The sequence below is a fragment of the Balaenoptera physalus genome (genome assembly GCF_965194825.1).
Source record: "Balaenoptera physalus genome assembly, chromosome: 1".
Classification (NCBI taxonomy): Eukaryota; Metazoa; Chordata; class Mammalia; order Artiodactyla; family Balaenopteridae; genus Balaenoptera; species Balaenoptera physalus.
In genome coordinates, this window is record NC_138882.1 from 176,842,970 (window position 1) to 176,913,311 (window position 70,342).

At 53.2% G+C, this 70,342-nt stretch overlaps 1 protein-coding gene across 1 annotated transcript; it reads left to right on the forward strand.

Annotated features, from left to right (window-relative positions):
- Positions 1-18,934: 18,934 nt before the first annotated feature.
- RUNX3 (RUNX family transcription factor 3) lies at positions 18,935-55,043 on the forward strand. The gene is made up of 5 exons (XM_082423206.1): positions 18,935-19,558; positions 21,445-21,601; positions 29,537-29,641; positions 42,014-42,172; positions 46,963-55,043. The coding sequence occupies exons 1-5, from the start codon at positions 19,268-19,270 to the stop codon at positions 47,505-47,507; spliced, it is 1,257 nt and encodes a 418-aa protein (XP_082279332.1). The 5' UTR covers positions 18,935-19,267; the 3' UTR covers positions 47,508-55,043.
- The last annotated feature ends 15,299 nt before the right edge of the window (positions 55,044-70,342 follow it).

Consider the following 70,342-nt stretch of genomic DNA (forward strand, 5'->3'; position numbering starts at 1 on the left):
CTTGTATCACAGGGGCAGGGGTGTGTCATGTGAGACCCTCAATTAATGTTATTTATTAACAGTATTGTTTTAAACAGACAATAAAAAGGAGGCAAGTCAGAGTCAGCTCCCCTCAGGCCTTCACTGGGGTCCCAGCTCCTGGAGGCCCTGACAGCACTGGGGCCCTGGGACCAGCGTGCCCCCCTCCCCCACGTGGGCCCCTCCCCCACAGATGCCCCATCCCACATGATCCCCTCCCCCACACGCAAACCTCCCCCACATATACCTCCTTGTCGCATGTGCCCCTCCCCCCGTACACCTGCCCTGCATACACCCCTCCCCCACGTGCATTCCACCTTCAGGTTAGACCAGCCCCAGCCATGGGGTTCTGGGTGAGACCTGTGGTGTGGTAGGGCCTGTCACAAGCTGCCCCTGTTCAGCAACCAAAGTCTGGTCCCCCCAGGCCCATGTGCCCACTGGCCCCCATGCTCCTCCCACCCCCACCACATACGTGTGAACACACACACACACACACACAGAGGCAAACACACATCAGAGGCCGCACCCACTGTGATAGACACCTGACTTTTCAGGAACCCCTGTCTGTGGGGACCAGGGACACCTGGTGGTGTGGTCTGAGGGAGGCCGCAAGGGAAGCGGCTTTGCCCCTACCCAGGCTGGTCCCAGTTTCTCCGGCCAGGAATTTCCTCCTTTTCCTGGGGGGCGCCCAGACACCTGTCACTGGCCCCTGTCCACAGGGCTAATGCTTCTCGAGCCTCACGGGAAACCCAGGACTGATGGGACAGAGTGGAGGCCCCAGCTCAGAAGGAGGTTCTCCAGCTGGGAGATGCTTCAGAGATGCCCAGAGGGGACTCATGATCTGACAAGTGGGAAAACTGAGGCCGAGACAGGAGGGTCTTGCCCTGGGTCACCCCAGGAGGGTGGAGGCAGAGGGGGTGGAAGCACACAGCAGAGGGGGCGGTGAGGAAGGCAGGCCTAGTCCAACCTCTCTGGGCTTCGGTTTCCCTGCCTATCACACGGGGACCACTTGGGGACCTTCCAGCTCCAACAGTCTGATCTGCTGGGAGCTCTGGAAGGCTCCAGGGAGCTCCAGGTAAAGTCCACTCAGCTCCCTGGCTGGTGGGGGAAAGAGGATGCAAATAGGAGGGGTCCCCAGAGACCTGGGTTAACCCCCTGAACTCATTTCTGGCCTCTTCTTCCTGTGGGGTTGGTTAAAAAATAGCCTCCCATCTGCCGGGGCTGGGGGGGTGTGGTGGGTAGGCTCCATCTGGGGCTGTCAGGTCTAGGACTGAGACTTGCCCGCTCCAACCCCGCAAGAACCAGGCTTGGCTGCCTCTGATGACGTGGCCCGTCTGACAAGAGTTCTCTCTTCCTTTGACTCAGCGGTGAGTATCACCACGGCTGTGCTCAGAGAAGCCGCATGCCCAGGAGGCTGTCATCTGAGTCCCTGCTCTCCCATTTTACAGATGGAGAGGGTGAGGGCACACACAGCATCAGGACAGCAGACAGAATGTGGCCCACCCAGCTTGTAGGCCAAAGCTCTCTCCTTACTTCCCAGTGATGCTGGGACTCTGCCCCATCAAGTAGCAGGCAGCAGGGGTAGGGGGGCTAGGTCTTTGCACCCCCAGATTACAAGGCTCACAGCTCTTCAGGGTAGAATCAGTGGTCTACACAGGTGCAGCCCCTGGAGGGCAGAAGAGTCAGCTTTACACTGAGTCAGGCCAACCTAGGGTGAATCCCAGATGCCCTGTTTCCCTGCTCTGTGAGCTCGGCCAAGCCACTTCGTTCTCAGACCCTCAGTGTTCTCATCTGTAAGATGGGAGATAGTCATCCCTACTTCCAAGGGTGATTGTGGGGATGCACAGAGATGCACAGGGCCTGGTATGAGGTAAGTTCAGTCATTGAATTATTAACACACATGATGTCCATGCAGGCCTGAGGTCGTGAGCACCCTCAGAGATGTCTGAGGCTGTTTCAGTTGGAACCGAGTGTCTGAGATGGAAATCATGAGCCTTAGACCATAATGCGGACAAATGGCTAAATGAATGGGCATCTTCAGCCTGGATGGAACCAGTGAGGCCTTGGATGTAGAGGGGGTTTTTCTTCCGAGGAGGTCAAATAACTCCCACAATTTCCTGCCAAGCCCAGAAAGCCAAGGCGAATGGTAGGAGCGGGACTGGGGAGCAGCAGGCAGGTGGTGTGTCCACACGGGGCTCCCCATCCTGGAACACATCCCAAGGGAGGGACCAGGGACGAGGCTAAGACATCCACACTGGGGTGTTCTAGCAGTGTCTTCATAACTGAGATCCAGAAACACCCCAGAGGGCTGACCACGAGGGAATACCACGGTGGTCCAGCTGGGACTGGGGGGGGTCTCTCCACACACTTACCCCCCACCATGCCCCATCAGTGTAGTTTTGTCGCCTGCCGTCAGGGAGAGGATCAATATCAAGGGGAAATGCACACTGTATGTTGGTGAGTTTCAAAAGCAGATGCAAAACATGGACTACAGGTTCCCACTGTTAGAAAAGAAAAGAAGGAAAGACAGAGGGAGGGGGGAGGGAGAGAAGAAAAAAAATCTATACATATAGTAAGAATACCAGAAGGCTGAAAACCAAAATATTAACAATTGTTCTGGGTGGCAGGATATGGGTGGTTTTAATTTTCTTCTGCATAATTTTATTACTTTCCAATTTTTCTTTAATGAATGTGTATTATTCTTATTATCAGCAAAAAATGTGTTTTGTTTCAAGAGATGAGGGGGTAGGGATTAGAGATTGTTCTTCCCCTTTCTTAGACTCTAAAACTGAGGCCCAGAGTGGGAAAGATGTTCGTTCATTCCCTCGTTCATTCATTCACCGCTCATTCATTCATTCATTCATTCATTGGTCCTTAAATGCTTCTGGAAAGCCCCTTAGAGCCATGTTCAGTTCTAAGTTCCTCGGCCAAAGAGCTGAAAATGACTCAGTTCTGTCCTCAGGGAGGTCACAGTCTTGGGGAGTAAAGGACAAAACAACAAGTCCTTACAGTGTGTTCAGACAAGGGGCCAAGTCCTCCTGGGAGCATCAGAGACAGTCTCACAATGAAGGGGAATTAGGACATGGCTTTGGTGTACGAGCAGGAGTTCTGCAGTCAGAGGAAAGAGGGAAGCCACCCCTCACAGAGGCACCATGGTCTATTAGAGAGAAAGAATCCACTATGTGTAGGGAAGTGAATTAGGAGATAAAGCTAGAATGTTCTGTGAGCCAGGGTCTTCGAGGGCCCTGCACTGCCTGACTCTGCCACTCGATGGCTGTGTGACTGAGAAAGTTACTAAACCTCCTGGGCCTCAGTTTCCTCATCTATAAAGTGGGCTAATGACCCCATATGGTTACTGCAAGAACTGAGTAAGTTAGTAATTGTAATGCACTCAGAACGGTACCTGGTATATAGGAAGGGCCATGAAACTGTTTGCTTTCATTATTTGCTGTTATTTATCCTGTAGGAATTCTGGAAGCCAAAAGGATTTTTAAGCTAGAATTTAATGTTCATTCATTCATTTATTTATTTCACTCATTCAACGGATATTTATTGAGATCCTAGTATGATCCCAAGCACATTTTTAGGCACTGGGAGTAGAGTTGCCAGACAAAATACAGGACACCCAAATTAGTTGAATTTCAGATAAACAATGAATGACTGCAATCGTTGGGACAACTTTACACTAAAACAGTATTTGTTGTTTATCTGAAATTCAGTTTAACTTGGTGTTCTGTATTTTTATTTGCTAAATATGGCAACTCTAACTGGGACTGCAAAACCAAATGAAAAAAAAAAAAATACCCTGCCCTCCTGGAGTTGACATTCTGGTGCTGGGGGAGGGAAAAGACAATTCGTAAGTGAAAGTGTAATTTATCAGGCAATGGTAACTGTGCTAAATAAGTATAAATCAGGGAAGAAGGATGTATTAGTTTCCTATCGCTGCTGTAACAAATCACCACAAATGCAGTAGCTTAAAGCCCATACATTTATTATCTTACAGATCTGGGGGTTCAGAAGGCCTACGTGAGTCTCGCTAAGAGCAAGGTGCTGGCAGGGCTGTGTTTCTTTCTGGAGGCTACTGGAGAATCCATTTCCTTGTCTTGTCCAGCTTCTAAAGGCCATCTGCTTTCCTTGGTTAGGGGCCCCTTCCTCTGTCTTCACAACCAGCAACATTGGGCCAAGTCCTTCTCATGCTGACATCTCTCTGGTTCCCCAATCAGTTTTCCATCTCACGTCTCCCTCTGACTGTCCTCTTCTGCCTCCCTCTTCCACTTGTAAGGACCCTTGTGATGTATCAGGCCCACCCAGGTAATCCAGAGTAATCTCCCCATCTCAAAGTCCTTAACCTTCATCATATCTGCAAAGTCCCTTTTGCCGTGTGAGGTGACATATTCAGTTTCAGTGGTTGGGATGTGGGCATTTTTGGAGCCATTACTCTGCCTACTGCTGGGGCTCCAAGAGGGCCTCTCACTGGGGTGTCAGGGACCTGACTGAGGTGGGGAGTTGAGCCATGCAGACTGAATGTAAAGGCTTTCCAGGCAGAGGAAACAGCATGTGCAAAAGCACTGTGGTGGGAGTATAACTGTGTGTTTGAGGACCAGCGAGGAGGCCGCGTGGCTGGAGTGGGATGAGGGAAGGGAAGAGTGGACAGAGATGAGGACAGACAGATGGAAGAGTGGGGGCAGTCGTGCAGAACCCCATAGGGCTGATTGGAAGGGGAGAATCAGTGATGCCCCTTCCCACTCCTGGCCCTCAACTGCCCTCAACCCCTGCCCCCAGTACCATCCTGTTCTGCTAAGCTGACACCCACTCACATCAAAGGCCAAACTCCGCTCAGAAGTATCGCAAGATGAGAAGGAAAAGGGATTCAAGGGAGTTGGACTCAAGGATCTTCAAGGTCTTCCCAATATCAACCAGCTGTGATTTCCATGCTCTAAGACCCTCTGATTCTAGGGATATTATATTCTAGGACAAAAGCCTCATAACTGTGTGACCTTAGGTAGGTTACTTAACTCTGATGAGACTCGGTCTCCCCACCTGTAAGTGGGGGGATCATAGAACCCAGGATGCACGGAGTTAAACCGTATAAAGTGCTCAGCACTGCGCCTGGCACACAGTGAACACTCAATAAATGTGAGTTCCGATGACAAAGATTCCGCCATTCTCGCAGTGTCTCAGAGCCTGGAGCCTGTGACCCTGTCTCCGGGAGCCTGACATTGGCCGGCTGTGGCGTTCCAAGTCTCCGGAAGGCCCCTACACTGCCAGCGTGCCCCCGATGCCCTGGCCTTCCCCACGTGCTGGGTGGCATGCCTACCCCACAGCCACATGAAAGGCCATTCCCCCAGGGTGTTCCCACACCTGGGAAAACCGGCAGCCTGCCCGGTGCTGGCCCCGCCCGGTGGCTAGAACACCGGGCAAGATCAGTGAAGCCCGGCTGGGCTCCCAGGGCCGCCACCTTGTTCCAATCAGGGCCGGGCGCCCTCTGCTCCGGACCCCTGCACAGCCCCCAGCGCCGTCCCTTTCAGGCCCTGCCCAGCGGCCCACGTTTCTAGCCCCGTGACCCCTGAGGAGCGGTGCCCATGGCCTGACTCCACTCTGGCTGCCGCCTGCCTGGGCTTGGAGGTTGAAGAACATGCTGGACAGTGGGGCCGGCCTGAGGAGCCCCAGGCCGGGTATGGGGCCTGGTGGGGTCCTGGCATTGGGGCACAAAGGAATGCAGTACAAGCCCCTCTCATCTCCAGCCTCAGTTTCCTCAGCTCTAGGTCAGGCTACTTCAATTCACCCCAGCTGGTTCTCAGGGCTATTGTGGGAGAAGCAAAAAGGGAGAAAAGGGGAAACAAGTTTTAGAATCATGGACATGCCCGGTGCAGAGGAGGTGGGAGAAGGCAGGTGGGAGAAGCTGCTTCCTGCCGTGCTGTGGGCCCTCCCACCAGCTCCCCTCTCCCTTCCTCCACCTGAGTCTCCTCAACCTTCAGGTCTCGGCGCAGATGTCACCTCCTCCGAGAGACCTTCACTGACCCGCCTGTCTAAGGAATTAGTGACCACCCACTGTCTATCTTCGTGTTTATGTATTTGCCTCCTTGTTTATCTTGTGCCTTCCCTGTTGGAGTCAAAGCTATCGTGTCCCTTGCTGTATCCTCAGCACCTAAAATAACCCCTGGCACATAGTAGGTGCTCAAAAAATGTTTGTTGACTGAATGAATCTAGCTAGAGCCTCCTCCTTCCTTTGCTTATTTCTCCTTTTCCTTTCCATCCCAGCTCTTCCCCCATCAAGTGCAGGGCTCCCCGAGGATAGGACTGGGAACATTTCCCCCTGCGCTCCTAGGATGGGACCAGGTCTCTGTGAGCTAAGGACTTTCAGAGCATCAAGCCCACCCCTGATTTGACTGAGGTTCAGAGATGGGGCAGTAAGAGGGTGCAGCCCCCACCCAGGGTCTGAGCACATTTTATGATCCCATTCCAGAAGTCACTCAGGGGCATCCAGAGATGCACAGGTGATGAACGTCACATTCTTGCCAGGGACAAACTCATGCCCACAGCAAATGACAAAGAGTGCCCGGTGTCTGAGCCTGTGGCCCAGACACGCCAGGCAGGGATTTATGAGCTTGCTCTAGCCTCTGTTTGGCTCTGCCCACATCCTCAGCACCTCCCCAAGGGCCACAGGCCTGCTAGGCAAAGAGGGAGGGACACAGCTCATTGCATAGGGCTGGTGTCACTCTGGGAGCACATCTCCCTGCTGCATCCCCCAACCCCAGCCATCCATTCCTGCTGGCCTTTGGTTCCTGGGGGTCATCTGTGGACCCCAGGCCACAGCTTTGTCTTGTGTCCATGGCGTCTGTGCTCCCCATGGGCCTGGCAGGGCAGCACAGGCTGCCTAGGTTCAAAGCTCACCTCTGACATTCACCCGAGATGTGAACCGGGGCGACTTATTAACCTTTCTGTGCCTCAGTTTTCCTAGTGCTATAATGGAAGTAATAATAAGGGTACTTAACACATAAGGCGGCTGTGAGGATAAATGAAATAATACATGTGAAGTGTGGATATCATTAGTTATTTTATTGAAGGGCCTGGCCCCTGGGGTGAGGCTGCTGCATACAGCAGGGCACAATTTCAGCATCAGCAGATCTTGATTCAAATCCCAGCTCTGCCCCTTCCTAGCCGGGTCCGGGAGACTTACTCAATGAACTTCAGTCCCTCGTCTGTAAAGCAGGCCCGATGACATGTACCTAGAAAGCTGTTGGCAAGATTTAAGGAGCTCAGTAGGGAGCATGCTCAGCAGGGGCTGGGTACCCCAAAATGCTCCACATGGGGGGTCTGCCATGATGAGCATGGCTTCAAGGCCACCAGATGATTCAGCTGAGTGAGCTGGTGGACAGGACAATCTGGTTGAAACAGTGATTTGGCCAAGAATAAACACTCTCCAACTTTGATGCACCATGGGCAGTTTTGCAACTCTATGCAAATTTCAGCATTTTTGTCAATCATTTTTTCAGAGGTTTCGGGGAGGGATGGCTTTTTCGGGGAGGGAGGGCTTTTTCACCTTTTGCTTTTCTCTTAAAATATTTTCTTGTAAAATAATAACAGGGAGTGTATATAAATAGTGTTTAAATGATAATAATAGAACAGACATCCATAAACCCACCACCTAGCTTTTAAAAATCTCTACTAAGTGAGGTGGATGGACCTAGAGTCTGTCATACAGAGTGAAGTAAGTCAGATAGAGAAAAACAAAAATATCGTATGCTAACACATATATATGGAATCTAAAAAAAAAATGGTTCTGATGAACCTAGGGGCAGGACAGGAATAAAGACACAGACGCAGAGAATGAACCTGAGGACACAGGGAGGGGGAAGGGTAGGCTGGGATGAAGTGAGAGGACAACATTGACTTATATACACTGCCAAATGTAAAACAGATAGCTAGTGGGAAGCAGCTGCATGGCACAGGGAGATCAGCTCGGTGCTTTGCGACCACCTAGAGGGGTGGGATAAGGAGGGTGGGAGGGAGACGAAAGAGGGAGGGGATATGGGGATATATGTATGCATATGGCTGATTCGCTTTGTTGTACAGCAGAAACTAACACAACACTGTGAAGCAATTATACTCCAATAAAGATGTTAAAAAAAAAAACCCACTAAGTGGACCTTAGGGCTCCCACCAGTGTCCCCTTTCCCAATCACATCCCTCCTTCTCCCTCTCCCTGCCATGGCGGGGCAGGGGAACCACTCTCCTGGTCTTTGTGTTAACCATCATCTTGCTTGTCTGTATGCTTTCTGCTTTCAGTGTCATTTTCTATTTATAAGAGCAGTCATTTTGGAATGAACTGAAAGGCAGCAATAAAAGATGTGAGCTATTGAACTACTAAAGTTTACTTGGAGGGAAGAGCATGGAAGGTGGTCAATTCTCCCCATTTTACAGATGAGGAGACTGAGGCTTGAGGAGGCCCAAGGTCACACACTAGCAGGTAAAGATGCCAGGGTGAGAACTCAGAGCTGGTAGACCCTGCATCACAGACTGTCAGGTCACAAATGGAACTTTGGTTTCACTCTATCATTTGTTCAATAAATGTTTACTACGAGCCAAACCTAAGCTAGACACTGGTCCAGCCTCCAGCCCCATCCAACATTTAAATTCCCTCTACAATATCCTGGCCTCAACTTGAATACCTCCCATGACGGGGAGCTCTCTACCTCTAGAGGAATGTCTCATTCTGTCTCTGCTTCTTTTCCTCATATGGAGCCCAACAGCCACTGGTCATAGTTCCATCCCCAGCATTCGTGTGGTCCCCTGTCACGCACGGGCTCTTCAGAGATCTGAAAGCAGAGTTCTCAGCCCCAGGCCTGCTCTTCCCCAGGACAAAGTTCCCAGTTGCTTTAACAGTTCATCAAATGACATGGCTTCAATACTCTTCCCCATGCTGAGGTCCCTGGGGGTGTCACCTAGGCCTTAAAAGAGGGGGCTCAGGGTGACTCGCCCTCCAGGGGTGGTCAGGCTGTGGCAGCTGCTGTTTCTGAGCTCCCATGTGAGCCAGAAGCCCCCTCACGACCCCCTTTGAGCAGCAGTAATTGCCCCGTTTTACAGGTGAGGTGGCTGAAGCTCAGGAAGGTGATGTGTCATGTCCAGGACCTGTCAGCCTGAACCTGACCCCAGGGCTTTGGGGCCCCAGGCTCATGCTCTGCCCTCCAGCCCAGGCTGCCTCAGGGACCCTCCCTGCAGCCCTCATATAACAGCCACCTTTTTCTGGACCAAGAGGGCAGGCTCCCCTCACCTCCGTGGAACATTTGGGAGGGAAGGAGGTTAACAGTCAGATACGGGGGAAGTGTCTGAAAGCCCCGGGCTCACAAACCACCTAGAGAGTCAATGCCCCTGAACTAAGAAGAAGCAGAAACTTCCACAGCCAGGGTTCAACTCCTCCCAGAGCTGAGCTAGAGAACAAATTCAAGCTCTGAGCCCTTACTCCACACCTGCCTCAAAGTTTGCATGTAGCTCTGTCCACAGGATGGTCTGTGTCTACATACACTTGACGTGTGCCTATTGAGGCTTATCTGCGTCTACACTAATGTGTCTGTGAGTGTTGACACAGACAGATGTGTCTCCTTGTGAGCGTCTTTGCACACACATACACTTAACTGTTTACATGTGTGGCTGTGACCTAGCAGTGTTGGGCTCCATGAGGACTTGTCCACATAGATGTGTGAGTGTGAGCTGCCAGTGAGTGTGTGTGAGAGTGTGCCCATGAGCATGTGTGCTGCGTGAGTGTGCCCATGAGAAGAGGTGTGTGTGTGTGTGTGTGTGTGTGTGTGTGTGTGCGCGTGCACACACGTACCCTGTGTGCCTTGGGTCCAGTAAGATCTTTCTTCTCCTGGCTTTCCAGCGCTCTATCCCTCACCTGCCCCTTGGGTCCTACAGTTTGACCCTTCCTCCCCATTTTCTAGCCAAATTATAACACCTGGAATAGAGGTCTTTATTACGGAAACAATGACACAACCTAAATGTGAGTGGGAAAAAAAGGACATTACCATCACCAGGCACATTTTTTCCTAAAGAGGACCCTTAGCTGAGGCTTCCAGACCTGGGCACTTAAGGTCCCTGACAGGCCATGGTGGCCTGTGGAGCTGGGGAAGGAGGACAAGACCAGAGTTGGTCCCTCCACAGGTTTGCACAGAGAAAAGCTAGGTTATCAGGCAAGAGCCTCAGAGGTGGGTCCAGCTGCCAGTGAGCATCCTGTGTGACCTTGAGCAAGTCTATGACCTTGCCTGGGCCTCAGTTTCCCCAGTCATAGATTAACATGGAATTCTAGAACACTGAAGATGGACAGTCCTCCTGGGGATCAAGTGTGGGCTAATACACTTCTCTCCCTGATGGGGTGTCTGGGGCCCAGAGAGGGAAGGGGCTTGCCTGAGGTTACCCAGCAAGGAATAAGGGGACGGCTCCCCTGGGGCCAGCAGCCAGGTCATAAGTCATGACCACCTTTAGGCTCCATTCAACCCCAACTTTCTATGATTCATAGAGGATTGGAAGCCCTTGGAGTTTATCAAGGTATAAGGCACAACTGCTTCCCCAACCAATGAGGGTAGCAGAGGAAAACTGGAGCATGAAACAGTGGAGGAAGTCACAAAGAAGGACTTCTAGATGTTTAGGACAGAGAGCTGGGGAGGGGGGCCAGGACTCCCACTACATCCAAGGCCAGACTCAAGGCAATGACCCACACAGAAGAGCTAATAAATTTACAAGTGCAACAAACAACTATAAAACTGGGGCACCCCTCCCCCTCAGCCCTAGGGGTCCGGGCCCAGGTCCACTGTTGTCCAGTCCAGGACCGAGGGACCCATTCCCCACTGACTGGGTATGACCATGAGTACCTTCACTTGTCAGGCCTCAATTATCCCTTCTGTTATTTGGGAATAAAAAAGCCTGACCGTGTACCTCACCATCCCCACTGGGCATGGTGAACATGAAAGACTGCAGAATGGGGAGTGGTTCAGACACTTGCTTTGGAGTCAGAGGGACCTGAGTCCAAATCTAGGCTTCCTTGCCACATGGAAACCTCTTTGAGCCTCAGTTTCCACATCTGCCCAATTCAAGAGGTTGTTTTAAAGTTCACCTCAGACAATATAGGTGCTCAAAAAACACTCTCCCCAGGCCTGAGCACATGGAAGGGGCCAGGATACATGAGGCAATGGGCTGATGGGGTGACCTGTGGACAGGACCAGTCATATCATTTGAGGGGCCTAGTGTAAAATGAAATTGCAGGCCCCTTGTTCAAAAAGTATTAATGTCAAGGCAGTGACGGCAGAGCATGAATCCAAGTGCAAGGCCCTTTTGTGGGACTGCGTGGGTCATGGGCCCAGGAAGCTGGCCCTGCCTGTGGGACATCTGGGGCGGCTCAAACTCAGTTCAGGTTGAGGGGCTGAGGCCCTGCCACTGTGGCTTCTACCACCGCGCGGAGGGCTACCCCTCTCCCCGGGGTTGCAGCTGGGATCACGACCGCTGGGCCCTGCCACTCTCGGTGGCCATCGGAGGCTACATAAAAGACCAACTGTTTTCCACCTCATTCTGCCCCGTTTTTATCTCATGCCATGCATACAGCACATAGTTGATTTCTTTCCGCAAAGGGCTGCGCTTTTTTTCTTTTCCAAGGGCGACGCTTGAAAGCCATGTGGCTTTTATTGCTGGCAGGAATGTCTGAGGCGTTCCTCTACCACCACATGAAATGGAGCCGTAATCTTCATCTGCGTAAGGCCAAAGCCCCCAGTCTCCTCAGAGCCATCGGCCTCTGAGATTAATTAAGGCTTCACAAGGACTGATAGTCATTAGGACCTTTTTGGGGCGATGGAAAATCCCTAATGGGACTGGCTGGGCCCGGGAGGCCCTGGGTGGGCAGGCATGGGGGGAGGTGGCGTGGAGAGAAAGATACCCTGGGGCACAGTCAGTGGGAGGCGGTGAGAGGGGGTTCCAGACTCTGCCCCTGGCCAAAGCTGTGACCTTGAGTCGCAGCTGCCCCTCCCTAGGCCTTGGTTCCACCATCTGATAAATAGGAGATCTGGCTATGATACCTCAGAGCCCTGTGGAGTCTGACATTATAAAATTCTGAATCCTGCCCACAATTCTCATGCCAGGATTCTAATTCTATTCCATGACTGTAACTTCAAGCAACTGATTCTGGTCCATGAGAACAAGAGAGTGGTGGTCAGGAACGTGGGCTCTGGGGCCACGCTGCCTGGTGGGAATCCTAGCTCCACAGTTTCCCAGCTGTGTGTCCTTGGGCAAATTACTTAACCTCTCTATCTTCGGTTTTCTCACCTGTAAAATGGGGGTGATAACTGTACCTCCCCCATAAAAGTATTGTGAGGCTAGATGAACTTTAACTGTTGTCAGTAATGATTAATAAAGCTCAGCATTCTAACCCTGTTCCAATCCTATTGGAAAAATTGGTTTTGGGACTACCAATTTCTTGGACTCCTATTCTTGCCACCTGATTAAGGTTTGGAGGCATTTTGAACCTGAAAGCCCTCCTGTGTTTCCTCTACTATAGGGGATGCAAGAGGCAACAGCCACTCAGAAGAGCCCTTTCCTTAACTGCCAGAGCGGAAGCTCCATCCTGGGCCTGGGGAAAGGCCACGCCCTTCCCTGAAGCCCTCTTGGGCTCCAAGATACCCAGGCCCCTCTCACCATTCTCCTGCTCTTCCCTGCCCCCCAACAGAAGAGTCCTCTGATTTGATGGCTCTGCCAGCAAGGAGCTTGGCACCCACCCAGTGCTGTGGATGGAGGCACTGTGACCAGCCAGCAGAGCAGAGACAGAGCCCTGCTCTGTGTCAAGGAGTCATGTTAAAAGAAGGGCCCTCGAGGGACTTCCCTGTTGGTCCAGTGGTTAGGACTCAGCTGTGGCCCCAGGTTCAATCCCTGGTGGGGGAACTACGAACCTGCAAAAAAAAAAAAAAAAAAAAGAAGAGCCCTCGAGACTTTCTTGTTTGAACCTCTCAGGTTCTGAGGCCCAAAGGGAAGAAGCTCTTTACTCTCTGAGCCTCAATTTTCCCACCTGTAAAGTGGAGAAAACAAAATCTCTACCCTGCAGAAGCCTCATAAGGGTTAGTGATCATTGGGGTAGCACTCCCAGCACACAGCAGGAGTCCAATCAATTAGGGCAATTGTTAGTCATAGACCACAGCGCTCTGCCAGAATTATTTCCGTTTTATAGATGACCAAAGTGAGGAACAGGGAGGGTGGTAGGAAGACCAGACCCAGTGGCGGAAGCCAAAGCCAGATTCCACTTCCCTGGCTACTGATGGGGCCACCTCCTCTCCCCTGGCCAGGCTTGTGCTGAGACCACCCCTCTGCCCTCCGTCCTCCCTCTCGCATTCCCAAAGCTGGGCACCCTCTCCCAGGGGAGCTACAGCAGGGTGGGAGTGGGAGTGGGGGGCTCCGCGGCTGCAGGGGCAAGAGGGAGCCGGCACCGCCTGAGGCTCCAACCCGGGGTCACAGTGAAAATCATCTGGGGTACTGCGGAGAGCCGGCCCAAAGCCTAGAAGGCTGGTGAAAGTGAGGCCTGCAGGGAGACGGGGCACTTCCCCTGGAGCGATGGGCCGCACCTGGCCGGGAGGGGGTGCTGGAGGGACGCCCTGCAGCCCTGGCTCGGGGCTCCATCTTCGGGCTCCAGCAGGGTGGGTGGAGGTCAGGCAGCCCGTCTGTAGTGCTGCCCCCTGGCCTTGCAGGAGCTCCGTCCCAGTCTCCCTTCTTCCCTGGTGACTCAGGTCAAGTCTCTCCCCGTTCTGGACCTCAGTGTTCCTATCTGTAAACTGGGGACTACAGCTGAGTCAGCCTCCTCACAGAAGAGTTGGTTCCGAGGTGAAAAGAGAGCAGGCTGTGGGAGCGGACAAGCCCTGCACCCGCTTCCGGGACTCTGAAGGGTCTGCTGATTTCCAAGTCCACTGCTGTTTAACAAATTTTATTGCCTCTAGCTCCCCTACCATCATCACAGCTAACGGTACTGAGCTCTTTCAATATCTGTACACTGGGCTCTTCCCATTTCTTCATTTAACCACTGGTGGGGGGAGGGGGAAGGAACGTATATAACCGTTTGAGGTGCCTCCTCCCCGAATTTTGAGTCAGATTGAGTTTTTAATCTGGCTCTTGTCCTCCTTAGCCTGGAAAACCTTGAGCAATGTTTCTTTTCATTTAAATGGGCGTAACACCTACCTCGTACACATGAGGATTGAAAGACGCACTTAAAGCCCAAACACAGGGCCTGGACCTGATAACACCTCAGCCAACATGGCTGTTACTGCTCTTCCTACTTTATTGTCCAGGGGACCAAGGCTCAGAGAGGTGCAGACCCTGGGCAAAAGTTACAGCCAGTTAACCGCAGAGACTGTAGCTGTGTCCTACTCACCATGCTCTCCCCAGCTCCCTCTTCCTCCCCTCAGAGTCTGGCCCTTTCCAAAAGAGAAAAAAAAAAAAAAACCTCTGCAATTTGAGAAGTCACTTGTCCTCCTCCTCCAGCCCCATCAGCAGGAGCCTTCCTGAGAGGCTGCCCAGGAGGGACGCCTCAGAGATGGATTCTCTGGGGTGAAAGCTCCCAACTCCGAAGGCAGCAACCCCTCAACCATATTACTGTTTCTCATGACCCTTTCTCACTAATTCTATATGTATATTTTAATATATGATATATAGGTAGCATATATAATAAAACTTACCTATGTATAAATATATATCTGAAATAAGGATACAGACAAGTCCTAGTTTAATTAGCAGCATTCTCTTTCTTTTTCTTTCACATGGAACAATTGATGGTATTTTTGATACAGTGAAACACAATGCCCCTCCCCTCCAGATTGTGAAATGCAGCAATTAGAATGACCTCCATTCACAGAAGAGGAAACTGAGGCTCAGTGAGGGACAGGAATGTTCCACCTTGGGTTCCAGGGCACTAGGAAAGAAACAGGCTTCACCATGGGTCTCTCTGGAGTGGGTGTGGAGGCCGGGCTGGGAGAAACCATTAGCTTCTGGATGACTGTCCTCTGTCCATTCACTGGACTAGGGCTCCCATGAGACTCAGGATAAAGGGAACAGCCGCCTCCTGGGGAGGGCGTGGGGGCTGACAGTGCTGGCTGAGGCCAGTTTCTACTTGGGAAAGTGTCTGTGGGGAGGTAGGGGGTGAGGTGAGTGGGTTTCCAGAGTGAGGGTCTGAGAGCCCAGGGGAAGGTGAGTCCTCAAGACTCAGGCACCGGCAGCCCTATGATGGTTGCTGGAAAACCCTCCTGCAAGCTGTCTCTGCCTGGACATTCCTTAGCTCCCCCAGGCCACCCCCAGGAGAACCAAGGGGGCCAGGATTGCCAAGGACTAGGTTCCGAGTCTGGGGAAGCTTTGAATTTGGGAACTGGGTATTTCACAAATGGGAAATGTGAGGCCCAGAGAGGGGAAGGGACTTGCCAAAGGCCACGGACAAGGGGTGATCAGGACTTTTTTTTTTTTTTAGTATAAACAACAGTGCCAGCTTGAATGGATGGAGCACCACCTATGTGCCAGGCCTGTGCTAAGCACTTTACACACAATTCTATGAGGAGGCCACTGTTATTACCCCCGCTTTACAGACGAAACAGATGAGGCTCAGAGAGGTTTTAAGCAGTTTTCCCTCGATCACGGTAGGTGGTAGAAGAACTCAGGCAGTGGAACCGCAGACCAAAGCTCCTTCCACAGCCAGCGGACCTCTTCGAAGGTTTTCCAGAGCATAAACGTCCACTATCTGGCACAGCTGGGGGTCCTCACCCCTCCCCAAGCGCTGGGACTCCCTAGGAATCAGACCTGCCCTCAGAAGCGCTCTCTCTGGTGGGAGGGGAGACACGTGCAGGCACCTCACTACCGGGGGTGCACTAGGCGCGCACTCCTAGACATTCTCCTGCAGCAGGAGGAGGGTGCCTGACGCAGGGTCATTCTGACCCCATGGATCCCCTTCCAGGGGTGGAGGACACTGGCGGGAGGAGTGGCTCCCAGAACCCAGACTCTGCAGGCTCCAGGTTGTGTCCCTGTTTACCCAGCTCTGGGCCAAGGTAGGTCCAGACCTCCTGGCTTCCTCCCCCTGTTGCGGACAACTTGGCGTTCCCTTAGGTGGGCTGTTTGTCCATCGGTCCCAGAGAAGAAGGAGAGGAGATGACGGTCCACATAAGATGGGGAAGGGAGAGGGTAACTGGGTATCCCAGCTTGGGGACTGGGAGCTTTCCAACTGTAACTGTCCTTTGAAAAACGGGGAGAGAGGGGGTGGGAAGAGAAGGAGAGAGAGAGGTGTGACTCTAGGTCCGTCAGTCTGGGGTGGGGACAAAGTAGGTTTGCCTTAGGTTGAAATTGGGAAAGAGCTGGTCTGTTCCTCTGTGAGTGCTCCTCAACCCCGGGGCCCCGGAACAGGACAGGAAAGTACTGTGCATTTCTGCCAGAGGGAACATTCTGCAGCGGGTCGGAGGGCGCAGGAGCCCTCCGGTGTCCGAGATGCAAAGGCAGAGAGCGTCCTTGTCCATAGGGGGCGGAGAGGGCAGCCTCTGGTCTACCACAAAGCCATTGGTTTGTCCGATACGTAGCCGCACAGATGGTGAGGAATCGGGCGGGAGGTCTGTCCAGAAGGGACAGCTTGCAGGAGGCGGCCGGCGGCGCCTGAACGCGGGACCGCAGCTGGCGCACATCTGTGCACAGAGCCTGTCGGGGCATCTCCGCGGCTGGCAGAGTGCAGGCGTCAACTAGCGGTGGATCTCGGAACTGCTCCTCCCCCGGCGGCCCCGGCGACCTCCTGCGTCTACAACCCAGGTTCCCTAGTTCTGGAGCCCACTGGCAGCGAGCGCCTTCCTTAGGGCTGGAGCCATGACAGGTCCTGTGCCAGGTGCCAAGATCCACAGGAGTCCTATTCTCAGGAAACCCATTTGTAAACCCGCCGTAGGATGAGAGAGAGAAATCAGGCGGAGAGACAAGTAAGGGCATGGCTGCAAACCAAAACCACTCGACAAATCGAATTTACGAACTCCAGACGCAGCGGGTCCTGGCCCCAAAGCCACTCCAGGGCAGTGCGGCGTCGCCCGTCCTCCCTGGCCCCGGGCCCTACCTGGCGGGAAGCTCCCAGAGGTTGGATGCGCCAAGGTCCCGGTTCCTCACTTTCTTCTAGTTCTGCGGCTAGTGTCAGCGCTCACGTGAGCGAGCGGGCCTGAGCCCCGGCGATCTGCAACTGCGACGTGTAGGCTCTATAAAAAGGTCCAGTGAGGGACCTTCGTCGTCCCTGCTCTCTAAATGGCCCGAGGGACTGACGTGAGGCTCCGACAGGGGTGGGGATCAGCTCTCCAGGTGGTCGAGGTTGGGCCAGAGCCGGTCCTCCCTGGAGCGGACGCAGGGCTTGATTTCGTTTGGCAACGACGAAATGGCGCGCGATGGGCCGGGGTCAGATCCAGGGCGAGATCTTGCAACCACCGTCGCATCCTATGCTTCTTTGCTCCCGAGGCTTGGAATCGGTCGTTTTGCACCTGTCGAGTGCCGGAAACAACGAATATCCAACCCGATCTGCAAAACGGCGGGGAGGCTCTGCACGCGTTCGTTCCCCAGACTCCAGGGCGTGCATCTGGGGCGATAATCCAGTGTGAATGGCGGCTTGATCTTTCCAGTTCCCCTCCTCGATGTAGCCTGTCCCTACGCCCGCTCGCCCGGCCTAGGAGGCGGGAGAGGGATTGTTTGCCTTCTTGCCGCCGGGGAATGGTTGGGCCACGCGGCCGGGAGTGGGAGCGAGGACCCAGGGCCGGCGAGCAGTGCCTCGGCAGAGCTGTCTTTGGTCCCTGCCCGCGCGGCCCAAGCGCACCGTCCGGGAAGAGGTGGGCGTGGACCCGGGGGGGCCAGTTTGCATCCACATGGTGGATGAAAATTCCCTCCTTTGGAAGAAGGGGCCCTTAGCTTTGCAGCCATTCCTGCGTTCTCTGCACAGTTTTCCTCTCACCAGGGACTCGCGTCCTCTTCCACGATGCAGGACAGTGTTTACATGCGCGCGGGGTCGGCGGGGGGCGGGGGTAAACACTCGCGTTTTTCAGGCCCCACCGCGTTTTTCGAAGACCCTCAGGCTGCCACAACGAAGAACGACGCAGCGAGGCCTGCGCGATCCTGAAAGTTATTTTGAGGGGAGAGCGGAGAGGAATGGGGTTACTCGCCCCCAAGCCGATGAGGGCGTGTAAGGGACACCCTTCCCTCTGTCCCCAGGTTGGCACCGGAGCCACCGAGGCCGGGAGGAAAGTCGCGCAGAGCTGGGAGCTGCAGAGGCCTCTGGCTCGCGCGTAATCTCCTATGCGGTGGAGGCTCTTGGGTCAAAATAATTTGCGGGACAGGTAGGGGCAGTGAGAAGCCACTTTGGGGCAGCTCCCCGCTGGACGTCACCGGCCTTGAGGCCCCCGCGGCCCCCAGCTGAGGGTGCAAGCTTCACAGGCCGAAAGCAGCTGGAGCTGCGGAGGCCTGGCTGCGGGCGGCCGGGAAGAGAGACAGAAGAGGAGCTGCAGCCCCCGAGTCAGGAGGCGGCGGCAAATGAGCCTCTGTAGGGACTAGACGTTTTAAACAAATTCTTAGCCTCGGCTCCGGCTCCCCAGAACTCTCAAGGAGCCCAGGGCGGTCGCGCTGGGGGGCCCCAACCCCGGGCTTCCTCGGCGGGGCGGAGCCTTCCGCCCCTCCCCGTTGGGCGGCCTTCGGCGGTCCCCGTTCCTCCCCCGCGGGCGCTGCCGAGGTGCCCGCGATGGGGGCTCCGATTGGCTGCACAACCCGTCGCTCGGGCCGGCCCCGCCCCCGCGGGCCCCGGGGTACTAACTCCTCGCAGGCGGTTTCGGCACCGCCACTTGATTCTCGAGGATTTGCTCTGGGGCTGCGGCCGCGGAGTCGGTGGGGAGGCCGCTAGCGGGCTGCGGGGGCGGGAGGCGGCGGCGGTGGCTGCACAGCCCGCGCGGGCCCCGCCGCGGCCAAGGCAACCGGAATCGCCGCGAGGGGCGGCCGCACGCGGGCCGCTCGACCAGGATGCGGGACTAGCGGACCGGCTGCGCGGCCGTCGGGGCAGCGAGGCCTCGCGGCTGGCGGGCCCAGGCGAGGCGTCCCCGGGCGCCGCCCCCTGCGCCCTGAGGCCTCGGCCCGGCTGCTTCTGCTTTCCCGATTCTCGCGGCAGCGGCGGCCGAGGAGGCGCCCGCGCCAGCCGCCCCCGGGGGAGCCGCGCCGCCGCCGCCCGCCCGGTGCCCTGACGGCCGCTGTTATGCGTATTCCTGTAGACCCGAGCACCAGCCGCCGCTTCACACCTCCCTCCACGGCCTTCCCCTGCGGCGGCGGCGGCGGCGGCGGCGGCAAGATGGGCGAGAACAGCGGCGCGCTGGGCGCGCAGGCGGCCGTGGGGCCCGGCGGGCGCGCCCGACCCGAGGTGCGCTCGATGGTGGACGTGCTCGCGGACCACGCGGGCGAACTCGTGCGCACCGACAGCCCCAACTTCCTCTGCTCCGTGCTGCCCTCGCACTGGCGCTGTAACAAGACGCTGCCCGTCGCCTTCAAGGTGAGTGCGGGGCCCCGGGCGGGAGGACACCGGCCCTGCGCCTTCGGGCGTCTCAGCTGCTGGAGCCAGGGCCCCAGAAAGGGAGGGGAGGGGACGTGCCCGCGACCCCGCGGCGCGAGCCCAGCAGCCGAGCCACGAGCGCTTTCGGGTCTCTTTGCGCGCTCCGGCCGGGGACTTAGGCGTTCCTTCTCGGATGCACCCGACACGGACGACTTTTAGAGGATTTGGCCCCTCCACCCTTGGGGAGCCCTGCGGAGAGACGTTGATGCGGAAACGGGCGGATGGGGCTTCGCTCTTCCCCAGCCCGGATCCCTCGGACACCGCCCTGAGGGCAGCGGGGCAGAGGAGCCCCGGGACCAGGGCGAGGACACCGGAGGCGGGGTGCGGAGGGTGGAGAGGGCCTACCCGCCTCTCAGAGGAGCAGCACCCCTCCTTCTGCACTGCTTCAGAAACACTTCCTGCTCACACCGTCAACTCCCGGCTTCTGAAATTTTACACCGGGAGGCTCTAGGCCGGGATCGGGGGCCTAAACGAACCCTAAACGGTTGCGGCCGGGATCCCGAATGTCAGGCAGAGACTGGGGGCGCTCCCACCCCTGGCAACCCCCAGTCATTCAAAGGAGCTTTTTCTCTTTGCTGGGGAGTAGGCGACTGTTTCATTTTCATTTTTTTAAGGGGGCAGCGAGATGAAACGAAAACGCCTTGGTTTTCCCCTAAACCTCTCACAGCTGCCGTGAGAAAGGGCAAGGCAGGAAGGGCCAGCGGCTGGGGGTGGCGGGTGCCTGAGGTGGCTGGTAACAGCGGCTCCTGGCAGCTGAGGCCGTCCTTGGTCCCATTAAGACGACTCCAAATTGGAAAAAGGGATGAGTGGCTCTTTGAGGTCTCCCGGGTGACATCTTAAAATACCAGTGGGGAAAATCTCCCGGGGAGAAGGGGGAGGGGGAAGCCCGTGTGACTTTAATCCTCAGATCGGAGGTTTTACTGTCACTTGGAGCTTAAAAGGAATCTTTGAAATTAAAAGAAGACAGGATGTTGACAGGAAATCTGGCCTTTTTAATCAGACCCCAAACATTTTCTCCTTGAAATTTTTACCATCTGGATTCCTAGTCCCTGCACGCGGTGGCCACGTTTAAATGGCTGTGACTGCCTTTGCAGTCTGATTCCTTTTCAAAAGGCAGCTGCCTCCCCATGCTCCTTGGGGTGGGGGCGTGGGGGAGACTGTATTAGGGGGGGCATCTCCACCCCCATCCTGCAATTCCCAGCAGGTGCGTCCTCCTGCTGTCAAAAGCCCCTCTCTCACTTTAAAGGGGTTTTCTGGACAACCCCTCTGAAAACACCAGTTTGTTTTGCATTTTGCATTTTCCCTCCATAACGAATTCAGGCTCTGCAGAGGCAGATAAACTGGGCCTGGGCTGCATTTCAGGACCAAATTTTGTACCCCAAAGGGCTCTGGCATTAATTGAATGTGGGGAGCAGTCCCGTTATTATTGATGACATTATTTTCATTTAGAGACTTGGTTGCTAGGAGCGTGTTGATTCCTCTTTTGCTCAAGCCAAAGGGAAGAGAGGAACTGCACCCCACAGCATACTGCCTGCGCTCATTCACTGCTTTCACTTAGATTAAATTTCATTGAAAGGATAAATTGTTCAGGACGTGACTTAACCAGTTGATCTAGGATTTGGGTGTGGAAGGTAGAGATTTTGTCTTTTGATTTTTGTTGTATTGGGGGGGGCAGGTCGCTATTGTTTTTAAACCTCTTCTCCAACCCGCATTTGAAAAACCTGCAGTGCGCCTGGGACCTAGGGGAGCTGCCCGCCCAGCTCCTCCCCTTCTTTCCTTGGCCTCCCCTACCTTCCTAAGCTGTCCCCCTGCCCCCATGCCCTCAGGTGGTGGCTCTGGGGGACGTGCCAGACGGAACGGTGGTGACAGTGATGGCGGGCAACGATGAGAATTACTCCGCTGAGCTGCGCAACGCCTCAGCTGTCATGAAGAACCAGGTGGCCAGGTTCAACGACCTTCGCTTCGTGGGCCGCAGCGGGCGAGGTGAGCAGGAGGGAGACCGCGCCAGCCCGACTTTGGCAATGGCAAAGGCGGGGAGAAGGAAGCTGAGAGCGAGGCCTTGGGGTCCCTGTGGCAGCCCCAGAAACAGGTCTTCAGGGCCAGCCTGCCGAAAAGTGGGGAGTGTCCTTCCCAAGCATCAAAACAGCGTTTTGGAACCCCTTAGGGTGTTACAGACCCTTTTGAGGATGTGAAGAAAGTTAGGGTCTTTTGCCGGAAAAAGACACAATTTTCTTCCCATTTCTGGGGTTTACTAACTTGTGAAGTCTTCCACACCTCCCCTCTTTCCCGATTAAGCACCCTCGTCTCACAAAAGATGCTGGGAGAAGATAGTGGACTATCCCTGTCTTCAAAATGGGGCCTCATCAGTCTTTTTTGGCAGGATGCTTCGAGGCTGATTTAGACAAATCCTTGATCTTTAGGTCCCCAGCACCCCAGCCACTCTCCCCACTGGGGTGGAATCTCCCCACACTTTGAGGCTGCCTCTCCCCAGCTGCGGTCTCCTGAAGCCACAGTTTCACCAGTTCTTCGAGCCTTAAGGTGGTTTAGAAAAGAAACGAATGCAGCGCAGCATGCTGAATGTTGGAAAGCATAGCTTGAAGGCTGCCGTCTCCCACCCTAGAATCATGGCTGGTGTGCCACCCTGCCTGTCTGATCTTCCTCAGGCAAGATGAAGGAAGGCAGGACCAGACGCCACTGTGGCTGCTGCCAGGGGCTGTTGAGTGGGAGGCTGCTGGGACCTGAAACCCATCATCACTTCTGGGTGGAGAAGTTCTAGAACCCCTGCTGGGGCGAAATGGAGACTTGAGGGCTCGCTGGCCCTTTAAGACCAGCCTGCCGAAAAGTGGGGAGTGTCCTTCCCAAGCATCAGCCGGCCCCTCCCGCTTAAGAAAGTAAGCTAGGTTCCCTCTGCTTCCAGTCGCGACAGAGGCTGAGGCAGAATGGTACTTTTCATCACCAATAAACAAGACCTGCTTAAGGTTTTAGTTCCCTCTGAGCCGCCGGTCCTGCTCGGAAAAGGGCATCTGGGCACCATTTTTTCCTCTCCAGCCGCTCAGTGTATACATACAAATGTCAAACATATTTTGACTTTTCAGCATTAATTAAAACCAGGGCATTATTTGCATGTAATAACTGTTTACTTGTTACTTTTTATGAAACTGAAATAGTTTACATTCTTTCAAACATTTCCTGTTCCTGTTGGCTCCCTTCCCCACGCCCAGATTTCTTTCAGACGTTGCCCTTAACTGGTTGCAGGTTGATGGATGGAAAATGTTTGCTTTTATGAATTAAGCTTTCATTGCTGCTCCTAATTAGTCTCCAAGCCCCTTTTGTCATCCCCAATCTCTCGAGCCTTTTGCAACTTAATCCCAGCCCCAGCCCTGAGTGGAGAGTCGCTCGCCACTGGTTGGTGGTAGCTTGCTTGGATGCAGTTGGACCGTGGGGTGGTGGCCAGGTCCGCCGGCCCAGATGGTGGTGGCGAGGGAGGCCCCCTACAGCTGCAGCAGAAGGGGAGGTCAGTCTTGGGAGCCCAGTAAAGCACCTACACCCTCTTCTGGGAGGTGAACTCCAGAAAGAGAAGAGACGGTGATTCTCTGTGTTACTGAGATCTTGCCTGGCCCTTCTGCTGCTGAAAACGATTTCTTTTTGGTATTTATACCCACAGACCTGCACCCACCCTGCAAGGCCCGCCGGGAGGGAGATAGGTTTCCAAAGCATTGTGTAGCAGCGTGTTCTTGGAGCAGGCAAGGCTGAGGCTGGGGTCATGGCTCTGGGAGATGCAGGAGGCTGGGTTTATGAGACATCCTCACAGCCATTCTCTTGCCAGTCTCAGTGGTCCTGGGAGGCAGAAGAGGCCTGAGTGGGCACTCCGATGCCCGTGGAACCCGACGGCACTTTCAGACCTTGGAGGCTCATGGTCTTCAACAGCCTGGGCTCTACAACCAGCCGACCTGGATTTCAGTCCCAGCTTTGCCAGTGACTTGCTGGATGATATTGGGCAAATGGCTTAACCTCTCTGTGTCTCCGTTTCATCGTCTGTAACATGGGGATAATAATGTTACCTACCTCGTGGGATTTTTGTGAGCATCAAGGAAACGGGTACTAGCATATCAGTTGGCACATGCTGAGAGCTGGATACAGGTCAGAGATTTTGTTACTTCAAATGCCTGGGGCTGGAGGAGATCTTTGCAGTCCCTTTGAATGGTGACAGTCACTGATTTTCTGATTACGGTGTGGTTTGGGCGGGGGTGGGGGAAACCCAGAAAGTGTGAAGTGTCGAGTGGGAGAAGTGGAGGCGGCTGGCAGTGAGGAAGGAGGACACAGGGGTCCTGTGGCATGCAGCTCTGCATCTGCTGTGCCCCTCCTGCCCACTGGGAAATTCCCTCTGAGGAACAGATCCGTGGTTGACACAGACAGTTTGGGCCACTTTAGGAGTCAGGACAGGCTGGGGTTTGGGACTCAGAGCCTTTCCCTGGCTCTCTGACTTCTGCCAGAACTAAGAAACCAGAAGGAAACTTCTGCTTGTTTCCTTGCATTTTATTCCTTGAATCTGTCTTAATTCCAAGAAGGTAGCTTTCCGTACAAGGCATACACACAATACCACCACAGAGCTCTCACGATAAGCCTGAAGGTGTAAACCAAGAGAAGGAAGGGAAGGAAACCAAGTCATTCTCCTGCAGTGATTAGGGCCAAGGTCCCCGCCCTGCCGGACACAGTGCCCCTTCTTACAACAAATTTTTGCAGCGCGCCCTCTACCATCCTACAATTGAAACGCGCAAGATAACTTAATCTATCCACCTATGTGCGTTTTCAAAATCTATATAATTCCATAGCTATAATGGAGAGAAAAAGGAAAAGTAACTTATAATAATGTATCTATTTGAATATGTAAATGTTGGGGCGAGATGACAGACACTGTGAGGTGGATGGGTGTTTGCACCTCTAGCCGAAGCCCCGTGACCCCTGCGGCCGGCCCGACAGGCCAGGTGTACATGACTCAAAGTCTGAACGTGGCACTGCCGTCAATGACATGATTTGCTGAAGCTGTGAGCAATTCTTGGCAAGAATCTGAGCAAAATTTTAAAGAAAAGGAATTGTCTTCCCTCCCAGAAAATTCAGTAGATATTTAAAGAGTGTAAAAACTTTTTCCTTGTTTTATGTAAAACTGAGTTAGGCTCATGGCTCAGAGAATCTACATAAGCAAGTTTTTCCCACACGGGAAGAGTGAATAGTTGATTGCCCTGTGCAGTGCTAAACATTTGCATACCCCCCGCCTTCCACATCCCACCTCTTGAGGACCACACAGCACACATCCCCAAAATGCTGTCTAGGAGGGGGCCGCTGGCCTAGGTGAAGATGAAAACAACATGACTTCCTGAACTGTCATGAACTGGTGAAAAAGAAACCGTAGTGTGTGGAGACAGATTTGGGAGCCAATGTGTAGGTGCAGCCTTAGGGGGACCACTGGTGGGGGAGGAGTGGATGGCTTCCTGGTCGACACTGAACAAATCCAGAGGCCCCCAGAGATGTCCCCTCCCGCTGTCCATGAGGCCCCAGTGAGTGGGGCTTGTCCCACAGGAACCCAGGCAAAGAGGGACAGGGACTTGCCCGAGGGCGCACTGCCAGACACCGCTGTGCCTGCGGCTCCATCCAGGGACCCAGGTCCTGCGGGAACGCCTAGGGCCACTCTCAGCCCCAAGGAGCAGCTATTTCCAGACTAGGACTTCTCCCCCTCCTACCAGGGCCGGTGGGAGCACCTTGATTTGCAATTCCTGGGCTCCCGGCTGATTGCGAGTTTGCCAGGGGTTTCTGCACCGTTGTCCACCTCCTTTGTCCTCTCAGCTTCCTGCTCTAAGAGAGTGGAGAGGTGGACGGATGGGTTTGCCACCAGGCGGAGAGGTGACGGGCGCTCAGGGAGACAGCTTTCCCCACCTGTGGTTCGTGGGGCCCCTGCCTCTTGTGGCACCTGACACCTGCCCCTCCCTCCCACTCCTGCTCCCAAGTGCCAGCCCCTCCCTTCCTCCCTCCCTGGTCTCTGTGGGCACCTGGGAGGGGTGGTGTCAGGCCTGGAAACTGGGAGGAAGCTGTTAAGGTGGGCTGGTGACCTCAGGGCTAGCCTGTGGTTTGCTGCCTGGTGGGGTGGAGGCTCCTCACTCCCCAGGAGTAGGTGCTCAGGGTCGGTGCGGAGGGGCAGGCTCCAGTACATTCTAACCTTCCTGGGCTCTGCCTGGATGCTGTGTGACCTGGTCAACTCATTGCCCCTCTGTGAGTCTCAGTTTTCTCATCTGTAAAATGGGAGCAGTAACCTCTGCCCTTAATTCACTTAACAAACATTTATTGAGCACCTACTATATGCCAGATGCTGTCCTAGGGGACACAGCAGTGAACAAGACAAAAGTTCTGGCCCCCAGGGAGCTTATAATCTAGTAAAGGGAGACTAAATAGATAAATAGGTAGATTATTAGAAGTAATAGGCATCAGGAGGAAACTGAAGCAGATCGAGTGGGAGTGGGAAGGTCTGTGATGCTTCAGAGTGAGCTTCTTAACCTTTCATCACCCCATGGACCCCTTTGACAGTCTCAGAATAGTGCTTTTTTTTTTTTTTTTTAAATTATTAGCACCTTTAATTATTTATTTATTTATTTATTTATTTATGGTTGTGTTGGGTCTTCGTTTCTGTGCGAGGGCTTCCTCCAGTTGCGGCAAGTGGGGGCCACTCTTCATCGCAGTGCGCGGGCCTCTCACTATCGTGGCCTCTCTTTTTTGCGGAGCACAGGCTCCAGACACGCAGGCTCAGTAGGTGTGGCTCACGGGCTCAGCTGTTCCGTGGCATGTGGGATCTTCCCAGACCAGGGCTCGAACCCGTGTCCCCTGCATTAGCAGGCAGACTCTCAACCACTGTGCCACCAGGGAAGCCCCAGAATAGTGCTTTTTAAAGAATGAAATAAAATACAAAGGATGGCAATGAAAACCAATTATGTAAAAACATAGCAAAACGTTTTTAAAAATTGTGATAAATGCGCTGCCTTGTTAGCTTGTTAAATAACAAGATCTAGCAACGGGTTTGATGACGACCGTGACTTTGAAGTTGTGACGAGCATGAAAGATATTTAAAGAAATCTGCAACGTCTGTAATGTGATATGTAAATATCTGTGACGTCTGTTGGTGACAAGGTCACAGGGACTGCTGTAATGCCTCTGTGGTTTGTTGTCTACGTTCATACTTAAGAGAGATGCTAAATTTCAGCTAGAGGCTAGGGACAATACAGTTGTCATTTTTTTCTTTTCCTATCCCAGTTTTCGAGCCCACTCAATTCTAAGAGGGATGCCAAGTTAAAAATGCCTCCTTTAGATAAAGTGACCGGGGAGGGCCTCACTGGAAAGGTGACTTTTCAGTGATGACCTGAAGGAAGTAAGGTGAGAAATAGAGCACTTCAGGGAGCTGGCAAGTGCGGGGCACAGGGGCCCATCCGGCTCTGGGCTGTCAACCTAAACTACCCATCAGCTTGGCACCCTGCGGTACCAAGGAGGTGACGGAAGGGTCAGAGGCCCAGGGACCCCTGGAGAGGGCCTGACTGGTAGGGGGAAGGATTCAGGAGGGAAAAGACCTCAGAGTGAGGGGAAGCAGTAGGGGGGAAGGAGGGTCCCGGGAAGGGTGGAGCCTGGAGCGGGAGGCCTCTGCACTTCCTGTTTCCAGAAAGCATGGAAAGCACCCCTGTTGTCTGAGTGAGGGCCAGGTGGGTGTCTCTGGCCCAGAGCTCCAGGTCAGGAGTGGGTTGCATTTCCACCCCTGCCTCCAGCTGGCCGCTCTGGCAAATCCCTCCAGAGAGGCCCCACTCTTCCCTAGTTCGAGTCACACCTCAATTTAAACCCCTTCTGTCCCCCTACCCCCCTACACCCGCCCAGTCTCAGAAGCCCTTGGGTTCCTGGGTGTGGCCCCGGCAGCCTGGCTGGTTTTCTTTTGTGCTGGGTTGTCCTCTTTCTGAGGCTGGAGTTTTCCCTCCATCACCGGATCAACAAGTAGCAGCCATGCTAAGCTATCGTTTCTCACACCCCGCCCCCCCCCCCCCCCCCCCCGCCAAGCTTTCGTCTCCTACTTGTGAAGTGGGAATATGGAATCAGGCCTGCCTGCCCTGGAGAGGTGTTGGGAGGACGAGGACAGCCCTGGGGGGACACAGGTGCACAGGGCCATCAGCCCCTGCCCTCGGGGAGTCCCCTGTAACTGGGGACCAGAGATAGGGATGCTCAGAGGCAGAGCAGGAGGAGGCCAGTTTGACTTGAGGATCAGCGAAGCTCCCCCCACACCCCTCCCCAGCCTCACACGCATGGAGGCTTTGATGCTGGTAGAGAACAGGGCGGGAGAGGGGGGCTCTCACTTCAGTAAAGGTGCTGGGAAAATTGGGGTGCCCTTTGAAGAAAAACCCAACCAGTAAACCCCCAGAAGAATCAAAGAATTCAACGTGGAAGGTAGAGAGGATGGTGTTTATTGAAGGTAACCTTTCTAAACATAAAATGACAGGAGCAATCACGAGCAAGAGGTAGAACTGAAAATGCAAATCAGCTTGGTGTCAGAAAGCGAAATGTAAAGGCCAGTGAAGTGGGAAACCGACTGCCACAAATAGGACAAGGAAAGTGTTAACAAGCTTGATAGAGTGATTTTTCCTTAAGGCATCGAAACCTTAATAGAAAAGTATGAAAGACCATGAAGCAATGATTTGTGTTGGATTAGGACAGATGATAAACATTTAAAAATTCTCGGTCTCACTAGTAATAGAGCAAAGGAGACGAAGTCAAGAGTGTTTAAGAGATCTTCCACCTTGATGGATGAGGTCACGAAGACGCTGACAGCATCACGGTAGACTCGGGCCCACACCAATCACGATGATCCTCTCCAGAGAGTCATCTCACCGTAGAGATTAATGCCCCTGAATCCATCCCAACCCTCTGATGCGATGAAATCACTCACCGCTTCTTGGAATCTATTCTAAGGAAATAAGCAGAGATGTAGACAAAGATTTTTATAAACAGAAGGCCATTTTCGTTTTATTTTAAATGGTAAAACAAAAATGATGATTTTAAAAGTTTTCTCCCCTCTCAGGAATTTTGAATGGAGACTTTGGAGCCAAATGTCTATCTAAAAATAGAACAGAGTTCTGGAAATAACAGTTGTGTCCACAAATGAAATGTCTGCAGTTCCCAAATCAGTCCTTTTTCAGCCCCAGCTGCACACGCCAATAAGAAATTAGCAGCAAGGTAACACCCAAGAGTAAGGAGGTGGATAAGTAAAAGACGAGGCTTCCATGAGTTGAAATGTTTTGCAGCCATTAAAAATGAAGTTTATGAAGAATGTTTAATGACATAAGTGCTTATGATGTGTTAAGTGAACAAAAAAGAGGGTACGGAAATACTTATTTTAGTGTCATTGCAACTATGTAAAAACACACACTCGCCCAAAAAGGGTTGCAGGAAAGAACACCCAAATCAATGTTAATAGTGTTTATCTCTGGCTAGTGGAACTGTGGGTGATTTTTTTTTCTTCTTTTTTATATATTCTGTGTTCTCAAAGTCTTCTATAAAGATCACTAATTATTTTCATGGAAAAAAAAATGTACTCATCTGAGCTCCCCACCCCAAAATCGCAAGGGTCTCTAGACAGAAGGAACAGCACAAACAAAGGCCAAGAAGCAGGGGGGAAGCAAGCCAGGGTGGCCAGAGCGTGGGGCAGGGGAATGTGATAAAGTTGATGCCAGACCTCCCGGGGCCTTGAATGCCAACCCCAGCAGCTTGAATTTTACCCAGAACCCTATCTTCTGCCCAGGTTCAAAGTACAGAGACCTGCTCCTTCTGGAAGATGAAGGCTTCAGGGTGTTGTGAATAGTTCCAGGTGCCAACCTCTTCTTTATTCCCCACTCTCCCCAGGGAAGAGTTTCACACTGACCATCACCGTGTTCACCAACCCCACGCAAGTGGCCACCTACCACAGAGCCATCAAGGTGACCGTGGATGGACCCCGGGAGCCCAGACGTAAGTGCCAGAGCCACTGAGCCCCTGGGTCGGGGAGGAGGGCCCAGCGGGGGAAGGGCAGTCACCGAGGTCAGACAGATGGCACTGGATCCTGGGAGCTGTGGCGGACTGCAGTTCTCCGCTCCACACCCCGCCGACTGTGTGCCTGTGCTTAGCCCCGGGCTGTAGGAAGCCAAGCTGGGAAGAGGAGTTGACTGAATCAACTTGACCTACCCTTGGCTCCCTGTACCCTGAGGGATGACTGCCCACTGGGGGCTCGCTGGGGGAGTATGGATTTGCAACCTTTAAGGAAAGGAAAAGGATGGGTGTGTGTTTGTGTGTGTGTGTGTTTGTGTGTCTGTGTGTATCTGTGTGGTGTGTGGTGTGTGTGTATGTGTGGTGTGTGTGTGTGCTGTGTGTGTGTGTGCTGTGTGTGTGGTTGTGTGTGTGCGGTGTGTGGTGTGTGTGTGTGTGTGTGTGTGGTGTGTGGTGTGTGTGTGGTATGTGTGTGTGTGGTGTGTGTATGTATGTGAGTGTGTGGTGTGTGGTGTGTGTGTGTGTATGTGTGGTATGTGTATGTGTGGTGTGTGGTGTGTGTGGCGTGTGTGTGTGTGTGTGCGGTGTGTGTGTGTGGTGTGTATGTGTGGTATGTGTGTGTGCTGTGTGTGTGTGGTGCGTGTGGTTGTGTGTGTGCAGTGTGTGTGTGGTGTGTGTGTGTGTATGTGTGGTATGTGTGTGTGTGCAGTGTGTGTGTGTGTGGTGTGTGTGTGTGTGGTGTGTGTGTGTGCGGTGTGTGTGTGGTGTGTGTGTGGTGTGTGTGTGTGTGGTGTGCGGTGTGTGTGTGTATGTGTGGTGTGTGTGTGTGGTGTGTGTATGTATGTGTGTGTGTGGTGTGTGTGTGCACGGTGTGTGTGTGTGGTGTGTGTGTGTGGTGTGTGGTGTGTGTGTGTGTGTATGTGTGGTGTGTGTGTGTGGTGTGTGTGGTGTGTGTATGTATGTGTGTGTGTGGTGTGTGTGTGTGTGCGCAGTGTGTGTGTGGTGTGTGTGTGTGTGGTGTGTGGTGTGTGTGTGTGTATGTGTGTGTGTGGTGTGTGTGTGTGGTGTGTGTGTGGTGTGTGTGTGGTGTGTGTGTGTAGTGTGTGTGTGTGTGTGGTGTGTTGTGTGTATGTGTGGTATGTGTGTGTGGTGTGTGTGGTGTATGTATGTGTGTGTGCAGTGTGTGTGTGTGTGTGGTGTGTGTGTGTGTGGTGTGTGTGTGGTGTGTGTGTGTGGTGTGTGTGTGTGTGGTGTGTGTGTGGTGTGTGTGTGGTGTGTGTGTGTATGTGTGGTATGTGTGTGTGTGGTGTGTGTGTGTGTGTGTGGTGTGTGTGTGGTGTGTGTGTGTGTGGTGTGCGGTGTGTGTGTGTATGTGTGGTGTGTGTGGTGTGTGTGTGTGTGGTGTGTGTATGTATGTGTGTGTGTGGTGTGTGTGTGCACGGTGTGTGTGTGTGGTGTGTGGTGTGTGGTGTGTGTGTGTGTGTATGTGTGGTGTGTGTGTGTGGTGTGTGTGGTGTGTGTATGTATGTGTGTGTGTGGTGTGTGTGTGTGCGCAGTGTGTGTGTGGTGTGTGTGTGTGTGGTGTGTGTGTGTGGTGTGTGTGTGTAGTGTGTGTGTGTGTGTGTGTGTGGTGTGTTGTGTGTATGTGTGGTATGTGTGTGTGTGTCTGTGTGGTGTGTCTGTGTGGTGTGTGTGTTGTGTCTGTGTATGTGTGTGTGTGTGGTGTGTGTGGTGTGTGTGTGTATGTATGTGTGTGTGTGTGGTGTGTGTATGTATGTGTGTGTGTGGTGTGTGTGTGTGGTGTGTGTATGTATGTGTGTGTGTGGTATGTCTGTGTATGGTGTGTGTGTGTGTGTGTGTGGTGTGTGTGTGTGTGTGTGTGTGTGTGGTGTGTGTGTGTGTTTGGGGGTGGAGGTTGGGCCAGATTTGCTCTACTCCACCCCAGGTTCCTCTGTCAGTGGCGGAGGGAGGGAGCCATCAGAAGTAGGGGCTGCTCGGGCTGCAAGGCCAGATCCCCTCCTTGGAAACGTTCTTTGAGTCTTAGCATGTGACTTAAGTCACATAGAGCCCAGACACTCTGACCCCAGGACCCACATCTTAAGATCAGGAATGCAAATTTGATTCTGCAAATATTTATTGAGCACATATTCTGTGCAGGGAGCCCTGATCCGTGCACTTTAGCATCAAAGAAAATTTGTGTTTCATTGCTTCTGCCTGCTGAATGACCTGGAGTTTGCAGATTCAGACTGGGGAAACTGGAGGGGCAGCTGCCACAGTGGGCCTGAGGCCTGTGTTCCCTGAATGAATGAGTGAAACAAAGAAGCAGCTGGTCGTCGCTGGACTGGCTGCTTCCTGAGCTCTGAGCAGAGCTGTTGTGTGGACTGGCCCCCACTCACAGCATGCTCATGCCTGGTGTACTGAGAGCTGCCCCGTCCTTCTCTTTGTAACTGTGGCCCTTTACAGTTTAGAAAACCCTCTCACATTTATTGTCTCATGGGATCCTGAACCAAAGGGTCACTAGGTTCCAGGGAGGAGAGAATCCAGCCCTGGGGATGTTGAGAACCTGACCAGGGCCTCACACTGTCTCAGGTGCAGGGAGGCGCCAGTCTTCCCAGAGGCAGCCTTCAATTCCAGTTCCAGGGCTAAGTGGGCCTGAGGCAGGAGGCTGAGAACGGGGTGTGGCTATACCAGGGCAGCGCCAGTGAGGGCCCCCCAGGCCTGGCTCCCCATCAGTCCAGTTCCTGGGCCCACTCCAGTACCTGGCCACTTGGGAAAGGCTCAGAGCTGGGCCCAGTGGCCCTGGAAGAGTTTCCCTGTAGGCCTCTCAGGGCCACCTCCTCCAGCCTGCCTCGGGCTCCTGAACCTGGTGATCAGGCCCAAGTTATTCACCTCCCAGCTGGCACCTGCCCTGGCCAGATTCCTGCTGAGTCCTTCCTGCTGGGATTGGATGTGGATGGGTCCATGCCCCTGGCCTTGGGCTTTGTGGCTCTGGACAATCATGGCTCCCTTTTGGCTTCAGTTTTGTCATCTGTGAACTGGGTCAGTGACCCCAAGGGTCTCAAGGTGGTGATGGCTGGGAAGCCCTTGTGAGCCACAGGCCCTTGGTACAGAGAGCAGATTCTGAGCCAGCTTGCCTGGCTGGGAGACCTTGGGCAAGTCTCTGATCTCTCTGGGCCTCAGCTGCCTCCTCCAGGAAGTGGGATGATACCACCCGGCCTGCAGGCCTGGAGATCAGTGATGGCTTGTGGATAGCATCTGGCTGTAGCAGAGGGAGGGTCCTTGTGAGTCTCTGTATCTGTGGTATTCTCTTATCCCTGGTACCTGGCATGCCCTCTGTACTCCCACCACTAGCACCATTAGCCGATGGTGAACGTTTCTTGGTCAGCAGCAGGGTGGCTGCTGAGAAACCCAGGCCGTAGTAATGGGGGTATCAAGTCTCCGCTGAGGGAGGTGGTGTCGTAGTCTAAGTCTCCAGGGGCAGAATCGGGATGAACGGGAGCCACGGTTGGGCTCAACGTGATGATGAGCCGTTAGGAGCCACCGCACGGAACAGTGAGCACCTGCCGTGTAGCGGCGTGTGAGCGGAGGGCGCTGGGAGCTTGGTGGGAAGGCTCCCAGGGACCGGCCAATGCCTGGAATCCCTCGGAACCCTCCACGTTCAGCCCTGCCCCGCCCAGAGCAGCTGCCCCCCCTCCCCAGCCGAGGCCACTGGATGAGGGTGGAGGCTCAGCCCTGCCCTTGGAAGCCCCCAGTCAAGTCCTTGCCTGCTCGTCTCTCCCGAGGTCCCCCAGACATGAGACAGCCCCTTCTCGGGGTGAGCTGGCAGGGGAAGGGGTGGCATAGGTCGAGGCAGCAAGAGGAAGGGAAAGAAATCAGGAGCGGAGAGAAGCCGGAGTCAGAAGCAAGGCGGTACGGGCCAGATCAGTGGTGTTAGAATGACTTGAAACAAAATCTTAGCAGAGGGTCGTTTATAGAAAAGAGCAGATGTAGGAGGCGGCACATCTCCCGGTCTCCCATCTGAGCACCTGCTTGCTCTTCCCCCTGCCCGGCCTTCAGGGCAGGTCTCACCTGCACCCTGGGTTCCAGCCCCAACCTGCCCTTCACTCTGCAACCTTGGACAAATCCTCCTCCTTTCCCCGCTTCCGTTTCCCCACCTATAAGTGGTCAGAGGGCAACTCAGCTGCTGCTGTTCAACGAGCACTCCCTGTGTGCCAGGCCCTGTGCAGAGTCTCTTTTTTTTTTTTGGCCGTGCCGCACGGCATGTGGGATCTTAGTTTCCCAACCAGGGATAGAACCTGCATCCCCTGCCTTGGAAGCGCAGAGTCTTGACCACTGGACCACCAGGGAAGTCCCCCAGAGTCTCTTAATTGATCCTCGACAACCCCAGGAGGAGACAGGCCAGGAGGCCAAGCCACTTGCCCAAGGGTGAGCTTCGGTGCACCCCGGGGGCTCCACCCTGGGGCTCAGGGAAACAAGGGCCACTCAGAAGGGCCTTCCTAGCTCAGTGTGCTCATTTGTAAGATGGGGATGATACTAGCTTCTGCTCCGGCGAGTTGTGAGCTTTACATGAATTACAGCTGCCTGGCCTGCAGGAGGTACTCAACAACCCTGATGGATTATCACAGGGTTTCCCTTCTGGGCTTTTCTCCCGCTTTGTGACCCCCGACCCCGTGTGAGGGCTGAGCCTTCTGTGGGGAGGGGTGGGAGTAGAGACTGGTCCCGGGAGCCAGGGAGGGGCGCCTGCAGATCCCCGAGGCCTGGCTGTGGGTTCTGTGGCCAGGTCGTTCCCCTCCGCTGCCCTGCAGAGCGTGCCCAGTCTGCAGCCAGGTGGCCGGCTGGGTTTGAAGGCTGGCTTGGTGGCTTCCTGCCTGTGTGGCCTTGGTTTCTGAGGTTCTTGGTGCTGGTGTCCCTCAGAGTCACTGGGGGCTGGTAGAGAAGCAGTGGAGCAGGATCCGATATACGGGGCAGCAGGCGGCGTAGCGCCTGGCGAGCCTGGGGTAGACCGCAGTTTGGGAACCGCTCACCCTGGCTCCCAGGCTTGGCAGGTGCTGTAGCTGAGAGGGCAGGACGCAGGTTCTCCATGCTGCCTGAGGCCAGGGGGCGGGGGCGGTTCTGACATCTTGCCTGGGGGCCCTTTCTTCCCCAAAGTGTACATGGGATGATTTCAACAAATATTTTTCTGTGTCAGGCACTATTCTAGAAGCTAGGGACACTGCAGTGAACCCAACAGATGGGCTCTGGCCCTCTTGGGTCTCACACACTAGGGGTGGGGAGAAATGGTAAACCATGCTGTTGTCACCGTGGCCCACGAGGCCCAACCTGATCTGTGCCCATTACCCCTTGCCTTCCTCTCTGACTCCCTTCTCCTCACTTACCCGACTCTGGCCACCTTGGCCTCCTGACCAGTCTTCAAACTGGGCAGCTTCACACTTCTGCCTCAGGGCCTTTGCACTGCCGTTCCCTCTACCTGGGGCACGCCTCCCCCAGCAACCCCAGACGTGTGGCTCGTGTGTGCGTCCCACCTTGAAGTCTTTACTCACACTTCTCAGTGAGTCCTCCCCTGACCACGCTGTTTTAATCAAACACACAGGCATCCCCCTCTTGCCCTTACACTTCCCGGCTTTCATTTTACTTATCACCTCCTAAGATGCTATATAGTTCACTCATTTATTTCATGTATTTTTCATCTCCCCTGACTACTATATATGCTCCATGGGGTGGAAGTTCTTTGCTTTGCCAGACACTGATGTAGACCCTGGAACACAGAAGTGAGCACTTAGTAGGTGCTCAGTAAATATTTGTTGAATGAATAAACGAGGTAAACAGATGATTAGCTAGTTTAATTTCAGGTAGTGAGAAGTCCTGCAAAGAAAATCTAAGCTGGGGGTGGGGGGGAGCGGTGGAGAGTGCAGGGCTGGTACCCACAGCGGGAGGGGGACAGGGGAGGCCTCCTGAAGAGGTGACATTTGAGCAGAGGCCTGAAGGAAGTGAGCAGACAGCCACTGGGGCTGCTGGGGGCGGGAGACGACGTGGGCAGGAAAAGTGACCCTGAGCCTGCAACTTTAGGACTGTGGCTGTCGTAAAGTTGCCACAGGTCTGTCGTCAGCTCCAGGTGGGATTGGAGGGATGCCCGGCTTGAGGAGAGGCGACTGCTCCCGGCCCCTGGCTCCCAGGACCCCACGCCCCCAGGGGGAGTGCACCCAGCAGGAGGGAAGGGGTTAACCTCGGGCCTCCACGGTTCCCCTAATCAACCCCAGGCCACTGGAAGCCCCAGTTGTGCCCCTGGGAGAGCTGCTGGCCCCCCATCCGCCTGGTTCCTTGCCTAGCCACCGACCGGCTTTCATCTGCTCACAGGGGGCCGATTCACCACAGACCACCTGGGGCTCAGCCCCCGCCTGCGACTCTGCTCGGCTGTTAGGAGCTGGGTGTAAATCTCCTGACAGGCCGCAGAGCCGGCCTTGGGCCCGGGTGCCCCACCCCACGGCTGGACAGACAGTGGCCGCTGTGTATGGGATGTGGCCACACCAGGGCCAGGCCGGGCAGCCGAGGAGGTGGCCGAGTGGCTTCAGATGGGAGAAGGGCCCCATGGCTGGGACCCACATTGTTGCCTGCAGACCATGCTGCTCCTAGGGCCCCACCCAGCTCTGCTTCTCCCCGCTCCCTGCTCCCGTTGGCCTCCTGCCCCCCTCACGCCACCGCAGCAGGACACTGAGCTGGCCTCCTGCCAGTCGGGCCTCACTGCCAAGGAACCCAGCTCTGCTCTCTTGGAGGTCTTGGGAAGTCAAGACCTTAGCAGCTGAGCTCCATGCAACATGCTGACCAGTCCAGGTTTGACCTTGACCACGTGCCTCCACTTTCCCATCTGTAAAATGGTTGTGATGATAGCGGCCTCTCAGAGGATCGTGGCCCTTGTAGACGACACGCATGGCCTGCCTGACACAGTGCTTGGCATGTCGTAGATGTCTGCTCAAGCGGTTGCCACTCTCATCACGGGGGCTTGTGTCGGGCCAGTGTGAAGGCAAGGGCATGGCCCTGATGGCCCCTGGGTTTCCCCCTGAAGCACCAGGTACCTGGCAGGTGTGGGGACCCGGTGCTGGCCCGGTGCTGAGAGATGCCCCGGGAGTGGAAGGAAGGGAGCCCCACCTGGAATCCAGCCCTCATCCTCGGGCTCCTGCCGCTGGACCCCGGGTGAGTCACCCGCCTGGCTGGGCCCCAGTATTCCTCCCCCAACTTTGATCCTTCTCACACACCTGCGAGGCTGGGCCCTCCCACTGTCCAGATCCACTGAGGAGGGGTTGTGAACCCAGAGTGCCTTCCTTGAGTGCCAAGGCCAGGTGGGCTGTTTAATTCTCCCGGCCTGTCCACACCCTCAGGAGTTAGAGTGTGAGCTCCACTTCACAGGTGACACAACTGTGGCCCAGTGGGTAAGAGCTGCCTGGGCCAGGCCTGGGCCACTGGGCCCTGGAGGGTCATAAATGAGGATCGGAGCACTCATCAAGGTGACGTCGGAGGGGCTGTCAGTGAGTTGAGCCCAGGTGCTGCAGGCAGACGGGCAGCCCCAGCGAGGTCCAGAGGGCCAAAGTGGAGCCGTCCCCAGGCAGTCCCCCTCCTCTGCACAAAGTGCTCTACTTTGAAACACTTGGGGCCTGTCCTCCAGCTCATCCTCAACTCAGGGGTTAGACACTATGATAACCACTTGACAGGTGTGGAAACTGAGGCCCAGAGGAGCAGGGGGACTTGGTGGGTTAGAGCAGGGTGTGATTAGAGGGTTGGACTCTCAGCGCTGAGCCTCAGAGCAGGGCAGGGCCCCTGGTGGAGTCCACTGAGACCCTCTCATCTTCCTCTTTCCAGGCCTGTCCTCCTGCATCTGCTCCAGGCCCTGGGCCCGGGCTGGGCCCTAACACCCATTGTTTGGAGCCCCTGACTTTCCAAACCCGGGCTCCTTTCCTACAAGATGGGCTCCGGGAAGACAAGGTGGCCAGGTGCCTGTATGTGACCTCGAGCATGTTCCTGACCTTCACTGAGCCTCAGTTTTCTCACCTGTGAACTAGGGACAGTGGTAGACCCCCTCCTGGGGATAATGCAGGTGAAACAAGGCAGAGCGTGTCAACTGCTTAGACAGTGGAGTGGAGGAAGCACTGAGTAAATGTCAGCCGCTGTTTTTCTTTCCATTCCTGCTAGCTACTGCTCTTGGCCTGCAGAGGCGCTGGGAGAAGGGGGCTTCCTGGAAGAGGCAGGGAATAAATACTAGAGAAACCCTGGGAGCAGGAGAAGCAACAGGAGGTGGTGATGGGAGGGCCCGGGAGCAAGCAGCCCTGCCTCCCTTCCTTCCGGGGGCCTCATCCTGGCCAGTTGCTGAGTCTTGCAGTCTTACGTCAGGGACTTTCAAAGCTAGAGGGGCCTCAGTGAGCAGTGTGTGCAGATGGGAAACTGAGTCCCAGCGTGAAAGGGCTGGGCCCCTGGTGACCTAGTGAGCTCCCCAGGGCTCCCCACCCAGCTCTCACTGTGGGCAGCCGAATGAAAGAGGTCTATTCTGAAGGCACATCTTTTTTCCTCGGGCACAGGGAGTTCCGTTCTGCTCCCAGTGTGAAGGCCCAGGCCCCGTGGCTCTGAGACTCTCTGGCGCCCTGGCCACGTGGAGCCACCTCAGCTCCCCTTTGCCCCTCCTGGGCCGTGGCTCCGGCCTTCCACAGCAACAAGAAAGCAGTTCCCTAAGTGCTGTTAAAACTCCTCCTCCAGGAAGTCTGCCCTACATGAAGGCAGAACAGCATGTGATGGAGCGTGCGCTCTGGGACCACATTACCTGATTTATATCCCAGACCAACCGCTTAGTGTAGGGCTCATCTTGAAGCCTCAGTGGCCCCATCTGTACAATGGGACCAAAAGGGAAGTGTCAGGAGAAAGAGCACTGGACTTGGAGTTGGGGTCTGGGTGCCGACGCCAGCTCCGCTGTCCTGGCTTTGTGTCCCGGACAGGACTTACCATCCTGGCCTCCGTGTCCTGGTCGTCCGGGACTTACCATCCTGGCCTCCGTGTCCTGGTCTCCATGTGGGGATGATAATCCTGCGTCCCTTGGCACGGGCTGGGGTAGAAGTGACCGTGCAGATGGTGGGGCCCCAGGTGGGTGGAGAGCCTCCGGTCACCTTGTTTGGCCGGCACCACGACCTGCGAGGGCACCACGATGCAGACACCGTGGCTTGGGGTGGGTGGGGGAAAGGGGTGAGGCTACCAGGCGGCAGAGCCCATCCTCGGACCCAGGCTGGCTGCAAACCCCTCCCTCCTTCCACTGGCCCACAGGAGTATCTCTAGACGCTTAGTGCACAGTGTGACTCAGAAACGGGACTTTATTAGCCAGTGGCGATAACAACAAGGCCTGAGGTTTTGCACCAGCTTTCGTGTAACCCCACTGGCTCACTTCAAGCTTGTGGTTGACTGAGACACCCAGATCCTTTGCACCTGAGCTGCTGTCAGGTCAGTCTGCGGTCTCCAGATCTATCCAGCCGGCTTCCTGCCTGTTGAGACTGTTCTGACTTCATTCATGCCCCAGCTCATCCACATTGCCTTGCCATTTTCAGTGGCCTCAGCAGCAAGGGCAACAACATTTCCTCCAAGGCCGATCAGGACTGAGGCCAAGTCCTCCGGCACTTCCCTAGAGACCACGTCCTGAGGGGTATCCATTAGCCAGTCCTCGATGGCTAAGGTTAGACAACCAACCAGCAAATGAAATCCCAAACTTGGAGGATGCAAACTGGCAGCCCCTGAACAGGACATGTTCTACAAAGTGGTTGAGTTATTTTCTTGTTGTTTTCAGTATTTGAATTAATTGCCAACATATAAAATAGGGGAGGTTTCACATAAAAGCAGGTTTATGGCTTCTGGTAAACTGGAAGCTCTGGCGACACTGGGTCCACCCCCATCAGGGCACCGGTCAGCTGGACGGGATGGCAACTGCCCCTTCTACAAGGCCCACCCTCTCCAGTCTGCCCCAGGCCCTACCCATCCCATGTGCCTCATTTATGTGACTTGCCCAGCCCCCATAGTCATCTAACTTAGTGGCCCCAGCTCCAGCCAAACTAACCCCAGCCCACGTTTTTCCTGTTGCCAAGGGTCCTGGGAGGTAGCAGTGGGGGCCGGGGTGGGAGCCAGGTGGTTTCATTTTGGCTGCTGAGTGTCCCATGGGCTCGGGCCTGGGGCCTCCTCGGAGGAGAAAGTGGGTCCCTGGTTCTTGGTGACTTGCTGAGCCCATTGAGGCTCCCAGGACAACCTGTTCCATTTCTAAGGGCTCTCAGATGCCTATTTGAGCTTGTGACAGGGGTGTGTAGCGAGACGAGGGGCCTGTGGGTACCAGAATCCATTGCATCCCCCTTTTGAAAATCAGAAATCAGGCCCATTCTGAAGCCTCCACCTCTGTCCCCTCACTCCCAATGGCAGTGAAGAGTCATCTCACACTTTCCAGGCCCCTAGGATGCCATTTTCCAAGCCTCAGCAAGCATGGTGAGGAGTTTTGTTTTACCTCCCACTACCTCTCTCTCCTTCTTCTTTCGCTGTCAATCTAGAAAATTCCTCGTGTCACTGAAGACCCCAGGACTCAGGCAAGCCCTCCCCTCTCCCTCAGCCCCTCCCCACACTTCTTTTCCAAGGATCCCAAGTCTAAGACATCCTCCCTCTTTCCTCGCTGTGTGACCTCGGGCAAGCCTCTTCACCTCTCTGAACTGCAGTTCTCTTGTCTGTAAAAAGAGGACCAGGCCCACCTGTCTGCCTGGCCTCCTCCCTCAGGGTCGGGTGGAGCCAAACGGGCCAACCTCGGCTGACAGGCTGATCAGGAGAGCCCAGGAATGTCCGGCCCTCTCAGTGAGGAGTCGTCTGCCCTGGAGAAATCCCCCGACACAAGGAGGGGTGTGAACAGAGAGATTCCTGGGAGTCCTGCACGCAGGGGGATAACTTGGAAGCGAGCTAAGTGTCCATCTGAGAGGAACGGCTGAGGAGACTGCGGCCTCCAGGGGACGTGACGAGGAGGAACGAGGGACACCCACAGGCTTAGTGAGCCCGCCCCGCCCCCACTTGTTGCTCCTCAGTGTGCCCCAGGGTGGGCTCCCGAGGTTGTTTCTCTGGGGTTGGGTGACTCTCTCCATCTATCAGATGAGGAAACTGAGGTGGGCCCCCAGGTGTGCTACTGAAAGAGCAAGTTAGAGAATGATACAGCCAGGCTGAGAGCATTCAAGAAAGTTCTGTGAGAAACTTGCTCTGTGTTTTGCATGCACGTGAAACCAAAAAAAGGCTGGAAAGAAAGACCTCCAAATTGATCACGTGGGGATTTCTGGGCAGGGATTTAGGGTGGGTCAGAGGAGCCATTAGCCTTACCTGTAATGCTTTTATTTTTGTAGCTATTCATATGTTGCTTGTGAAATGTAAAATGAGTAATTGAAAAAGTGGTGTGTGTGTGTGTGTGTGTGTGTGAGAGAGAGAGAGAGAGAGAGAGAGAGAGAGAGGTGGTGGTCCCTGCAAGCCTGATGTCATTCAAGAAGCCTTGAGGGTGGCCTCGGCTGGCTGCTTAAAGGCAGGAGCATGTCCATCTTGACCCTGCCAGCTCCTCCAGGGTCTCGGAGACGAGGCTGGGGTCCTTCCTGTGTGGGCCGTGGCAGAGGGATACTGGGAAATGCTGGCAGTTTCTCCAAGTGTGATGCCCAAGCCAGGTGCACTGGTCCCCTGTCCCCAGCTTCGGGACAGAGATGGGAGTCCAGCCCCTCACACAGCGCCCCACTCCATTTCCCAGCATCATGGTGAATTTCCCCTCCTGTCTGAGACCCAGAGGGGAGAAGGCATGTGCTGGGGGTCCCAGGGTAGCTCTGGGCTGGAGGAGCCAGCATTCCCATTCCGGGGCCATCTCCCATGCCTCTTGCAGATGTGAATGGCGGGCAGGATGGATGCTGGGGGGCAGACAGCGGCAGCATCCCTGGGTTCTCGCCCTGCCTCCCATGGGAGCCTGCTTAAGCCCCTTTCCCGTGCCTGTTGCCTCAGATTCCCCTTCTGCCAAAAAGCATAACGTAGAGGTGTAGGTCGCAGGCTTTGATTTGAACCCTGAGTTCAGATCTTGACTCCACAACTTACTGGCTCTGTGGCCTGGAAACTCTTTGAGCCTCACCTATGGCATAAGAAGGTAGGAGTGAGATGATGGCAGCCCCAGGACAGCACGTACTGACCATTCTCTGTTCAGAAGAGACATCGGTAGTGGCCTATGGGTTCTCCCTGCAGAGGCCTAAGGTTAGACCTCAGGGAGAACTTCCCAGCAGAGCAAGGCATTTCTGCCCCCCTGAGACTCTCGGGGACCAGCTTCTCATGGGCTCCCATGCTCTGCAGGGCATCGACAGAAGCTGGAGGACCAGACCAAGGCGTTCCCCGACCGCTTCGGGGACCTGGAGCGCCTGCGCATGCGGGTGACGCCGAGCACGCCCAGCCCCCGAGGCTCGCTCAGCACCACCAGCCACTTCAGCAGCCAGGCCCAGACCCCCATCCAAGGTACGGCACAGGGAGGTGGGGGCTGTGGTGGGAGAAGGGGGCGGGGGCCTGCAAGTGGTCTCTCTGCTCCTGAACAAAAGCTCATGCCAGGGTCGTTGGCTGCACCACCCTGGTGTTTGTTATAAAGGAGCACCAGTGCTCCTACACGGTCCTGGGCTCAGCCCTTCCTTCATTCATTCAGCAAACATCTATTGCCACTCGCCCTGTGCCGTCGTGGTGCCTGGCCCCAGGGATGAGTAGACAGGCACAGTCCCTGCCCTCCAGGAGCTCCCCGTCCCCTGCGGGAAATGGGTATTAGTCCCCCAGTGCACCCGTTACAGTTGGGCAGGACTCGCGCAAGGAGCCTGAGACAGACACATGTCTGCCAAGGACACCACGGCCCCCCAGGCCTCAGCTTTCTCATCTGAAAGCGGGGTGGTGGTAGATGCCTCTGCCTGGGCCTCGGGTGACATTCAAATGACGTTACTGCACTCAAACTTCATAAACTGTGAAGTGAATTTGTCCCTGGAAAGAGACAGAGCATCTCCTGAGAAAGGTCCCCACCTGGCCCAGAGACTCTTCCCAAACAGGAAGGAGGAGGGAGGCCTCTGGGCGGAGGCCCAGGATGGAGTCTTTACCCCTTGGCCGGATGGACACGGCAGGCACGTGTGAGCCTAAGTCTCGGGCAGGCCGTCCAGGTGTACAGGGCCTGGCACATAGCAGGTGCTCAGTAGGTGGTCAAATGGTGAATATCTACTCTGCTCTCTAGGTTCTCTTGGCCAGTGGGTTGGGGTGCAGGAGGCTGAGTGCACAGCTGACCCTCAGGCCAGGCAAGGATGGACAGTGCTCATCACCAGTGCTGGACGCGGCCGGGAGGGCTGGCTGCTGCTGTCATGCACCGTGGGTGTCTGTTCTTTCTTGGTCCTCCAGGCCCTAGTTAGAACCCATTTGGCAGATGAGTGAATTGAGGCTTAAGAGGTTAAGGGCCACTCTTGGGTCACACAGCACATCAATGACCAGGTTCAAAGTGTCCACAGCACCTGCCCCCAGGAACTTCCTGTACTTCTGAGGGCAGAAGCAAGGGAGTCCCTACTGGGTCTCTCTATTAAGGGAGGCCCTGCCCCCAGCCCTGGCCATGTGTGCCAGGCACAATGCCATGGCAGGGGGACTTGATGCAGCCCCCTGGTGTGAAGAGACGGTACCCCCTTCTGGCCTGGGAAGCTGGGCCTTGGCCCTGCTGAGCCCCCAAGGTGGGGAGAGGCACCAGGTCCAGGCTTTTAGCCACGGGCTGTCGAGCTTGAGACACTCAGCAACTCTTGAGCCAGGGGGGCTGCAGGGTGGAGGGGTCTGAGCTCAAGAGACAGCAAGAGGTCCTCTGGGCTCATGCCCACCCCTGCCCAGAAGCTGTCCGTGCACCCGTTCCCGGCAGGCCAGCCTTTGTGCAGGTACAGTGGTCTAACACTCCAGGCCTTTCCCTGACATGGGTAGAGCTGGGGCCCAGCCAGGGGGCCCTGGAACCCAGCAGGTGGGGGCTAACAGTGGCGTCCTGTCCAGCAGCTCCCGTGGAAGGAGAACCCACCTCTCTTTCCACTTGTGTGGACATGGCTTGGGAATCAGCACCTGCCGGAGCCTGAGGCAGGCCTACCCACCCTCTGTCCAGCCCCACAGGGCCAGGCCTAGCCCAGCAGCAGGCAGAGCCCCTGCCTCCCCCGAGGCTGGGAGGAGAGGAGGTCGGGCCTGTGTGGGATAGTGGCTGACCCAGTCCGTCCCCTTCTGCTGTGTCCTGAGGCAGGGTGCTCGCTAGCCACCCCCAGCATTGGACTTCAGGCAGCCGCTGTGGCCCTTCACACCAGCCAGGCCTCCCCGTCCTCAGGCCTCTCCCCTTTGGAGTGAGAGGAAGGGCTTTTGACAACCAAGACCAAGGAAGGAACATGAACTTTGCAGTCAGGTGGACCTGGCTAGGAATTCGGGCTCTGCCAGGCACTGGCTGTGTGATCTTAGGCAAGTCGCTTCACCTCTCTGAGCCTCAGTTTTCTCATCTGTAAAGTGGGAAGAAGGAGGTATCTGTCACATGGGTGTTGGCAGGGCCAGGCTTGGGGAGTCCCTCTCACTGGCCCTCCCCTTCTGGTGGGACAAGCCTCTACTTTCAGACTCCATCCTGGGGGGTCCCCCTCAGGATACCCCACCACCACTTCTCTTGGTTCCTGTTAATAGCTTTGACCCCCCAGCTTTGGTGACTGGCAAGCAGTGCCGAGGCCCCAACCCCTCCGTACCCCAGCCCCCAGCCCCCCGGCTGTGGCCGCCCACAATGGGGGCTTCTCACAGCTCAAAGGCCTCATTCAGCCACCACACAGCAGCTGGGGCAATTTGGAGAAGAAAATAAACATTTCCTTCCAGTGTTGGGATTGGCTGCTCGACAGCGGCCTGGCCAGCTCGGGTTTCTTGGGGCTACTGGGCTGGAGGGGGCGGGGCTGGGGGCAGGAGCTGAGGGGGTGCTGAGGGCAGATGCTCCCCCCACCCTGGGAGGGAGGCAGGAGAGGACAGTGGCAGGGCTGGGCAGGCCTGCCCACAGCCCACATGACCCCCAAGGGCCACACGCACCCAGGCCCACCTGGCACGGCCTTGTTTCCCGGGCTGCAGCCCTGCCATCGCATCCTGGGCTCCCTGTTTGGGCTCCCTTTGTTTTGAAAAAGGGGTTCCTGTCAGGCGGCAGCGCTCGCTTCCCCGGGCTCAGAGCAAGGTGTTAGCCTCATGCGTGGCTGTGCTTGGGGTGCCAGGCACTGCCAACAAGGCTCCTCCCCTGGGGTTCAGAGATGAGGGCAGGAGCCAGGCTCCTCTGACCCCCTAGGCTTCAGGGCAACACTGACCAGCCAAGAGATCTGTTAGGGAGGGTCCAGATGTGCCAGAAGGCCCCCGTCTCCTGGACCCTAGCCCCCACATCTCCCCACCTGGAGCCTGGAGCCTCATCCCGTATCATCCCCATCCGGGACCAGAGCCTGCTGCTGAGCAGAACACCCCCCCAGCTGAGCTGGGAAGACCCCAAAGTCCAGAGAAGTTACAGGTCTTATCTGAGGTCGCACAGCACCTCAAGCAGATCTGGGGAAGTGAGGCCTGGGGGCACCTGCAGCTCTAGCCTCACCCACGCCTCAGGCACGGCAGGCAGTGCACACCTGGAGCTGGCCAGGGGCAGAGGCTGGGCTCCTCCTGAGCCGTCTCTGGCCCCTAGTCTTTGGTGGACAGAGGCCTTGGGGACAGACAGACTTTAGTCTGCTGCTGAGGGCTCATCCACCTCCCCACTGCTGCCCAGAGTCACCCCTTTGGCCAGGGTACAAGGAAGGCCCAGGGTCAGGGGCTCATCTTTGCAGGGCCCTGAATGAGCCAGTTGTCCTGAGTGCCCAGAACAGGAGGTGTCACAGCTGCAGTGGCAGCACAAACCCTCATCAGGCCCCTGCTGTGTGCTCAGTAGGCACTTTACATGTATTAACTAATTTAATCCCTAGGAACTGTTATTGTCTCCATTTTTCATGTGGGACAACTTGATGCACAGAGAGGTTTAGTGACTTGCCCAAGGACACACAGCTAGTAAGTGTTAGAACTAAGATAAGTATCCAACCTCAGAGACCACACAGTTAACCTTCAGTCTGTGCTGCCTCAAAGATGGGACAGTTACCCTTCAGGCACGTGTCAGAACTCAGGACTGAGAGCCCTAGGATTCTGTGTAGGTCCAATGTGCTGTGTGACACTTAGGCAAGTGCCTCACCCTCTCTGAGTCTCAGTCTTCCTACCAAGGGGTTTAGACTCAATCCTGAAGCCCCTTTGAGTGTTGAGGTTTGGGGGGTCTGTGATTACAAAAGTACGGGGCAGAGGCTGGGATACTTTTGTCTTGGAGCCAACTCCTGGGGGAGCCAGGGTGGGGCCTGGGCTGGACACTGGGTCTCTCTGTGACAAGGGCAGGGTCCAGGCCACCGAGCCCCTCTCGCTGCCGTCTGTCTCACTTTGCTGTGGAGGCGGGTGAGGGTGGCATCTGATCCCTGTCTGGCCACCAGTCAGCTCCAGCTTGCAGGGCAGCCCTGGAGACACAGGCCCAGGCTGAGGCCGGGGCGGGGGGACGGGAATGGACAGAGCTGCCGTGGACCCAGCTCCCACAGCAGAGGCGGAAGCTCCCGTAACCTAACTGAGCCCCACCTGGGCAGGAGAGGTGCAGGCGCACGCGCACGTACACCCCAGCGGGAGCAGAAAGCAGAGGCCTCGTGATGAGTTCCAGTCCTTTCTGTGCAGCATCAGGAGAATCCATCTTTCTCTCTCTGCCTGGTTCCTCGTCTGCGAGAGCAGGGCCTGACTCCCAATCTCACAGGACCGTTGGGGACCCTCTTTACCGAGAGCGAGAGAGGGAGGGCGAACCTGCCGGGCCAGGCTGTTGGGCGGCCTGTGCTGGCCCCGCCCTTGGCTCCCCACGCACCCACAGCCCAGCGGGGAGCCCACCTGCCCCCTCGACAGGCCTCTGCACGGCTAGGCTGGGAAGAGGATGCCGGGAGGAGAGAAAAGCCCTCCCCCTCCTCTGCCTGCTCCGGCAGCGCCCGGAGCCACCCACAGCCCAGACCCCTGCTCGCACCTGCTTCCCAGGTGGGGCCGGGTTGGGAATCAGCAGGCTCCAGCCCCCGAGCAGCTCAGGGCGGTTGGAGCAGAGCCACGTGTAGCACCAGGGATCCCCCCTAGATGGGCCTGTAAACCAGAGCCCGAGGTCATTCATGAAGAAAGGCCGCCGGGGTGGTGTCGGGCAGTGACTGACCATCCTCCTTGCTGTCCCCCAGGCGCCTCCGACCTGAACCCTTTCTCCGACCCCCGCCAGTTTGACCGCTCCTTCGCAGCGCTGCCGACCCTCCCGGAGAGCCGCTTCCCCGACCCCCGGATGCATTACCCAGGGGCCATGTCGGCTGCCTTCCCCTACAGCGCCACCCCCTCGGGCACGAGCATCAGCAGCCTCGGCGTGGCCAGCATGCCGGCCACCGGCCGCTTCCACCACACCTACCTCCCACCGCCCTACCCAGGGGCCCCGCAGAACCAGAGCGGGCCCTTCCAGGCCAACCCTTCCCCCTACCACCTCTACTACGGCGCTTCCTCCGGCTCTTACCAGTTCTCCATGGTGGCCGGCAGCAGCAGCGCTGGCGACCGCTCGCCCACCCGCATGCTGGCCTCCTGCCCCAGCAGCGCCGCCTCTGTCGCCACCGGCAACCTCATGAACCCCAGCCTGGGTGGCCAGAGCGACGGCGTGGAGGCCGATGGCAGCCACAGCAACTCACCTACCGCCCTGAGCACGCCCGGCCGCATGGACGAGGCCGTGTGGCGGCCCTACTGACCGCCCGGGTCCAAGTGGACTGCTCCCGCTGGTGGCGGGGAGCCCAGGAACCTTCCAGACAAGTGGCGGGCCCAGCTCCAAGGCTCAGGGCACTCATGGGACTTAACGCTTCACGGCAGCTGTGGGCCCAGGGGCCATGGTCCTGGGGCCCAGAGCTGGTGGCTGGCTCTGAGAGCATCTGGTCCAGCCACATCTTTGTACAGAGGGGTCGGGACCTCCCCCAGGACCCCGCCCCCAGCCCAGATCCTACTCATCTCATCCCACGTCCCTGTGGGAGAAGTAGCCTCCTCCTGCCACCTCCCCTGGAATGACCTGGCTGTCCCCAGCTATGCCCACTGCTGTCATGGGGCCCAGGCCTCCTGGGACAGAGACCATCTCTGTTCTAGAGCGAGGCGGCATTTGCCCACATGGTTTGGCCTCTTATCCTCGGGACCCTAGAAAGACCTCCCCACCCTTACCTTCCTCAGAGACCCCGCATCCTGTGGGCCCAGCCCTCTCTCTGCATTTACACAAGTTGAGTCACAACTGGAAGGTCCCCCAGCCCTGAGAGGGGCTCGCTTATGGTTTGGATGGGGAAGGAACCCCTCCAGAGGCCCCAGGGAATCGCTAGCAGAGATGGAATGAGGATACCCCCAGGCCCGCCCCCCAGCTCTGCTTCCCTACAACTCCTGGCAGCTAAGGGCCCGACCCCATCCCAGCCGTCCGTGGGTCCCAGGCCCCAGAGCAGACTGGCCTGCGGTAGCAGGCCCCTAAAACCGGGGAAGACACCTGCGGACAGGTTCTCCATGCACTTTACCAGTCCGAGGCATTCGCCCTCTGTTCTCTCAGTGGGGGCTGGGAAGGGTCCCTTTCCCCCTAGGCTGGTCTCAAAATTGCCATTTTTGGAGAGAGCACCAGGACCAGACAGGTCCTAGCAGAGAGCCTTGGGGTAAGGGGTCATGGGGTCAGATGTCAGCATCCCTGGCCCACCTAGGTCCAGCCAAGCTGTGCACAGCCAAGCTGTGCCCCGGACCCGCAGCCTCGTGGGAAGGCCCAGCCAAACCTTCCAATCTCTGACACACAACTCTCCGTCTTTAACCAGTCTGCTCCCAAAGCAGTCTTGAACAAAAAACCAGTTTTTAAAGCTGATTTTAGAGAAAGAAGTTTGTCAAACATTTTCAGACACGTGATCTCTTACAGGAAAAGGCCCCATGATAGTGAACGATATCCCTCCCCCTCCTAGAGTGTGGAATTGTTAGGATCCCTAAACCTCCTCAAGAGGTCGCAGTCCTTCAGCAGCATCCCACCAGCTTGCGCCAAAGGCCAACCTGGTGCAGAACAAAGGGAGCGCTGGTGAGATGCTGGAATCTCAAGTCTGTGGCTCTCGGGCATTTGTCCGAGAGGACGTGTGGGTGTCCCGGTAGAGGTGGGAGGGATGTGGGGGAAGCACGGTGGCTGCGTGATGGCAGAACACAAGAGCTGTGAAGGGCTTGGCAGCCTCAGCTCAGCCCCTGCTGTGCTCACAGGGGAAGTATTACAGTTTACAAATGGGAAAGCAGGCCTTGCTCAAGGGTTTAAGCATGTCCGAGTTTTTTTCGTTCTAGAAAGGCATAAAAAACCCATGTCTGAATTTTTTAGTTCTCGAAAGGCATAAGTGGAAAAGGACAAAACTCTTATAAGCATTGGGCAGCATGTGGCTTTTAGCCATTGTTTCAGCCCCATTCTCCGTGGATGTGGAAATCTCCCCTACAAAATGCTCCTTAGCGGTTGTCTCTGTAATAGCACGTGGCCTGCCTGCCACCGCACCCTGTAACAACCGCCAGATAAGCACATGAGATACACGCTCAGACAGGGTAGGAGGTCCTTCTGGTGATCTTATTCAAACCCCTCTTGCTACAGCTTCTCTTGTCCTGCCCTCACTGGAAAAAGCAGTCCCCTGCTTTTATCTCTTCAAAATAGCTGCTGGGGGGATCCTGCTGACTCCCTTCAGCCGGGGGAGGTGGGGGGGGATCTCTCCACCCCTTCTCAGGAAGCAGCTACAAATCCATTGCCCTCGTGTCTCTTCCTCTCCTCTTTGGTTGTAGACTGGCCCCAGGCCCCAGTGGGAGGCACCCTTGGGTTCCCAGTGCCCAGCACTTTGTAGCCCCTCCCCAGATTACTACCCCTTCCTGACATCCAAGCCCCCGTGGGGGCAGGGACAGGAAATAAATCGACCCCCTCCCCACAACTCCCTGACTCAAAGTGATGGCAGCCGTGCTGAGTCTTTTTTAAGGCCCATAGTGGGTACAGACAGCTTGGGCTGGTAAAAATGGGTCCTTATTTACAAGGCTGCTTTGAAGTTGTACTAGGCAAACACACTGATTTAGAAAGCACAAGGAAACGAAGGGGTTTGGGCACCATATTACTGTAAGCCTCTTGGTGGTGGGTACGGATACGTTGTGACATATTGTCATGCTGAGGAGTTAATACCTGCTATACTCATATCTTCCGTAAAACCGACCCAGGGCTGGGAAGAAGGTGGAGAGGGATGGAAACTGCTTTGCACTATAATTTGCTTGGTGTGTTTGTTTTTAATGCACAACTTCCGTGTACAGTAAACTGTCTTCTATACTATTTAACAGTAAAATGAAATTTTGACTGATTTGTTACAATAATATAACTCTGAGATGTGTTGAAGGATCTCAATGCCAGACTTCTAGAGCTGTATTCCTGGGGGGTGGGAGAGGATGGGAGTCCTCCCACCATGGCCAGGGAGGAATGAGGCAGGGCCTGGGGACAGGAGCAGGACTGACCCCACTGCTTTGGAGATCCCCAGCGCCTTGGCCTCCCTGTATCCGGCTCCATCTGGAAGGGCCCCAGAGACCACCCTGGGTGAGTGCAGCTGGTGAGGCCTCTCCCATGTGTGGCTGGAACCCCAGAGGAATATCAGGTCTTCAAGGTGCCACCATCCCTTCTCCCTTCACAGGTGGCCCATGACTTTTCACAAGTCAACAGAACAGGCAGAGCATCTGTTCCAGCTCGCCCCCAGGCTCTGAGTTGGGAAGGGGGCATAGGTAGCTGGACCGTGAAGCAGCCTTGGTGAGAGCCCATCTCTGGGAACTGTTTGCTGCAATACTGATAAGTTAGCAGCAATCAGAACTGCAAAGCGATCAGCTACGTCAGCTCCCCCGTTTTGCAGATGAGGCGACTAAGGTGCAAAGAGGGGGTGTAATCTGGCCCCACAGCTCCGCGGAGGAGTTTGTGGCTGATGGTGAGGGCGGCGGGTGTGAGGGTGTGGGGACTTGGCTTGACAGCCTCCCCAAGCCTGCCAGCAAGGAGGCCTGGCCCACCGTGCCTGTCCAGCTGGGGCTTGGGGAGGGGAAATTTCATAAAACACCTTATTTTTGAGTGAAAATACTTCAAAAGCTAATCCCAAGACTTTGCCCTGTTCAGTTAGGTTGGTCTGCCTGAAACCCAACACCCGACAGGAAGTTCCCCTTTCCCCAGCCTAAACCCTGATCCCCGCCCCTCTGCGCTGAAGCACCCCTTCTGCCCCAGGGCCAGCAGAGTCTTCTCTGAGCTGGGTCCCAGCCAGAGCTGCAGAACTACTCTGTGGGTGTGCTCTGAGTGCCGTCTGCCCGGATGAGCAGGAATAGTCCTGAAGCAGCATCTATAATTCAACATTCTGCTTCCGTAATGTGTGTTTATTTGGGGGCCCTTTGTAGGGAATGATGGAGGTTATGAGGGAGCCACAGTTCAAGCTCCTCCCCGCTGGCCACACTTTGGTGCCACAGCTGATACAAGAGGAGGTGTGGCCTCCAGAGCCCCTGACTCAAGCTCCATCACCTTACCCCTAGCAAGCACAGACCAGCCCACCTAGGTTCCCAAAGGGAAACTGAGGCCCAGCGAAGTCCAGGACTTGCCTGAGGTCACACAGGCTGCTGGGGGAAGAGCTGCAGTAACCATATCAGCCTGAAGGTGGCAGTAGGTGGGGAGCGTGAACATGCCCCTCCAGAGAAGGGGGAAAAGGGACTTGCCTCAGTTATGGCCGGAATTCAGGTTAGGTGTTGGAAGGAACTTCCTGACCTCAGGGGGTTCATCCCAGAAGGGCCTGGAAAAAATCTTGATATGGAGGAAGGGTTTCCTTTCCTTCTTTAGCTATGTGCCTGTGGGAGGTCCCTGTCCTTCTCTGAGCCTCCCTTTTTATTCAGATATTACACAAGCATCTACTGTATGCCAGGTATGTAGTAGAAGTATCATATGCCAGGTATGTAGTGTCAAGTCCCATGATCCCCAGGGGCCCTGCTTTGGGACAGGGGTTTACTTGGCTTGAAGGAAAGGTTGACATCCCTGGCCCAGCATCCCCAGCCTGCTGGAGCCCAGGCCCGAGCCCCCCACCTCCTGCACCTCCCGTCAAGGGTAAGGGGGCCATTTTGTTCCAGAGTCTGGGAGCCCCTGGACTCTAGAATTCCATTTTGAGGCTCGAGGAGCTGGTCCAGATTGGGCAGTGCCTACGGGTTCACCAGCCGTGTCAGGCCACAGCCTGTGTCCGGCCTGGCCAGAGGCTGAGAGAGGTGGTCCAAGCCTTGGGACTCCCAGGGGTGGTCTCCCTGGGCACTGGACTGATCTTGGCACCTCCTGAGGGGTGAAGTGGTCCCAGACAGACTTGAAAGTGCTGGGCTTCTGGCCGTGGAGACGGCTTTGGCTTATATAGTGAGAGGTGGATGTCCTGGCAGGGGTCTAAGGCCCCAGGTAATGATGTGTGCCCAAGGGAAGAACTGTGAGGGCCGGAGGAGACCGCAGTGAGGGGCTGCCGGTGCGGGGCCAGCGCTGGTGTTCTGGGGAAGGGCCTCAGCCTGACTTACTCCCCCCTTTCCCCAGACTGCACCCCACAAACACAGCCAGCCAGGCCCCCCCAGTATGGCCCAGGGGGCAGCTCTCAGCTGCACCAGACACCCAGCGTGGCCACCGGGGAATGCACCTCAGTGGGTCGGTTCATTCTGGGGTCGTAAATGAAATAAGCTGTCAAAAGGACGGGGGCGGGGGGGCCCCCGGAGTGAAAGAATGAACTGTTCCTTGCGGAAACTCAGGGTGCCCCCCATTCCTCCCCACGAGGGCTGGGGGGCTGGGAGGGGGTGAGGGGCCGCATCCCCCCAACACCCGCATCCACACCTATGTGGTCCAGCAGCTAGAGGAGCCCGGGGAGCCGGACTCCAGGCTTCCTATTTTTAGTTTTGCAGTTAACGGCACGCTGTTTGTTTTATATATTTATATTCACCCACAGAGGGAGCCTGCCCTGAGCCAGCCCAGAGGAAGCCCTTGAGTGAAGGGGAGAGGAGCAGTCCCAGAGCTGGCTTTCTGGAGCCACCCTTCCTTTGTGCCCATGCCAGCTGCTAGAAACAGTTGTGACCTCGTTGTTGTCCTAATGGGTGGCAGCTGTTTGGGCCACATACCCCACTCTGCTCTTTGGGCCTGGTGTCTGCAAGGCCTTGGCCAGAGTTCATTCACTCATTCACCAAACAGACCCAGGCCTCGATCCACCCTCATGCGCCAGACAGCAAGAAAAAAGACCCATAAGACACGGCTGTGCTCCCGGGGAGCTCACAGGACAGACAGGAAGACAGAAGGGCTAACCCGTGGGATACATGGTGCGGATGAGACAAGATGGAAAGATGAGTAGAAGTTCACCAGCAGAACTTCTACTCAGAGAAGCAGCAGGAGGGCCTCTAGGTGGAGGGAACCACATGTGCAGAGGCCTGGAGGACAGGAGTGTGTCTAAGCTGGGAGGACAGTGGGGAAGGTGGAGGAATGGCGAGGGGATATGGGAGACAAGCAGGCCAGGGGGGTCACAGGGGCTGAAGGTCAAGCTTGGATTTGGTCCTGCAGGCACTGGGGAGTGGGGGCAGGTTCAGATGGTTGTGCATCTGTTGGGGGGAGTCGCCATGGCAGCCTGGAATATGGACCGCATGGGGGTGCAGAGAAGAGACCTGCTCACAGGCTACTGCAATAGTCCAGGCAAAGGAGGGTGAAGCCTGTGCAAAATGGTCAGAGGAGGAGCTAAGTGTTCCCTAAGGCATCTTTAGCACAAAAGTCAGAGGAAGGATCCAGTGCCCCAAACCTCAGGTTCAAGTGGCTCTCAGTTTCTTGGGTTCATGGCATTTGATGGAGGCACTGTGGACAAGGTCTTGATAATAGTTTTTGTTATGCCAAGTGTGTAATAACAGCAACCCTGCCCTCTCCCTGATCCCTACCCCCCACACATGTTTTAGTGAAGCCTTATGTCCTGGCTCGTGACAACCCCCTCACCACCCCCGAGGCCACATGCAGCCTCTCAGACTAAAGGGTCCAGGGTTCAGAGTCTGGTCCTGCCACCCCACTCTCCTCCGTGGCCCAAAGATGGAATGGCTGTAAGATCCTGAGTCTGAAGTTCCCAAATTCTATGTATTAAATTCTAAAATCAAATTTTTTTAATTGAAGTATAGTTGATTTACAATATTATATTAGTTTCAGGTATACAGCATAGTAATTCAGTATTTTTGCAGATGATACTCCATTAAAAGTTATTACAAGATAAAGGCTATGTTTCCCTGTGCTATATAATATATCCTTGTTGCTTACCTATTTTTTACGTAGTAGTTTATATCTGTCAATTCCATACCCCTAATTTGTCCATCCCCCTTCCCTCTCCCCTTTGGTAACCACTAGTCTGTTAGAGAATATTATGCTTAGTGAAATAATCAGACAGAGAACGACAGATACTGTATGATATCACTTATATGTGGAATCTTAAAAAATACAAATGAATGTATGTGCAAAACAGAAACAGACTCACAGATGTAAAATCACATTTTAAAATTACACCAAATAATACTAGTGTAATTAGTAGTAATTACAGAGAAAAAATACATTATACAGATTACCAAAAAGAGGACAAGAAAAATTACCCATAATCCCACCTCTCCAAAGATAACCATTGTTAATACTTTCAGGGATTTTCCCCCATCCAGATCTTTATTTCTATAAATATATAAATATTTTTCCAGGAATAAATATTTTCTAGCCAGGTACACACTGTATATGCAGTATATCAATTAATGTCATTAAAAAAATAGAGATAAAAGGAATCTAGAGTGAACTCACTGGAAGGTTGTGGTTATAGCTGTTTTCTGGTTTCTTCTTTATATTTTTCAGTGTTTTTTCAAGTTTTCTAAAGTGAGCACATTTGTTAGGGGTATAGTGTATTAAACTTCTAGACCTTGATGAATATCCAAGCAGAGGAGTTCAAAATCATGCTTGGACCAACTCCTTTGACATTAGCTGAGGTGTCACCTCTTCCAGGTAGTCTTCCCTGATAACCTCATGCTGGGTTTGGTGCCTTCTCTGTGAGTTTATCTTTGGAATAATAATAATAGCTAACACTGCATGCCAGGCACTATTATAAATATTTTGCCGTGTTAAATCAGCTCTTTGAGGTCTATACTATCATTATCCCCATTTTACAGATAAGAAAACTGAAGAACAAGGAAAGAATTCCCTCCCATTTCTAACAAGGACAGAGCAATACCTGAAAAAGTTGAGCTTAAGTTTCCCATTAGCTAAGCGTATTGGGGGCTCAAAGTAAGAATTCAGTTGACTTTAGGAAAAAGGTGTAATTTCTTGCACACCTGAGTTTGTGCCCCATGACTCATCCTGGCCATAAAGATTGCCCATCAAAGGGAAAAAGAAAGGAAAAAGCCATGAAAAAATGTCTTTTCAAAAAAAAGCAGAAGCAGGGAGGACACAGGCGTTACAGCCCTTTCTTCTCATCTGAGAGCGATGCGTCCGCCTTTCTGGGTTGTGAACCTAAGATTTCACAGACGTATGAAATCGAAAAACAGAAATCACCATCTCTGGACCCTCCGGCTACCCCCAGCCTGTCCTGCATACTCAAGGGGACAGACGCCCTGCGAATGAGGCCTCCCTGGGGGGACCCGGGCCCTTGGTGGCAGGGCTCCCTCGCCCCGGACAGGCACACACAGTGGGACCACCAGCCGAGGGGGCAGTCTTCCCTGCCTCAAACAAGTGCTATTTCTTTTTCCATGAAAACAACCCAGTTCTAAACCACCGACGCCCGAAATTAGAAAAATACGCGGCCGGTATTATCATAAAACTATTTTAACACGGTGGGGCCCTCTGGGTGGCAGGAAGGGTGGCCAAGAGCCCACAGCAGCCCCTTCCATTTGCAGCCCCTGGAAACGCTCAGGGGGACGAGAAATTTGGTTTTCATTAGCGGCGAATGTGAGCGGTTCTGTCACTCTGAATGGACCTTTGATTCTGGCTGGCGGTGGAATCTTTCCAGGACAAGTGAGTTTTGTTTTGTTTTGTTTTTTTCATAGAAAATGGGCCAGGCCCTTCTAGCTTACGTCTCCCCGAACTACACAGGAATTGGGCGACTCCCCAACCTCTTGACTTCTAACATCAACAGCTGGGGCCGGCAGGAGGGGCACCCGAGACCATTTGGCTTTATTGACCCTGAGGTCTTATTTAAAATGTTATGTTTCCTTGAGGTCTGCACCAGACCCAACAAGAAGCCCAGCCAGGGAGGGGCTCACCAGGCCAAGGGGATTTTCACCACCTGGAAGACAGCCCACCTTGACCTGCTTTCTCCCACCCCAGTGACCCCCAGTAGTGGCCTCCACTTTAAAACCTCCGTAGAAAACCCTATCGCTTGACTTCTGTCGACTTCAGGTGAAAGAACACAGGCCTGCTCTTTTATTCATTCGACACATATTGGTTCAGCACCTACTACCATGGTGGGGGCTTGGGATGCAGCTGTGAATAAGCCAAAATCCTCAGCCCCATGGAGCTTACGCCCTTAGTAGGAGAGAAAGACTGTAAACAAACAAATAAATATATGCCATGATTTCAGAAAGGAATAAGGGCTACAAAAAATAAAATGGGAGAATATGATGGAGGAAGACGGAGTGTTAGAAGACAACGTTAGAAAAGGTAGTCAGGGAAGGGCCCCCTGAGGAGGGGACGCAGTCTGCCAGGAGCTCGGCCAGGTGTGGCTGGATTTCCGCTACAGGTGGCATCTTCACTGGGGCAGGTCAGTGTGTCTGGAGTCCGGTAGACAGCTATTGATCCGGCAAACTCTCTTCATGATGTCCCATGGCAGAGAGGAGCCAAAGCAGTTTGCCTTTACACGGCAGGGACCGCAGAACCCCCTTCCCGACTCTGCCCGAGCCCCATCATAATAACACTGCCAGGGGCTGTCTTAGCTCAGGTTCCCGAGAAGCAGATCCAGAGGTAGGGATTTTTGTGGGGTGGGCTTTCAGAAGTGGAATGAAGGAAGTAGGACAGAGCAGGGGAAGAAAGCTAATCCATGATGTCTCTGGGCTGGAGACTGGCCTCCTTCTGATTTCACGGGGCCCTCTGAAGTGTGAATTGCACCACTGAGTTGCCTCCCAGGCAGCCGGTGTGGCTGATCTGCCCCCGCCAGAGGGGAGTAACCTCCCTGGTAAGATCCCTACTATTGGGAGGAGAGCAATTCTCCAGGGAAGGAGGCATCTATAAGCTGCTAAAGTCAACCTGGTGGCCCAGGGTGATGTCTGGAATGTTTAGAGGATCGGGCACACCATAGTGGATGCTGCCAGAACATTACCCATACACCCCTCCCTGGGCCAGCGCCCCATTCCCCTGCTGCTGTGAACCTGAGGAGCAGGAAGTGGCAAGAACATGGGTGCCAGAGGGTGGAAGATAAACCCCATGAAGATTCAGGGGTCCAACATGTTAATGAAGACAGTAAGGAGCAGGGAGCTGAGGCATGCCACGCCTTCACCTCTAAGAGAAGTTGCTGCACTCTGCACCTTCTACCACGCAGTAGGCAAAAAAGTTCCCCCACCAAAAGATACGTCCATGTCTTTATCCCTGAAACCTGCGATTATTACCTTATTTGGAAAACGGGTCTTTACAGATGTAATTAAGTTAAGGATCTCAAGGTGAGAATATAATCTTGGGTTATCCGAGCAGATCCTAAATCCAATGACAAATGTCCTTATAAGTGACACACAGAGGAGGAAGCACTGTGACCACAGAGGAAGAGATTGGAGTAAAGAAGCCACAGGCCAAGGCATGTCTGGAACCACCAGAGGCTGGAGGAAGCAAAGAATGGTTTGTCCCCTGGAGCCTTCAGAGGGAGCAAGGCCCTGACAACACTTTGATTTCAGGCTTCTGACCTCCAGAACTTTGAGAGAGTAAATTCTTATTGTTTTAAGCCACCATCTTTGGCCTCTCTAAATTTTGAAGCAGCATATTCCACACTTGGCAATACTACTCTGAACTATTTATTAGGTGATCAGAAAGCTACCAGCTTTGTGTGTATGTGTGTGTGTGTGTTAAAATACATATAACATAAATTTACCATCTTTACCATTTTAAGTGTACGATTCAATTGTATTAAATGTATTCACATTGTTGTGTAATCATCACCATCATCTATCCCCATAACTCTTTTCATCTTGCACAATAGAAACTCTATATCTATTAAATGATAACCCCCAAGCCCCTGACAACCACCACTCTACTTTCTGTCCCTATGATTTTTGAATACTCTAAGTATTTCATATATGTGGAATCATACAGTATTTGTCTTTCTGTGACAGCTGATTTCACTTAGCATTATGTCCTCAAGGTTCACCCATGTTGCAGCATATGACAGGATTTCCTTCTTTTTTAAGGTTGAATATTGTTCCATTGTGTGGATATACTACGTTTTGCTTATCCATTCACCAATCGATGGATACTTGGATTGCTCCCATGTTTTAGCTATTGTGAATAATGCTGCTATAAACATGGGTGTAGAATACATCTTCAAAACCCCGCTTTTTATTCTTTTGAGTATACTCCCAGAAGTGGAGTTGCTGGATCATATAGTAATTCTATTATTAATTCTTTGAGAAGCCTCCATACTGGGGGTGGGGGAGGTAGATATTTTTTAAGTTGATTTACAATATTATATTAGTTTTAGATGTACAAAATAGTGTTTCAAATTTTTTATAGACTATACTTCATTTAAAGTTATTATAAAATATTGGCTATATTCCCTATGTTGTACAACATATCCTTGTAGCTAACTTATTTCACTAAGCATAATACTCTCCAGGTCCATCCATGTGGTTGTAAATGGCAAAATTTCATTCTTTTTTATGCCTGAGTAGTACTCCATTGTATATATACACCAAGCCTTCTTTATCCAGTCATCTGTTGATGGGCACTTAAGTTGCTTCCATATCTTGGCTGTTGTAAATAATGCTGCTATGAACATTGGGGTGCATGTGTCTTTTCGAATTAGTGTTTTCATTTTCTTCAGATGTATGTCCAGGAGTGGAATTGCTGCATCATATGGTAACTCTATTTTTAGTTTTTTGAGGAGCCTCCATACTGTTTTACCTAGTGGCTGCACCAATTTACATTCCCACCAACAGTGTCCAAGGGTTCCCTTTTCTTCACATCCTTGCCAATATTTGTTATCTGTGGTCTTTTTGATTATAGCCATTCTGACATCTGTCAGGTGATATTTCTTTGTGGTTTTGATTTGCATTTCCCTGATGATTACCATGTTGAACATTTTTTCATATTTCTGTTGCCCATCTGTATGTCTTCTTTGGGAAAATGTCTCTTCAGGTCTTCTGCCCATTTTCCAATCGGGTTTTTTTTTTTTTTATTGAATTGTGTGTGTTGTTTATATATTTTAGGTATTAACCCCTTATCAGTCATATCATTTGCAAATATGTTCCTCCATTCAGTAGGCTGTCTTTTCGTTTTGTCGACGGTTTCCTTTGCTGTTCAAAAGCTTTTAAGTTTGGGCTTCCCTGGTGGCACAGTGGTTGAGAATCTGCCTGCCAATGCGGGGGACACGGGCTCGAGCCCTGGTCTGGGAGGATCCCACATGCCGCAGAGCAACTGGGCCCATGAGCCACAACTACTGAGCCTGAGCGTCTAGAGCCTGTGCTCCGCGACAAGAGAGGCCGTGACAGTGAGAGGCCCGTGCACCGCGATGAAGAGTGGCCCCCGCTCGCCGCAACTAGAGAAAGCCCTTGCACAGAAACGAAGACCCAACACAGCAAAAATAAATAAATTAATTAATTAATTTTAAAAGAAAAAGCTTTTAAGTTTAATTAGGTCCCATTTGTTTATTTTTGCTTTTGTTTTCTTTGCCTTAGGAGACAGATCCAAAAAAATATTGCTACAATTTACGTCAAAGAGTGTTATGCCTATGTTTTCTTCCAGGAGTTTTATGTCTTACATTTAGGCCTTTAATCCATTTTTAGTTTATTTTTGTATTTAGTTTATTTTTGTATATGGTTTATTTTTGTATATGGCCTTTAATCCATTTTTAGTTTATTTTGTATATAGTTTATTTATTTTGTATTTTTAGTTTATTTTTGTTCATTTTATTTTTTATTTTCATTTTTTTATTTTTGTATATGGTCTTACATTTAGGCCTTTAATCCATTTTTAGTTTATTTTTATATATGGTGTGAGAAAATGTTCTAATTTCATTCTTTTACATGTAGCTGTCCAGTTTGCCCAGCACCACTTATAGAAGAGACTATCTTTCTCCATTGTATATTCTTGCCTCCTTTGTTGTAGATTAGTTGACCATAACTGTGTGGGTTTATTTCTGGACTGTCTAGTCTGTTCCATTGATCTATATGTCCATTTTTGTGCCAGTACCATTTATTTTGATTACTGTAGCTTTGTGGTATAGTCTGAAATCAGGGAATGTGATACCTCTAGCTCTGTTCTCCTTTCTCAAGATTGTTTTGGCCCACCATACTGTTTTTCACAGTGGCAGTACCATTTTGCATTCTCACCAACAGTGAACAAAGGTTCCAATTTCTTCACATCCTCACCAACATTTGTTATTAAAAAAAATAAAACCATCATTTTTGAGACAAAAAAAGAGATAACTCTGCAGGGGTTCAGGCTGCAATACAAACTGCCCTGTTATTTAAGCCATGTGACTAAGAAGATTCCACAGTGTTAGATAAGGATATTGGGCAGAGTCTTTGGCAAACCCCAGTAGAAGAGTGCTGGTGTACACTCCTTGGGTTTTTTGCAACAGAGAACTACTCTTTTTTTGTGATAATTTCTGGCATTCTCCTGGATCCTAACAGAGACTGCATGCCTGACCATGAGACACCCAGCAACTATGCCATCTGAGCTTCCCTTGTGAGCTGGGTATTATCAAATCCACCAAGTCATAATATTAGGAGGGCCCAGCATCAATCCATTATAGAATGGAAATGATATATTTGGAATTGGGACTGAGCAGGTCCCGAGGATCCAAGCAGTTTCCATGAAGATGTGTGCCAGGCCCCACGCTGCCCACTTACCTGTCCCTCCACACACTCCTGTGGCCTCATGGTCATAGATCCCTATGGTCAACTGTCAGAGGAGTCAAGGACTCAGGTATGGGTCACGGGCTGGCACACAGCGATGAGCGACCCATGTGGTCGTCCCCTTCATGCGGAGGAAGAAGGACTACCCGTTGGCACTAACTCCCAAGCTGGTTGGTCAGCAGCCTGAAACTGCAAAATTAGAAGATCTCAGATGGCACGGCTGGGAAGACTGACCTGAGCAGGACGTGTGGAAGACCCTCAGGGGCCCCGGCGGGTGAATCCATTTACAAAGCGCCACCAGCCACAGATCACTGAATCTTGGGGCCCTGGGAGGTGGGTCCCTTCGTGGCCCCACCTGGGCTGGGTTCCTGCATCAGTCCTGGCCACAGTAGGCTCAAGGTATGGGTACCTGTCTCAGGTTGGGCTGCCCAGAGTAGACTTTTAGAAGAGGGTCTATGTGAAAGTGAATTTCTTAAGGAAGTGCTCCCAGGACAAGCCATGAACAGAGTGGGGGTACCTGGACATGGGAAGTGAACTAGTCAGCTCAGCCCTGACCTATGGAGGCCTCTGAAATGTCAGCTGCACCTCAGAGTTTGTTGCCAACTGGAGGCCAGTGAACTGGGCTTTCATACTCCTGCGTGAGGACCAGCCAGTCATTATCAAGCTAAGGCCGCCCTGGGGACAAAAATGCCCAGGCACTTCTGGGTGTGTGTGTGTGTGTGTGTGAGTGTGTACGTGTGTGTCAGCAAAACAGCTCTAGTAGCTCAAGGGGAGGCCCCTGAAGAGAGCCACAGGTGCAGACTGTTAGAAGCAAAGGTACCCGGGGCGGTTGGGGGGGGGGGTGTCACAGAAACAGAATGTCAGCTCCAGCCTCCTTCCCTGTGTCAGCTCCAGCCAGCTTCCCAAGAGCAACAACTCCTCACCTCGAGCATTGGGTTTCACAGTGTCCCTTCCAAAATTCACATCCTTCCTGGAACCTCAGACTTTATTTGGAAACAGGATCACTGCAGATGTAATTAGTTAAGATGAGATGGTAAGATCATCATCAGATGAGTAGGGTGAGCTTTTCATCTACTATGACCAGTGCCCTTATAAGAAGAGAAAAGACACAGAGGCAGCGACACAGGGAGAAGGTCAGGTGAAGAAGAAGGCGGAAATTGGAATGATGCATCTACAGGTCAAGGGACACCGAGGATGGCCAGCAGCCACCAGCAGCTAGAAGAGAAGCATGGAACAGATTCTCCCTCAGAGCCTCCAGAAGGAACGAACTCTGCCAACATCTTGATTTTGAATTTTTAGTCTTCGGAACTGTGAGAGAACACAGTTCTGCTGTTTTAAGCTAGCCAGTTTGTGGCCCTTTGCTACGGCGGCCCTAGGAAATGAATGCACCTGGAAGCGTCGGTGACGGGCAGCAGGAGCAGCACATGCAAGCCCTGGGCTTTGACGAGGAGGCCAACGGGACTGCACTGTCATCATCTGGCCAGAGAGACTTGGAAAGAGACTTATGTTCCAAAAGCAAAACGAGAAAAGGAAAAACCACACGCTTCCATCACCTTCCAGGAGGTGGGGAGCTGCCACCCACCCCGCCAGGAGCCTGGGTCTGGGCTGTGGACAGGAGCACCATTAGTCTGGGCTGGAAACACATCCAAATGCTCCTGAGGTTGTTTTTGGAAACACATTGGCCAGATGGGAGAGGTGCTGGGCCTGGCAGCTGGACCAAGGCCCAGTTGGGGTAAGAGGAGGGAGCAGATGGGCACCAGGTAAGCAAGCGAGAGGGATGGCTCTTCTTTGCTCCTGGAGACCCCTTGTCCATGAATGCAGGTCTGGGAAGAGCAGGGGAGGTGAAACCTGGCCGGGACCTTGCCAAGTTGTCCCTCTGGGTGGGAGACCAACAGCCATATCACCTCAGTCATGGGATCTTTTAGTAAACAGAGCATCTCCCCAGGCCAGAGGAAATCTTCAAGGAGCAAAAATCCACTAGAAACAGCATCTCCCAAACTTCACTCACTCAAGTATCGCCTCCCCACTTTTTCCCATATCTGGCCCATATCAGCTACACAAGTGTTTTACTTAACATTTTTCTTTAAAACATTGTCTCTTTCTAGTCTCTTCAACACATGGTGCTGGGACAACTGGATATCCGTATGCAAAAGAATGAAGTTGGACCCCTACCTCACATCATATACAAAAACCAACTCAAAATGGATCAAAGACCTAAATGTAAGCACTAAAGCTTATAGAGGCTAAATCTTCATGACCTTGAATTTAGCAATGACTTCTTAGACATATGACACCAAAGCACAAGCAACAAAAGAAAAAAGTAGATAAATGGGACTTCTTCAAAATAAAAAATGTTGTGTATCAAAAGACACTACCAGGAGAGTAAAAAAGCAACCCACAGAGTGAGAGAAAATATTTGCAAATCACATATCTCATAAGAGATTAATATCCAGAATATATAGAGAAATCCTAAAACTCAACAACAAAAAGACAAACAAACCAAATCAAAAATGGACAAAGGACTTAAAAGACATTCTTCAAAGAAGATATACAGATGGCCAACCAGCACATGAAAAGATGCTCAACATCAAAAATCATTAGGGAAATGTAAGTCAAAACCACAATGAGATACTACTTTACATCCACTAGGATGGCCAAAGTTTAAAAAAGAAAGAAAATGGCAAGTGTTGACAAGGATGTAAAGAAATTGGAACCCTCGTACATTACTGGTGAGGATGTAGAATGGTGCAGCCACTTTGAAAAAACAGACTGGCATTTCCTCTAAAAGTTGTACATAGAGTTACCACATGACCCAGCATTTCTGTTCCTAGATGTATACCTCAAAGAATTGAAAATAGGTATTCAAACAAGTACATGAATGTTCATAGTAGCACTATTCACATTAGCTAAAAGGTGGAAACAACCCTAATGTCCATCAGCGGGTGAATGGGTAAACAAAATGTGGTCTATCCATACAATAAACTATTATTCAGCCATAAAAAAGAGTGAAGGACTGGTACATGCTACAACATGGATGAACCTTGAAAACATTATGCTAAGTCAAATAAGTCCAACACAGAAGATCGCATATTATATGATTCCTTTTATATGAAATATCCAGAATAGTTAAATCCATAGAGACAGAAAGCAGATGAGTGGTTGCCAGAGCTTAGGGGAGGGAGGACTGAGGAGTGACTGCTTAGTGGGTACAGGGTCTCCTTTGGGGGTGATGAAATGTTTGGAACTAGATAGAGGTGACAGTTGCACAACCCTGTAAATGAACTAAATGTCACTGAATTGTACATTCAGTGTACAATGAAATTAATAAAAAATGGAAACAATCCAACCGTCCATCAGTGGTTGAAAGGATAAACAAAATGTGGTGTATCCATACAATGGAGTATTATTTGGCCATGAAAATGAATCAAGTACGACATGGAAGAAGCTTGAAAACATTATGCTAAGTAAAACAAAAGAGCACATACTATACGATTCCATTTATCTGAAATGTCCAGAATAGACATTGACATTAACATTGTCTATTGTTCACAATGTTCAGAAATGTCTATCCATAGAAACAGAATAGATTAGTGGTTGCTAAGGGCTAAGAAGAAAGGGGGATGGGGAATGACTGCTAAAAGGTACATCATTTCTATGGGGGGCGATGAAAATATTCTGGAATGAGTGGTAATGGCTGCATGACTGTGTGACTATACTAAAAACCACTGAATTGTACACTTTGTAAAAGGGTTAATTGTATGATATATGAATCATATCTTTTTTCAAAAAAATGCTTTTGAGTCTGGAAAAATTGGGGACAATCTGGCATGACTGAGGCTTCTACTCTTCATGATAACAGCACCTACCTCACAGGAGGCATGAGCAGGCTAATAAGCTAATGCCGTGATTCTCAAATTCTAGATTTCAGCAGAATCTCCTGGAGAGGTTGTTAAAATACCAACTGCTGGCCACCTTCCCAGGGTTTCAGATTCCGAAGGAGCCCAAGAATTTGCATTTCTAACAAGTTGCTAAGTGATGCTGATGCTGCTGGTCCCTGGACCGCACTTGGAGAAGCACCGAATTAATTGTTCCTGTAAAGTGCTCTGGGTCTGGCCTCTGAGCAAGGACTCACTATCACGTAAGCACATGTTAATTATTCCCATAACCATAACTGGGAGGTTTGCAGGACCAGGGTTATTATCTTGGTGGTGAAATTGAGGCTTAGAGAAAGCAGGAACCACCTGGAGTCGTGAGGTGGCAGGACTGGGACTTGAGCCCAGATATTCTGGTCCACGTACTTCCCCCTGAATTCCCCACAGTTCCTGAAGCACATGCTAGGTCCGTTCCAGACCCCCAGTGCTCCAATCCACTCACTCCATCTTCAGCAAACTCACTGCAATCTCCCTGCTATTCTGGGGGTTTTATCTAAACCCTCTGCTCTGAATCCGCTTCACTCTGGATGCTGCTTCTGGCCACCCCCTCCGCCAGCTCCAGAGCAGGTCTCAGCCTTATCCTCCCTGCCACTCCCTGCCCCACTCACCAGAGACCCAGTCCTTGGTCCCAACGGGCAGGGTTGGGGTAGGGCAGCCTGAACCAAGCCACAGAAGGAAGGGGTGGTCCCGAGATCTCCGAAGGGGTCACACAACGATGCTCTCAGTGAACCCCTCAGAGTTCCTGCAAAGCCATCTTGCATGCCATCCTAGTTGCTCCTGTCAATTTCACAAAAAGGGACTTTCTCAAGGGCAGGGAGTCAGGCAGTCTGCAGAATGCAGGATGACGTCTCTCCACCAGGGTCTGTCATTGGCTCCTTCATTTAAATATTTCCTGGGCACCTGCTCCGTGTCAGGGGTGTGCTGGGTTTTGAGGGAACACAAAGTTGCAGAAGGTCACAGCCAGGTTGGGAAGACGACACTGACCCTGAAACAGTCATTAGAGGGGTCTGTCTGAGGTGAGACCCCATAAAGAACACCTTGAACCATCCCCAGAGAGCACAAGCCCCACCTTTGTCTGCACCCAGAAAAGATGGTCCAGAAGCAGCCTGATGTCAGAGCCACGGTTTCCCTCTCTTTCCAGGTCAGGGCCAGAGGTAGTAACACCCTGGAGACATGGGCAGATGCCACCTGTTTAGGGATGGGATGACCAGTGAGACTGCTGGCAGTGACGAAACGGAGGCACATGGGCTTTACGGAGCTTAATCATCAAGACGAGCTGCTTCTCAAAGGAAACTGCTTCAGCAAGGGAAGACGTTCAAAAGTGTAACAGTACACTGTAACTCAGCCATTCTAAGAGGCATGGTTTTTCACATTTTAATAGCTCTGAAATCAGGGTGCGTCTCCCAGTATCTGCTGGCCAGGGGCCCTCTGGATGGAGTCGTCATTGCCTGCCCAGCACTCTGGTATGGGTTTCTGCGGCTTGGAAGAAAACCCTGGAGACAATAGAAGAGTATTCTTTTAACCTCTAGGAACCAACCGGTTGTGGGTAGGGGGTGGGGCAGTCAGTAAAGCAGACGTGTTCAGCCGCCTTCCTCACGCGGGGATCCAATGTGGGAAGAACCACAAAAGGCAAGGCCAGCGTCAGGACCCTTGGCTTTCAATTTATCTGTGAATTCTTGTAAGAAATGCTGCTTCAGAGAGGTTCCTTGGCGGAGGTGGGCTAGGGAGAGCACAAAGGCGCCTTCTAGGCTGCTGGAAAACTCTCTCCTGATTCCTACAGTGGTCGCACTCAATGAGGTGCTCGTAAACCAATCTCTGACGGGGGTGGGGGGGGGAAGGGGGACCCTGAATTGTAGCACTTGCCAATTCCCACGGTGTAAATATTCTCACCATGGCTCATTTTAAGCGACTAAGAGTTTAAAAACCAGTGTGCAAAATTCCTAGATATTTAACCATGAGCCCACCACTGATGTACACACATGTGGACAAAAACTCATCAGATATACTTCTGATTTGTGCATGTTGTTATATGGAAGCTTTAGTGCAGTAAAATGTTTTTAAAAATAGAAAGAGAGAGTGAGGTCTGCGTCACCAGCGCTGGCCGACACAGAGGACGATGTTGTGTGAAAAAGCACCAGCCTTGGCCACTCTGAGTCAGAGTCAGATTTTGAATGTGAAGAAGTTTATTTTCACATAAATTTAGTTTCATTTCACATAACTTTATTTTCATATAAATTTCCTTTTATTATGCACAAGAGTGATGTGTATATATATGTATATATATACATATATATGGTATGCATCTAAGTGTAAAAGAGCTCTTTTACTAAGTAGGAAACAAAAAAAAATCCTAAGTGATAACGTATTGTGTCTTAGTTTAACTGACAGCATTTTTATTTCCTAGGGTATATAAAATACTGGTGTATCTATGTTCAATGACGTTGTGGATTTATTGAACTATAGTAATGTATTTTTTTCAGTTTTACGGCTGTTCTCAAGAACTGTTTAGAGCACTGGGCCAGGAATCAAGAGATGAGTTCTAAGTCTGGATTTGCTGCTCTGTGACCTTGGGCAAGTCAGTTATCCTCTCCGAGCTTCAGTTTCCCTACTTCTAAAATAGGGATGATAATATTGTCTACCTCATACAGCTGCTGGGAAGATTGAAGGACACGCTGTGTGCAGCATGGTTGAGCACCATGCTTTTAGCGAGGCACAAAAGAGCTCGATAAAGGGCAGCAAACTGATGTCATTGTCATTTCTTAGCTTCTCTGAGCCTCCATCTATCAAATGGGCCCAAGTCCCAGGTTTGCTGGGAAGATCCACTGAGCTGTTGCATGTATAAGTGCCATGCAAACTAGAAAGTGCTCTGCTAATGAGAAAGATTGTTAAGAACAGTCTAAGGAGTGTGTGCAATAGACATGAAACACATCAGAGCATCAAGACCACGACTGAACACATCACCCAAGGGAGAGAGTGAAAAGGGAACCGTGAAAACACACGTCAAGGCTCAAACTCACTTCCACATGTGGAAACATCTGTCAATCTGTGGTTAGACCTGCCGTCCCAGCCTGGTCTCTTGGTCATTTCAGAATGGAGAAGTGGCCATGGGAATGGCCTCCTCGTCTGTAAGGGACTGACGTAGGGGCTTCGACAGAGGGCGGGGGATGAGGCACCAGAGATGAACTGAAAACGTTCCCAGGGAGGCATCCCATGCATTTCCGCCCCGCTGCCCAGCTGTACTGTGGCAAGACCATGTGGGCCGGCCCCAGGCCTTCACAGCCAGAGAAGAGGGTTCAAATCCCAGTCTGCCCCCCAGAGCCGAGGGGGCTTGGACACTCTCCTCTCTGAACCTCAGATTCTCCAGCTGAGAAATGGGGATAATAGTGCCTAAGTTCAGGTTATTGGGAGAATTAAATAATGCATGCAAAGCATTATTAGGTTAGCACTGGGGAGGCAAAGTCGAGTCCATCAAGCTCTGTGCTCTGATGAATCAGGTGGACAAACATGGAAATTCATGTGTGATGTGATGCAGTTAGTGCTAAGTAGAGAAGGAGGCACGAGGTGCTTTGAACGGGCACAAGGGTAGCGTCACCCAAGATGGGGGTGCTGGGAGGTTTCCTGGAAGAGCTGAATCTCATCAGGTGGGTGAAAGTCAGCTGAGCAGTGGAGGGTGGGAAGGGCATTCCTGGCAGATATGACAGCATGAGCAAAGCCAGGAGGCATGAGGCAACTGTCTTACACAAAGGGCTCCTGCTCCAAAGACAAACCCTCATCTTCAGGGTGAGAGTCACAGATGTTTTTTCCTTATTCTGAGCCAACGTTCATACTCAGCAGGCAGTGAAATGGGCCGTTGCTGCTCCCTCTAGGATTAGAGAGTGAGCTCCCCAGCACCTGAAGCATTTAAGCACAAATAGTCACAGGCCAGTCCTGGGCTTCCAGTCTCAAATACCTCCCTGTCTGTGTTGCAGGGGGCTGATGCCTGCGGGCTGCATTGCCCAGCCTCTCCTGCCAGCCGGTTTCCAGTTGGGTGCTGCCCTGTCAAGGCACTGGGGGACCTGGAGGAGGGGGGCGTGAAGAGAGAAGCTGGACTATTCCTCCCCCGTTCAAGTCTGCCCCAGGTGGGGTCACTGGCAGCAGCTGCTTTTCCTCTGTGCTCCACCCAGCAAGGTTCCAGCTGGCACCAGGTAGCCCAGGGTCCTGGGTTCTGCCCACCCCACCGCCTCCCCTGGTCCCTCCACCCCTGGGTGGTGGCAGTTTCCCACAGTGGATGATCTCTGGTTTGACTCATCACCCCTCTGACCTCTCGGCTCTCCTATACACCTGGGTAACCAACTCCCTGTTTTGAGTCCCTCTATCTGAAATACCCAGAGCGTGTCTGTTACTTGATTGGGTCTGAAAGGACCCAAGTCCTTCCTGAAGCCACATGAAGAGCCTCATCCTGACAAGTCATGGATAGAGGCTGATCCGGGAGGTCCTCTGTAAGCCTGTGACTCTCACCCAGGAGTCCACAGCCCCCTGCCCAGCCCAGTGCCCACTTCCCTCTGACGGGGCATTGAACAGGCTGGCTCAACCCAGAGAGGTCCTAGAGCAGAAACTGAACCACCTCCAAACCATCAGAAAAGTTCAGTAGCCTTTCATTGTCGCCAGAGCAGAGAGAGTCCTTTCGGACAGCAGGGAAGAACTGCAGGGCGCTGGAGAAGAGTGCTTGCCACGTTTCGTGGACTGACATCCGGTGCAAGCCAAGAAAGGCTGCCAGTGCCCTCTGGCCAGCATCCTCTTTTGAGGTAGAGGAAACAGGCTCAGAGAGGGGAAGTGACTCTCTAAGAGCCCAGGCCTCCTGACTCCTGGCCCAGGACTCTTTCCCCTCCTGCGTCGTCCTGTTCCCAGCCACCTCCCAGGAATCAGGGTCTCAGGTCTGCTGGCACCCTGATTGTGACCGGCGATGCTGTGGTCTGTCCAGTCCACCCTTGGGAAGGTTTCCTACGCCAGCCTAAGCGTATCAGTGCAGTGGGGTCACTGAAGCCTTGTTTAAAAGTGAAAAGCTAAAGATAAGTTAAGTGACATCAGTAGGAGGTCGGTCACAGAGCATGGCACGCCCACACCCTTAGCCCCCCGGGGTAGTCGTTAGACCAAATGCAGTATGACCTGCCCTCCCCTGTATGTTTGGGGGTTCAGAGAACTCATAGCAGGGGTCAGTGTGGGGGATGGGACTGAAGACAACTCATTTTTCACAGTGAACCTTTTATGCTGTTTACGTGGCTGCCTCAGGCACAGCATTGTTCTAAGAACAGTTAATAAAGTTGTTTTTCATATTTCGTTTAAAAAATAAAAAAGAGTGAGGTTGCGCTCTATGTGCCGACATGGAAACCTGTCTCTGATAAATGAATGATCACTATGTGTAGTGCTACCTTTGGGAGGAAAAAAGATTTTCCATGTGGAAAGAAAAATGCCTTGAAGGAGACTCACCAATCTGCTGACAGAGGTTAAGATCTGGGGAGAGAGAGAACAATGAAAAAGGGCTTTGCTTTTTACTCTATACACTTTGGAATTGCTTCTCATT

Bases quoted from the DNA above. Each gene is read 5' to 3' on its own strand.
- RUNX3 (XM_082423206.1), top strand. From the start codon at position 19,268: ATGCGTATTCCTGTAGACCCGAGCACCAGCCGCCGCTTCACACCTCCC. The intron at 19,559-21,444 runs GTGAGTGCGGGG...CCATGCCCTCAG, and splicing joins CGCTGCCCGTCGCCTTCAAG to GTGGTGGCTCTGGGGGACGT. The intron at 29,642-42,013 runs GTAAGTGCCAGA...CATGCTCTGCAG, and splicing joins TGGACCCCGGGAGCCCAGAC to GGCATCGACAGAAGCTGGAG.